Source organism: Homalodisca vitripennis, unplaced genomic scaffold (genome assembly GCF_021130785.1).
Source record: "Homalodisca vitripennis isolate AUS2020 unplaced genomic scaffold, UT_GWSS_2.1 ScUCBcl_2961;HRSCAF=8159, whole genome shotgun sequence".
NCBI classification, from domain to species: domain Eukaryota; kingdom Metazoa; phylum Arthropoda; class Insecta; order Hemiptera; family Cicadellidae; genus Homalodisca; species Homalodisca vitripennis.
In genome coordinates, this window is record NW_025779066.1 from 1 (window position 1) to 55,561 (window position 55,561).

Genomic DNA, 55,561 nt, shown 5'->3' on the forward strand with positions numbered 1-55,561 from the left:
CGCGTGCCGATAACGTCGAAACGTACACAACACACACATAGTAGCGACCCCATCGCGGGGCTTATCTTAATTGTTATTTAATTGAGGTTCAAAATTGCTTTTTTACATTGGGGTCAAGGTTATCTGGCACCGTGGCGTTATCTTGTAAAATAATGCGGAAAATGTCAAATGCGGTTTATCACTGATAGAGGGACCCCCCGCAGAGAGGATAAACAGGGGTCAAAGGTCCTGTCCCAGAAGCTACACTTTATACACTAACTCGATTGGCATTAGACTTCGAGCAAGTTCACTTTCTAAATTACGTGTTCATAATGCCGGAGCGATTTTCAGGGCTTGGCTTTTAAAGGGAGTAAACAATAATTTATGACAAGTTTGCTTGCGTCTACCATATCACAGCCATTGGTTCACTACCTTACGCTACACTAGCCTCCCGCTAATAAAGCTAGGTGTAGGGCTTGAACGAAAAGTCTCCAGTAGCCAACCTGATCCGCAGAGTGGGCTGAATACCGAGTCAATGACATTCCTAACCGCGCTTGGAGGGCAGAAGAATACAACCTGATGAACCTATAGTCCAAGGCGCACGAACGGACAAAAGCTTTGTAGAAACCGCAAGCATAACATGTTCCTGTCCGCGCCCCCAAACTTGGGTCCCAGTAACAGAACTCGAAGCCATATTTAGGGGGCCTTTGTTAAAACATTTTTGCTCATTGAGAGATTTTTAAAGTGGAGGGATCACATGTAAGTCGGGAATCAAAATGTCTAAGACCCAAGAATCTCAACATTCCGACTTGATGTTATTCGGGATCTGTTCAAAGTTAAAGTGTCGGTTCGGTTCTAAATAGTTTTCTATAGTCCCTAGGAGAACGTTTATAGCATTTGGGGTTTTTGGAAGTATGGAGAACGAAAATCCCCGTCCGCCCTACTCCATTCTCCTTCCAGTCGCCTTAATGGTGTGTTAGCTGCAGCTAGGGAACGCTCCCGTCCGTAGCAAGATCTTCTTGCAGGGACGTTAAACGGCAAAGTCGTCCAACTCAAAACATAAGAACAGCGCACCAGGACGGACGAACACACGCCGTTATGCCGTTTAATGAGCGACGGCCGAATAACGTGCAGCTCAAAAACGCTTTCCCTGTGGTACCGAACCTGCCGTATCTCCAGATGTGCTTGTGCTTGAATAGGTTTGTCCCTATTCTAACCTGAAATGGTACGGTCAGACCATGAACCCCTGAATGAAAGCCAGCATTATTACACATCCTCACTCTCCCCATGAGCCTGGAAAGTGTTGAATTTAATGAACTGCCTCTCCGCCGACGCTGTGTCATATGCCTTTTCCAGATCAAAAAAGGACAGCGACTACTTGCCTTTCGCTCAAGGGAATGCGTCAGCGTTCCTATGGTTGTCCTCTAAGGGGAAACCATGAGGTCCATTACGGGTCGATACGTCCTTGGCGCGAAAGGCACGCATTTGTATCTCGTCGAAAGGAGATTGTTCATTTTCGAGGAACCAGATTAGTCTAACTCGGTTTACCATCCGCTCCAACAACCCTTAGAAAGGCAAGCTGTGTAAGCGAGATGGGCCCGGTAGCTAAGACGGAGATAGTTTGTCCTGTCCCGGTTTGTATAACGGGGATGACGTTGCGGATTTACGCCAAGCTTAGCGGGAAAAGTTTGTTCCTCAAACACCTCTAATTGTAGAGCGCTTAAGAGGGCCCCCTTACCCTCTGAGGGTAAAATGTCTAAGCATGGCATAGTGCACGTCCATCCGGACCAGGAAGCAGAGTTGGGAAAGTACAATGAACAGTGCGGAGGTCCAAACTCCTGCATCCGAAAACCTCGTTATTTTAAGGGAACATGCGATTTGGATTGTTGGAGTTAATGTATGTCTGTTTGTTCAGAAATATAGCTTATATCTCAACAAACTCAGGAATCAGTAAGACGAACTTTTTTGGAAACCCTCCCGATATGGAGGAGGCCAACCCAGGGTCGGCAAACATCCCGGGGATCAGTCCACAACGTCTCACGCGCCCCGACTTGAGTTCCCAAAATTGGCAAAGGTTGGGTTTGCCGCATAACCGACCTTAATCCAACCTTCTCCCCATACTTCGTGCCTTAGGAAGTATTGTTCGAGATATTGTGGTCCACGAAAATTTTGCCATTGGAGGGGTATATATTCCTTCGGGGAGTTTCCTGAAGACTCGTCGCGTTTTTGCCCTATGGAAAAATCCGGTAAGGTTTTCAAGATTTTCTTTTTTTTTGTGTTCTTTTTTTTTTGGGGTTAGGGCGTTTGTTGGAACTCTTCGCAGGCGGGCGCCGTCTTCGCTTCCTTCGCAATGCTCTCGAAGACACTCCTCTGTCCCACCAAGGAACATTTGTGGTTTTCGTCTTGTGTTCGGGTCGATGTCTTTGGAATGCTATCCTGTAGCCTTGCAGTTATAATAGAGTAGAGTTTGTAACAAAAGTTTCTACTACAGTAAATTTATGTCCATAATTGGAAGTATTGTATAATCTAGTAATGTTCTAAATTGTTTTTTGGAATTTTATCCCAGTCACCTTTGTCCGGAAGGATCCATTTTGGTCTTTTAGTGGGGATATATTCAACGCCGAAGAATCTAGAGTATTTTGATCTGATATTGGGAAAGTGGATCACTCCCGAAATGTATCGGTGAGAGGACCTCCCAATCGAATCTATGAGCAAGTTCTAGGACTTGCCATTATAGGATAAATCCTATAGCAAGGACCGTACCTCCCGTTCCTAGGACACAGGTAAGCTTGCGGGATCCGTTCCATTAAGGACAGAAGATATTCTGTGATCGTCCGAGGACTCTTGCGACCCAAGTTTTTCCCCTATGGTGTGGAATGGTCCTGACACCCCCAACTGGAATGGTGGGCATTGAAAGTTCGCCTAGGAGAAGAAACAGGCTTTGGTAACCCGGGGCCGATCAGTGCCTCGAGGATTCACCTTGGACAGAGGGGTGACTGGGATTGGTGGAAAGTAGACACGGTACATATATACAAGTTTAATCGGGACTTGGATTCAACACACAAACACATTGGAGATTGGAGTGGAGGGGCCACCTCAGAGGCCACCTAGGTGATTTGCATCCACGAATAGAGCAACGCCATCCACAGGCATGCCCGTCGGTGAGGGAAATTCTCCTCCCGAAATGATGTCAAATCCCCTTCAAGGGGGTTTGGCATGCTGGGTGGAGTTTTAAGTCCTTCCTTGGATGCCTAATGTAACATGAGGTTTTGTTCGTTATTGTAAAAGATGTTTTTAACATCTGTCCACAATGTCCGCCGATAAACCATTAATATTCCACTGGAATAATTTTGAAATTCGTTCTGATGTTTTTAACATTTATTACTGTATTGGTAATTTTCTGTCTGTTTTTATTTTTATTAAGTTTTAAATGTGCCTTGGCGTGTGTTTCAAATTCCGATGCGATAGGCAGAAGGTCATCCCCCATCTCATTCTCATCAACTATGGAAAGTTGAGAGGAGCAGGAGACGTGGGGGGTTGAACCAGTGCTTCCCCCTTTGATCTCGCCACTCGGCCCATGAGGCTTGTCGTTTCGGATTTGGGTCTTAAGTCTCTACTTGGAGAGACTTTCATTTCCTCCGCGCCGTTTTTGGAATGGACATAATGGTTCAGTTCTTTTCCTTTAGCGGGTGCCCACAGACACAGATACTGGCCTGGGAATGGTTTCCTGTTTGTTGTTAGGGGGTCCCTTTGGCTACGGGGGCAGAAGCTTCGTATGACTACTTCCGCTTGTGTTTGCAGGCAAGGTCTTGGCACTCAACTGCTGCACCAAGGGCCAAAGAAAGTGGCAACCTGTTGGAGTGAAGTTTTCTCGGACCATGCCCCTCTAGAGCGGAGCAGGGAGGAGCACTGTGCGGGCTGGGCTGGAGGAGCAGAAGAAGCAGCCTGAGAGTAGGTATGATGGTCCTTTTTCTTGGAGTTTGTCCAACCCGTCCTTCACTATACTCCCCTACGGGGCCGTCCGCCCAAAAGACGAGTTTTTTCTAGTGTTACTAAGTTTTCAATATCTCTTTCTCCTCCCAAATAAATCTATGCAAAACGCTGCGAGAGGGGGGGGGGGGGGGGGGGGGGGGGGGGGGGGCTTGAAAGACTTAGTGATTGCCTTTACAGTTCACACAGCTAGCTCTTCTCCCGCTTGGTACAATCTTTGTACAATTGTGGCCACTTTGACCAACATCGGCTATCATGTCTCTAAGCCGGTGCTATATTTTGCGTCGATATATGTCCGAACACGCTGGCATCTACAAACAATCTTTGGGGAATTTCTGATGAGTAAGGTTTTCTAACCTTGATAGGAGAAAGGTATCGCTGCTCTAATAAATCGTGGCTGGTTGGGTGAGGGAGGGTCGAAAGGTCAAAAATATGTCCCCCTGGTGTGTGTGGTGTTGGTCACACCCATTTCTCAACCCTCGTTATTCTCACCACAATCAGTGACGGAGAGAATCCTTTAACTCATTCCCTTCAGTTCCGCTTCTGAGCAAGCACACGACAGCATCTCCGGCGACCTGAAAAACTTATTCCTTTACTGGAATTTAAGCAAGAACGATTCATAGAGGCTGTACAGTAATTTCTACCTGATCGTAAAAATTTTTCATGGAGAGGAACTTCTGAGCTTGTAGAGCGATTCCAACTCGCACTCCAACCAGGATAGTTCCGTTATCGACAAGTTTCCTGACCGATAACGGCGAAACCGCCTGGCTCCGGACTAAATGCCATTGTTGATCACAAAAAGGACTTAACTTTGGACAGAAAATTTTCCGCTCCTCGGTTTTTGTGTTTAAACAACAATGGAATAGTGGGGTGGGGGCGTTGGAAGATGACTGTTTGTTTTGTGGTTTACTATTTACATTAATTTCTATTTGCTTATTATTTTCTTCTCCATCTTCAGATTCTGAAGAGTGGGGGATGTTGGGAAGGGGAAGGTTGGGGGGGGGGGGGGGGGGTGAGGGACGGGGGGGGTGGGGGGGGGTGGGGTGGGGGGGGGGGGGGGGGGGGGGGGGGGGGGGGGGTGGTTTGGTTTACGTTTTTTTTGGGGTTCAGAAAATCAATCGATTGATTCTCCTTATTACTACTTACGGTGTGTTTTTGCCCGTAGGGTAGGGAATTCCAATTGCACCACATCCATAATGTGTAAGTAGTTAGTAACCAGCGCATCGTCGGAAGTAAAGGTGGCAGGCCGAGACACCGGGAACGGGTTATTAACCCCTAGGGTACCTGTCTAGCCGTAGCTTGGCAGGCAGCCCTACCCCCAGTTCCCCGGGGCCCGCGTGTTATCTCGTTTAACCGAGCCGGGAATTCACGCACGGCTCGGGCTCGCACGTGGCAACAGAAATCTCCGACATATCTGTCCATTACTCACTTCCTGAACCAGGGACCGAAGTGGCTGGCACCAGGGTTCATGTATATCGTTATGCCTCGGCAGAGCTAGCTCACATCAGCCTTCTGCTACTACACAGCCCCGAACACGGGCATGCTCGAGGATCTGTGTAGCAGTTCCGGCACTCCCAGCAAACAACAACACGACCCAAGTCGGGACAGGATTAGGAATTTTCGGTTATATAGGGTGAGGTGCCAGGTTCGGACAATAGTCTGGCACCAGCTCAGGGGTACGAAAGGTCGCCAACCTTAAAGCGTCCGGGCAGGCCGCTCCCTACGGAGAAAAAATGGAAAAAAGAAGACAGAACGTGGATAGAAAAGAAGTAAGAAAAAACGAGGGCTGCACAAAGAAAGAAGAAATGCAGACCATAGAATAGACCCTGGTACGAAGAGAAGGGACACAGGGTAGGCAGTTTAAGGGATTGGGTAGGAATTAGGGAAGTGGTTAGGCGGGGGGGGCAGGCAGTTTAACGTCATACCCAGGACGTGGTTCTTATTCTAATATTAACACCCCTACCCCGTCACACAACACACTACCTGGTGCACGACTTCCAGCTCAGTCTCGTCTCTCCCCACGTATCTCGCGACACTCCCGGGAATACCAAACAGGTTCTTATTCTAATATTAACAGCCCCCACACCCTTCACATCACACACTACCTGGTGCACGACTTCAGCTCAGTCTCGTCTCTCCCCACGTATCTCGCGACATTCCCGGAATAGCAAACAGGTTCTTATTCTAATATTAACACCCCTACCCCGTCCACACGACACACTACCTGGTGCACGACTTCAGCTCAGTCTCCGTCTCATCCCCACGTATCTCGCGACACTCCCGGAATACCAAACAGGTTCTTATTCTAATATTAACACCCCTACCCCGACACACAACACACTACCTGGTGCACGACTTCAGCTCAGTCTCGTCTCTCCCCACGTATCTCGCGACACCTCCCGGAATACCAAACAGGTTCTTATTCTAATATTAACACCCCTACCCCGTCACACAACACACTACCTGGTGCACGACTTCAGCTCAGTCTCGTCTCTCCCCCACGTATCTCGCGACACTCCCGGAATACACAAACAGGTTCTTATTCTAATATATAACACCCCCTACCCCGTCCACACAACACACTACCTGGTGCACGACTTCAGCTCAGTCTCGTCTCTCCCCGTGTATCTCGCGACACTCCCGGAATACCATAACAGGTTCTTATTCTAATATTAACAGCCCCCACACCCTTCACATCACACACTACCTGGTGCACGACTTCAGCTCAGTCTCGTCTCTCCCCACGTATCTCGCGACACTCCCGGAATACCAAACAGGTTCTTATTCTAATATTAACACCCCTACCCCGTCACACAACACACTAACCCTGGTGCACGACTTCAGCTCAGTCTCGTCTCTCCCCACGTCTCTCGCGACACTCCCGGAATACCAAACAGGTTCTTATTCTAATATTAACAGCCCCCACACCCTTTCACATCACACACTACCTGGTGCACGGACTTCAGCTCAGTCTCGTCTCTCCCCACGTATCTCGCGACACTCCCGGAATACCAAACAGGTTCTTATTCTAATATTAACACCCCTACCCCGTCACACAACACACTACCTGGTGCACGACTTCAGCTCAGTCTCGTCTCTCCTCACGTATCTCGCGACACTCCCGGAATACCAAACAGGTTCTTATTCTAATATTAACACCCCTACCCCGACACACAACACACTACCTGGTGCACGACTTCAGCTCAGTCTCGTCTCTCCCCACGTATCTCGCGACACTCCCGGAATACCAAACAGGTTCTTATTCTAATATTAACACCCCTACCCCGTCACACAACACACTACCTGGTGCACGACTTCAGCTCAGTCTCGTCTCTCCCCACGTATCTCGCGACACTCCCGGAATACCAAACAGGTTCTTATTCTAATATTAACACCCCTACCCCGTCACACAACACACTACCTGGTGCACGACTTCAGCTCAGTCTCGTCTCTCCCCACGTAATCTCGCGACACTCCCGGAATACCAAACAGGTTCTTATTCTAATATTAACACCCCTACCCCGACACACAACACACTACCTGGTGCACGACTTCAGCTCAGTCTTGTCTCTCCCCACGTATCATGTGACGGGTAGGGTGTTAATATTAGAATAAGAACCTGTTTGGGTATTCCGGGAGTGTCGCGAGATACATGGGGAGAGACGAGACTCAGCTGAAGTCGTGCACCAGGTAGTGTGTCATGTGACGGGGTAGGGGTGTAATGTTAGAATAAGAACCTGTTTGGTATTCCGGGAGTGTCGCGAGATACGTGGGGAGAGACCAGACTGAGCTGAAGTCGTGCACCAGGTAGTGTGTGATGTGAAGGGTGTGGGGGCTGTTAATATTAGAATAAGAACCTGTTTGGTATTCCGGGAGTGTCGCGATATACGTGGGGAGAGACGAGACTGAGCTGAAGTCGTGCACCAGGTAGTGTGTGATGTGAAGGGGGGTGGTGGAGGGGGTATTAATGTTAGAATAAGAACCTGTTTGGTATTCCGGGAGTGTCGCGAGATACGTGGGGAGAGACGAGACTGAGCTGAAGTCGTGCACCAGGTAGTGTGTGATGTGAAGGGGTGGAGGGGGTATTAATGTTAGAATAAGAACCTGTTTGGTATATATATATATATATATATATATAATATATATATATAATATATATATATATATATATATATATATATATATATATATATATATATATATATATATATAAAACACTCTTTGTAAGTTAAAGCTAAACAAAAATATTTACACCCTTAAATTATTTACACATTATTATTTACACCCTTTTTAAGAGTGTGCTGTAACTTTGTTTATGCACTGATTATTTGTAAGGTGAGAATTATCACATCAGTAACGTAGACTAGAAAACAATGGGGCTGAAGCAAAGGAAAACAATAATAATGTATTCAAAACACAAAATGAATTGTGCGATTGTTCAGTATTTGTGTTTACACATTATTTTAATTTCTAGTAGCACTATTGAATATGGGCAGTTAACTAGACCGGCCAGGCCCCTCAATGTCGTATTTAAGACCAAATTTGTATACTAAATCGTTTTACAAAGCGACTGTAAAATAATTTTGAATAAATTACAATTAACACTATATATGTGTTTCGCTTTACATTTATTTGCCTCAATATTTTTCGGATTGTCAAGAAAACGTTTTGTAACAATTTAAATTTTAAATGGAATCCCACACTTTCAACTTTTTTCATAACTACTATATATATATTAAAATATTTATCATATATAAACAACCTTTTGTATACTGTTACCGCCTTATGCAGACGCGACTGAACTGCCGCCTTATACAGAACAGCGACTGCCGCCTTATGCAGAACAGCGACTGCCGCTTTTATACAGAACGGCGACTGCCGCCTTATACAGAACAGCGACTGCCGCTTTATACAGAACGGCGACTGCCGCCTTATACAGAACAGCGACTGCCGCCTTATGCAGAACAGCGACTGCCGCTTTATACAGAACAGCGACTGCCCCCGCCTTATACAGAACAGCGACTGCCGCCTTATACAGAACAGCGACTGCCGCCTTATACAGAACAGCGACTGCCGCCTTATACAGAACGGCGACTGCCGCCTTATACAGAACGGCGACTGCCGCCTTATACAGAACAGCGACTGCCGCCTTATACAGAACGGCGACTGCCGCCTTATGCAGAACAGCGACTGCCGCTTTATACAGAACAGCGACTGCCGCCTTATACAGAACAGCGACTGCCGCCTTATACAGAACAGCGACTGCCGCCTTATACAGAACAGCGACTGCCACGCTAATGTTATCGTTGTGATTCTTACCTTCAAAAAGTTTGTTTTAATGAAATAAACAATTACGATCACTACGCGCTAAATTACGGCTGTTTGGGGGATTAATTCCTTGAATGTCATAGAAAATACTTATTGAATATCTAGAAAACTGCTCTGATAACAATTAAATAGGGAAAGCTCTGATACTTTTCACTTTATCATTCACTTTACGAAACAAATCGTTGGTGATAATTGGGGTCCGTCCACTCAGTTTTCTTACCATCTTTTAAAGTTCTCCCTAAATGGAACACCATTTCCATTCATGTTTTATTCGAACACTTTTTTACAGTTTAATTTCAACCTCTTCATGTCTTTATCAAAATGAGAATAAAAAAGAGCAAGTTCTTTACATTCGCAGAATTCTCAAGTAACGGGAGCATAAGATATATTCCTTAACAGTGCTGTAAAACGATTTGTAATTGCTTCTGTGACTTGCTAACAGTTGTAGGTACAAACGGGCCAAGCTATCTTGGATTTCTAAAAGGAAACTCAAAATGTTTATCCAGAATGATCGATGAACAGGTAGACGAGACCTGCCTGATGACCAGCATTTTTATTACGTGTGACTACTTGGTTTGGGATTATGTTGACGACGTGTTTATAAAACAAAACAACGAAATATTATTGATCTCGGATATCGAATAGTCCAGGATATCCAATTAATTCTTCATTATATGTTTTACATTGCAAGATCATATTTTACATCAGGCTAGCACATTTTCAGGAGACTCAGGGAAAGTAATTCAAGCATCTGCTGTGAGACAAATAATACTTGGTTCATAAATAGTTTTTATAAGAAATAAAATTGGGAAATCCAATATATTTAAAAATGTTTATTGGGCTTTATTCGATTCAGGATAGGCTAAGATAGAAATGTCTAGTGTATTCTACTTCAACTAGTAGTAAGCAGTTTCCACAGACTCAATTTTTTTGCTTTTATGAACCCATTGCATTCTTCCAAGCTTAGATCATGTACACAGAACAGTTTTTTGCTACATAATAAAACTTTGCTACATTTACTTACATTTTTATTACATACATTACAGGGATATTTTATTTTCTCTGTTTTAACCATTTATTATTAATAAATAGTTCTTTATTTAATTATTTCAGTGATTTAAAAGGATTCATATTTTATATTACACTTCTACAAAGGTTTATATTCCTACAGATAAAACGAACTACATAACTGTTAAGGTAAGATAATTTTGAAATGGTGAAATGATAAAATAATTGGATGTCAGTACAAAAGTTGCAGCGGTTTACTCAGCCCGGGTGACAGTCTGTTGTAGCTCCGAGGCTCGGGAAATTGGTTTTGCATTTACAACAATGTTATTTGCTAAGTAAAGAAAACGTCGCGGAAACATCCAGGCCTCGGTCTCACCACTGAAAGGGTAAACTAACCAGGCTCTGTAAATAGCCGGAGGAAAATTGCCGAACAACAAACTTAAATTTAGGGAGAAACACAATAGAGGTTTTCTTGACAAACGTCCCGATTTATTTGTGGAAAAGCGGAATGGAAACTGAATATTTACAAACCATTTGAAATCTGAGTTTCCCGAGCAAAGATGAGCGCCTCGATCCCGTTTGTCAAGATCCCCAGTTCCGGTCGCTATTATTTGTCTCCGGATCTTTGTTGAATTTGTTACAGGAAGGAAGTACTTTTCTTCTTCTATACTTCCTGGCAAACATTCACCGCTTCTCATACGAGCACATCTCTTAGTTTGTGTTTTCCTCGTCTTATTGAATCAATTGTAAACCAACAATAATGAGATTCATTTTCTCTTATTTCTTTACGCTTTTATAAAACCCGATGTATTTAGTCTGGTTTTGCCTGCACGATCATAACAGTACGATTATCATGAGATTTGGAAATTTTGTTACACTTTTAATATTTACATAGAATTTACATCTATAAAAATTAAAATAATATACAAAAATAAAAAAAAATAGATAACTGATCATACAAAAAAAGTTGTATAAGTACTTCAAATTTTTCATTCCACATCACAGATATTTAAAAATTGAGTAAACGTTTTTGTGAAACTCCTAAAATAAAAAATAGTATGTAAAATGTTGTAGTACTTAAATAAAAGTAATTATAATATAATTTGTTTGTTCATAATTATCATCTGATCATGTGCGAATTAGTTTACAACTTAGATAGTGGATAGCAACTTGCCAGATGCAATTATCCCATTTAAAGGATAGTACACGTGGGATAGTACAACTTGCACTATATTTAAATAAAATGTTACATTAGAAGTCGAGATAATAAAACGCGCTAAATGTATTCCCCAGTTTGTGCAATATTTATGTTGCAAAATATAAAATACTCCTATAGTGTAGGACTTCGTTTTAATTTATTTCCTAAAACCTCAAACGAATCAAATATTTGTTCTTTTAATGTTAAAACCATACCAAACTAAAGGAAACAATGAAATCAAAGTATTGGGTTTTTAATTCTTTCTTACAATACTCAGAATTACCGCAAATACTCGTGACAATATAACAGGTAAGAACTGACTGAAGCAATGGTGAAGCCTATCACTTGTGGGACTATAAATGTTCATTTCTGTCTGTCAGTCTGTATGTCTGTCCGCACGATACCTCTAAACGAACTACCCTACAGACTCGAAGTTATGCACTAAGCTTTATTTCCATATGAAAACACTGAGTTAGATTATAGTGAACATCCCTCCTAGAGATTAGGCTGATCGTTAGCGAATGTGTTTAAATTGGTCTTATGGGTACAAGGGGAAAATAGGAGGCCAAAATAGACTTGTAAACAAACCCAGTTTACCCATTAGAGGGTTTAACACACCAACCTAATGATCCACACACATCCATTATAAAGCGGATCCTACAAGAATACTATCTTACTGTTTACAATAACAGCTTACCGATTTCTATAAACTAATCGGAAACAAAATTCAAGGAAATAATTCTTAAAACTGATTTATTCTTTAAGTTTGTTACGTTTTACGGCTATTTTCTTTCTCTGTCCCTTTAAATTTTAATTGCTATTAACACCTGTGTAATTACATAAAATACCGTAACGCAATTTTTGAATCATAATAAAAATACGATATATTTATAATATGGTCCAGACCATGTATCCAGACATGTGTGTTTTATACCAAGTTGTGTACTGATATGTAATTTCAAACCATATAATGTTTTTACCACTTATTTTTGCGTGTAGCTTAAAAATGAAACTAGATACTTTGTATCTTAATCAACTATTAGAAAGATGACGATTCTATAAAAATACAGGATTGTACGCTTTCGAAATCATTATTCTAAGTTATTTTAATAACCCCAAAACGACCTTTAATGTTTAGACAAAGCCATCGCATTTTTAAACTACATTTTTAACTCTCTGCTGTTATCTCTGCACTATAATAATTTCCGTACAGCCTCGTGGTTCAGGCTCAAATTAAATAATAAAGTTTGATTCTTGAATCTTACCACTATTAAGTAAGCTTTTTATGGACCTTTAAAACTAAAATTGTACAATAGGTTTAAAACATCAAAGAATGTTGTAATTTGTTTTTTAACATTTATTATTAATTTAAAGATGTTTAATTGATAGAATATCAGGATTTAGAACATCTATAATTTTTTTTTAATAGAAGAGTTTTAATAGAAGAGTTTTAACGGAAATAGTTATAAATTTAAAAATATTTAAGAATTTTAGAGTTTCACATTAACAAAATAGAGTGAACGAACTGTAAGATGACAGACAAAACTGGAAGTGGCATCAAAGCTTCCGTAGTAAAACGTATCTCAAGCGACATTGACAGATCCCTCGGGGAAGACTCTCTTTGAATTGGTGCATAAATATTACAATGAACTGAATTTAATTTTTTCGTATTATTCTATAATGTAAAATTTCTATTACGAAATATTAAACTATAAAGATTATGTCTGAATATTAAAAACTAGCCACTGTGCCACATTGGTCAAGTTCTATAAATATATCTAGAGATTGCGATTTGCCAAAGCCACTGTACTATTTTCAGGACTTTAAGGATTTTAGCTGTTGGTGATGTTCCATTTACAGAGGCTGCCAAATTTAGTAAGACAGTAAGGCCCAATGCTGCATCTAATCTGGATATATTTAGATTCGTTAACAACTGGCAATACCCACACAATTGTTACACCCGTAAGTAAGGTGACACAGTAATGTACGTCAGCTGCTGAGGCCACATAGTAACCTGTCTAAAGAGCTGAAGTGGCGCAGGAGTCACGTATTAGCGCTTGCGGTCGTTCCTAGCATTCAATCACACAATATTGCTGTACCGTGTTTCACGTGAGTTGTATCCAGGTATATTACTGTGTAAGATTTCCCACAAAATCACACCTCAGAACTGTTGTATGATTGTCCTCCTTCAGAGTATCTGGACTTGTGACTGAAGAATTAATAAATCTAACTAACTGGGGTTTTATGGAAATAACAAGAAAGTAAGTAAAACATTCAAGTTCAATGAACCGTATAAACACTGTAAAACATATTGTACTGATAAAAATTGTTAATGCTTACCTGTAGAACAGGTAAACACTTACATATACAAATATTCTGATATTATGTTTGACGGAAGGATTATTTGTGAAAGAGATACATTTTATACACAGCAAATTATTTTGATATTAGGTCATTTTATTTTCTAAACTTGTACAACTGCCTTTATACATTATAGGTTGAAATACACAAGCCAGTGTGGGGCAGAACTTTTTAAATATGATATAAAAAGTTTAAGAATTTAAGAAAATCACTTTTTGCGGATTATATTAAATAAAAATATAATTTCCCCTTTTCTGGAAATTTAAAATTTTGTCAGTGCTACAACCTTTTAAATTGCACATTTCAAAAATTTTATAAATTAAAAAAAACAACATAAAAATATTTAGCTATTCCTTCCTCATCAAATCACTCACGTCACCAAAAATTGCTCGTAAGGCATAAATGCATGAGTTAACTCTGGAGCAAGCCCTGTCACTGTGTTCATGCCAAGTACACCCCCTGTCGAAGTGTATTCAAGAAACTTTGTAGAATATGTTTGCTATATGGGTTCATCAAATTTATGTTATCATATCGTTGCAGAAGGCAAAATGTTATGAAGATTGATTCTGAATTGCTTACTTGCAATCTCATTGCATTAAAATGTTGCGTGTATTCATTTAAATTGACAAATGATTTTATTTTTAATTTAACTGCTGATTTTATCTTTACACAAGTAGTCGTTTCGTCAGCGTATTGAATTACTTTACCATGATACAATAGATAGTTTCAGTCCGTGAACATAGAGAGTCCTCCAATGCCTCGTCTCATCTAACTTTTTTTTAATTATAGCGAGTTGGTATATTTTTAAAATTATTTTTATTTTATCTATAACAGTACGTGACACATGACATTTATTATTATATACATAGGTTAAGTTATTACAATGAGTCGAAGGAAGGAATCCGAACTGAAGCAATTTGTTGAAAGTTACTTTGTAATATTTTTTAAATTACAAATTATTAACTAAACAATGAGCATATGAAAGAAATTTTATTGAAAAAGGAATCATAGTTTATATAGAAGCCTTTGTTTGGTTAACAGCTATTTGTGTTGACTCGTAATACTAAATCATACTAAGTATTAATTGGTGAAAAACGTTATATGTCGGTGAAACTTCAGTTCCTTACTGAATAAAGTAAACGAAGTCTAATAATGATATTCCATTAGAGAAAAGCAATATTAAGCTTAATAGATATAAATTATGTCAAATTATGCGGACATCCCAGAATCGGGAGTTGAGAGACATTTGGGAGTCTATGCTCCAGACACCTTCGAGTGTGGCTCTGGTTTTTCCCATTTATTGGTTTCCTTGAGTGACATCAGTTTCTAGTCTGGGCTATAACACGGCACATGACATGTCCCCTATAAAGGGTTGTGTTGCTTAGTAGAAGGAGCCACAACATCAGATGTTTTCAGTCTATACATTGCCGACCGTTGTCATCTAACGTAGTTTTGCCTCTTACACTAAAAAGATAGGTACTACAGCTGCCTTAGATTAGATTTGAACTCTAGCATAATTTTAGATTAGGATCTAGATATGAGTGCATTAATTATTATATTATTAAAGGTTATAAATTATTACATCAAAATATTTTTTTGTAAATATTGAAATGATATATTGTAAATTTGTGTGGAATATATGGCTAGTTAAATATCAATATAGAATTATAAACCGACAAGAAAGATTTATATTTATTAGTTGTAATGGAATAAAGCAGGACATCTATGCACACGCGGAAGACTTCCTTACAAAGCTGTAATTTTTTACATATTTCAATTTTGTATAATTTTAAAGAGGAAATTGTAGGATGAAATAAATATAAAAGTCGTTAAAAAGGTTCTAACCAGGCTATTATTTCTGAACATACTGATTTAAATGTGTTCTAATCTGTTTCTACTGTCGTATGGAGTTGTACATGTTTTACTGGTATTCGCAAGAGGCTACAAAAAGATCAAAATTTCTTTAAAGGAACTTAAATACGTTAGAGAATACCTCTTCAGCTCTAAATATACAATACGCGTAAAGTTTTGTTAGAGTCTCTCTTTAAAAATCTGTTAGATAAATACATTTATATTTTACTGTTACAGTTCCCATAGTGAAAATCCTTGAAGTTACCGTACGCTTATGGCGTTGATGGAAGGATATTGTTACTATTTCTAAAACTACACAAACGCAACGACGATCACGCAGCTTCGCTGCCTGGTACGGCGGTATCCTATTAGATTTTGGAAGTGTGTCTCAGAGGTACTGAATCCTGATGTTTTACCAAGCAGCGATAGCAAAGATACCAAAGATCTCCTCTTAGCCAAATTCGCAAGGAAAATTATCACGATCTTATTAAGAAAAGATGTAGTAATGAAACGTAAAAATAATAGGTTGGCAAGCTGCCTTAGTTTCGGCAATATTCACAGTTCTGAGAACCGCTGAGACTTCTTCTTCCTATTTTAAGAATTCCAAATTTATAGAAATATATAATACAAATATTTCTAAATAATACATAAAAATCCACTCCCTAGATCCATATTCATTATGGTTGAATAATACACTGTTATTTGTTATATTCCGTTTAAATTAAAAACCCTTGTACAATACAGTTAAAGTAAAAGTAAAATGTGAGTGTTTTAAAGGTTATCCGACGTAAATTTAAATAGCCTATTCTCTGTCACAGGAAGCGACAGTTAATGATGTCATTTTTCAAGCTCAGGGGCTTCCCCTACCTGGATATCAATCACTACTCCTTTTAATGTACTGTTTTATAAGACTGTTTTACCGGCTCGGAGCCAGAGGTCTATGATCATACACACAGCATTTGCCACATGTTCCCCCACCCTGTCACCAGCTGGAACTATATATCTTGTCTCTCTCCTGTCTGTGTTGTAAATACGGTACATACGTCCTGACGTATCCTTTACTGCTGGAGATTCGCCGGTCTGCCGCTTTTGGGCCAGGTGCCTTAACAAAATAGTGACACAGATACTAAATAACAACAGAGTAAGACAGCAAAATAGCAGACTTACTTTTAAGTCGCATCCACAACAAGAGGAGGGTCTTATTGGTCACAGACAATATAAGATCCTCCGTAACATACGAACTATAACAGTCCACATCGCAGGCTTTTGTTCAGAGTTGATCGTGTGCCAGAATATAGTAGAATACACTACGGCAGTAATGTCTAAGAGGCAACACATATAATACAAACTATAAAATGTATAACAGTTTCTTCCTTCTAGGGAATAATACCTATTAACATAAGTATTAAAGTATATTTACGGTTGCCCTAAGTTAAAAAACTATAGCCATTTGACGGGTCTGTGGGCTGGGATTAACCCATAGGGACGTTGTAGTACTTCATTTACATTCAGTGTCCCCAACCAGTGGAGTACTGCTACAATATCCGTCATTATGTTTCATTACCCCACATTACACTAGCCCGCCCCCGTACATGTGCCGTTAGTTACAATCCCTCGAACCCGTGTCCTCATTCTGGGGACATTTATTTACTGGTCGTGTTACTGTGGATTACGTTTAGTTGTCGAGGCGGAGGACCTCTGTATTTGTAGTTTGCTTTACAGTTTGGTATTAAGTAATTAAAATATTGGGCTGACATATTGAACAGTATATTACGCAAAATAACATTGCACACACAGTATTATTATATTTTAAGTTAAAATACTATATAAACACAGACAATTGCAGAACATATTAGAGATTACTAGCCAAAATTGGTTTAAATTTGTTCTACATTATTATGTTCTTGCTTTAAAATAAGTTTCTCTGGGAAAAATAGACGTTAAGAACCAAATAATAACTTTAGAACTAAATTATTTCATAGAATAACCGTAGGAAGCACTTTTGAAAGGACTTCTATCATTTTGTACATGTACCTTTTTAATTTAAATTTTATTTATTATTGAAGTTGATCAATACGCGTTAGCAAATTAAGTAAAATCTTGAACATAATTAGTTCATAGGACTACAAAACTGACATAACAGTGGTTCTATGGGTTTCGTATAGAAAATATTTACATGGAGAAAGTTCAGTTTTATTTTAGCAATAACAGAAGATTTAATACAGGTTTTCACACAACATATTGTTTTCAAAACAAATGAGTGTAAATTGGTGTAATAAGGCCATTCCCGGGTAAACAGCGCTTCACACAGTTGGAAACTTTATTCAACTAGGATGGTCATTGCGAATATTAATTTACTTAGGCAGCAAAGAACCTGTGTATAATCATAGCGTATAAATCAGGAGGAATGGCCTCAATGTCTCATCAGGTGCATAATTGAGTGCAAGATGTTTTAGACCCGATCTTTGAGAACAGTGGAGTAATCGATTTCCTGGATTACTTTCCGTTTCCTACGTTATAGGTGCGATGAAAGAGTTGATTCAATGCGAACATTAAGTTTAGTTCTAGATTCCAGGGGTGTTGAAACAATGCAAAAATTATGGTTTAAGCTTCTTCGTCACCAACGTTTTTGGATCTCATCTGACGGGCGCGGACTTCAGACAGAGTTAAGTCTGTGACAGCGCCAGACTTCAGACAGAGTTAAGTCTGTGACAGCGCCAGACTTCAGGCAGAGTTAAGTCTGTGACAGCGCCAGACTTCAGACAGAGTTAAGTCTGTGACAGCGCCAGACTTCAGACAGAGTTAAGTCTGTGACAGCGACAGACTTCAGACAGAGTTAAGTCTGTGACAGCGCCAGACTTCAGACAGAGTTAAGTCTGTGACAGCGCCAGACTTCAGACAGAGTTAAGTCTGTGACAGCGCCAGACTTCAGACGGTACACCAAAACGAAGGTGACGCCAATGATTTCAAAACAAAAGTGTGAAATCAGTTTTAAAAATTAATTTCACGAAGTATTTATGCCAGCTCATTGAGACGCTTACCTCAAAAATGTACATTATTTTGAATGACGGAAATCATTATATAAGATGGTATACAGTTTGTTAAGTAATAAACATTGTTTAAACAGTTTGGTGAAATACTAAACAGCATTTAACCCCAATGCTAACGTCGCGTCGATGGGGTCACACAAGGGGACATGCTCAGCACCGCGACATCTGGTGTTAATTGGGACAATGTAATTAGGCCGCCATTCACCAGTGATTTCCCTCAGGCAACAATGAGGTGGTCTGCCTCAACGTTTAATTTCTCTCTGCAGTGCTACAGTACTCGCCCATTTAAACCCCAATGCTAACGTCGCGACGATGGTGTCACACAAGGGACATGCTCAGCACCGCGACATCTGGTGTTAATTGGGACAATGTAATTAGGCCGCCATTCACCAGTGATTTCCCTCAGGCAACAATGAGGTGGTCTGCCTCAACGTTTAATTTCTCTCTGCAGTGCTACAGTACTCCCCCATTTAACCCCAATGCTAACGTCGCGTCGATGGTGTCGCACAAGGGACATGCTCAGCACCGCGACATCTGGTGTTAATTGGGACAATGTAATTAGGCCGCCATTCACCAGTGATTTCCCTCAGGCAACAATGAGGTGGTCTGCCTCAACGTTTAATTTCCCTCTGCAGTGCTACACTGCTCGCCCATTTAATAATCATAGTTTCTTGTAATTAGCATGCCAATTGTAATTAATAACGGCCAATTGGCTGTGGAACATGAGGTATTTAATACTTATAACTATTTAAAATGGCTGGGGTACTTGAAAGAATATTACATTATGAAACCAAGTTGTCACCGAACATATTGTATGTAATATGCTTCCCCCGTGTTACAATTATTTTAAACACCTTCACGTCACCGCTAACTATTAAGAGTTTATAAACGGGTTAATACGTAACCCCATACATGTTTGTGAAACCATTAAAACGGATAAGAGACATTAGCGAGTTCTAGCAGCTGCAGTTGTTCGCCGCACCGCAGCTAAGTTATGTCGCCAGCAATTGCTGCTGGATTATTGCGCTTAATACCGCCATACAAAAATGATTAACTGGCTCACATTCAGAACACATTGTCGATGTTATACCCCTAGACCCTTTTGTGCAATCTGCGGCACGGATGCGGGGTTTCATCACACACGTCAAAGTAGTCGAAAGTGTCTCGATGATAATTCCAGTTTTTATAAGGTGCGAGTATATTATTTTAAAGAGTACTACGTTCACTATTACAGTGTCTGTGTAGTCTGAAAATATTATTCATGGAAATTTTCACAGTTTATTTTACTACGAACTACGCTCTACAATCAACAAGTTAGAACGTTACGCTGGTATCACGCTGCAGAGTGCGTAGAGTGTACACGCAACATGGCTTAGGTGAAATACTCACTGTGATTACTACTTTAGTTATCTGCGGTTTTCTTGTTACCATCATGATCATAGGATCAATTGTAAAAAATAATAAATAACTAACGCTCAGCCAACTCCCATGGCCGTGACATGCGTCATCATCAAAATCGATGTTGTTAAATATAAATAATGATGCGCAATAAAAATTTCAAGTTTGTAGTTAGTTTGGTCTCAAGATATCATATGCCAGACATACAGACGAAAATGATATTCGTTCAGTCTTTCAAGTGATACGACATTGCTATCGCTCAGGGATTACTGACGTTATCCTGGTTTAAATATGTATAACCAAGAATACCTAATCAACATTTGTATATCTAAACATCTATTGAAAACACAAAGTATATTTGAGAAATCACGGTTTTAATTTTAAATGTATAAAAATAAACCTTAAAAACCTAAACGACGTGATAACTACAGGTATGTTCTATTTTACTCACCTCAGATTTTTACAAAAAAAAAAACGCTAAATACAAAATGTTTTTTTGGAATATGAATAATGAATCTTGGTATATATGAGGCATAACTAATAACACAATTACAATAACACTATGATCACCATTAATCTGATACATTCGACTAAAATCAAGTGTGTAGAGAATCTCCCGGTAATGTACTGCAGAGACAGAATCGTGTCGGCGGAGTGGGTTTACCGTATACTCGCTGGAAAGAACGTTTTAACGGGCGATAAGTGTAGCCATAAACACGACCCAAGGTATTAAAAACACTTTCAGTGTGTAGAGACTATGTGGATAATGTACTGCAGGGACAGAATCGTGTCGGCGGAGTGGGTTTTACCGTATACTCGCTGGAAAGAACGTTTTAACGGGCGATAAGTGTAGCCATAAACACGACCCAAGGTATTAAAAACACTTTCAGTGTGTAGAGACTATGTGGATAATGTACTGCAGGGACAGAATCGTGTCGGCGGAGTGGGTTTACCGTATACTCGCTGGAAAGAACGTTTTAACGGGCGATAAGTGTAGCCATAAACACGACCCAAGGTATTAAAAACACTTCCAGTGTGTAGAGACTATGTGGATAATGTACTGCAGGGACAGAATCGTGTCGGCGGAGTGGGTTTACCGTATACGCGCTGGAAAGAACGTTTTTAACGGGCGATAAGTGTAGCCATAAACACGACCCAAGGTATTAAAAACACTTTCAGTGTGTAGAGACTATGTGGATAATGTACTGCAGGGACAGAATCGTGTCGGCGGAGTGGGTTTACCGTATATACTCGCTGGAAAGAACGTTTTAACGGGCGATAAGTGTAGCCATAAACACGACCCAAGGTATTAAAAACACTTTCAGTGTGTAGAGACTATGTGGATAATGTACTGCAGGGACAGAATCGTGTCGGCGGAGTGGGTTTACCGTATACTCGCTGGAAAGAACGTTTTAACGGGCGATAAGTGTAGCCATAAACACGACCCAAGGTATTAAAAACACTTCCAGTGTGTAGAGACTATGTGGATAATGTACTGCAGGGACAGAATCGTGTCGGCGGAGTGGGTTTACCGTATACGCGCTGGAAAGAACGTTTTAACGGGCGATAAGTGTAGCCATAAACACGACCCAAGGTATTAAAAACACTTCCAGTGTGTAGAGACTATGTGGATAATGTACTGCAGGGACAGAATCGTGTCGGCAGAGTGGGTTTACCGTATACTCGCTGGAAAGAACGTTTTAACGGGCGATAAGTGTAGCCATAAACACGACCCAAGGTATTAAAAACACTTCCAGTGTGTAGAGACTATGTGGATAATGTACTGCAGGGACAGAATCGTGTCGGCGGAGTGGGTTTACCGTATACTCGCTGGAAAGAACGTTTTAACGGGCGATAAGTGTAGCCATAAACACGACCCAAGGTATTAAAAACACTTCCAGTGTGTAGAGACTTTGTGGATAATGTACTGCAGGGACAGAATCGTGTCGGCGGAGTGGGTTTACCGTATACTCGCTGGAAAGAACGTTTTAACGGGCGATAAGTGTAGCCATAAACACGACCCAAGGTATTAAAAACACTTCCAGTGTGTAGAGACTATGTGGATAATGTACTGCAGGGACAGAATCGTGTCGGCGGAGTGTGTTTACCGAGTACTCGCTGGAATGAACGTTTTAACGGGCGATAAGTGTAGCCATAAACACGACCCAAGGTATTAAAAACACTTTCAGTGTGTAGAGACTATGTGGATAATGTACTGCAGGGACAGAATCGTGTCGGCGGAGTGGGTTTACCGTATACTCACTGGAAAGAACGTTTTAACGGGCGATAAGTGTAGCCATAAACACGACCCAAGGTATTAAAAACACTTTCAGTGTGTAGAGACTATGTGGATAATGTACTGCAGGGACAGAATCGTGTCGGCGGAGTGGGTTTACCGTATACTCGCTGAAAAGAACGTTTTAACGGGCGATAAGTGTAGCCATAAACACGACCCAAGGTATTAAAAACACTTCCAGTGTGTAGAGACTATGTGGATAATGTACTGCAGGGACAGAATCGTGTCGGCGGAGTGTGTTTACCGAGTACTCGCTGGAAAGAACGTTTTAACGGGCGATAAGTGTAGCCATAAACACGACCCAAGGTATTAAAAACACTTTCAGTGTGTAGAGACTATGTGGATAATGTACTGCAGGGACAGAATCGTGTCGGTGGAGTGGGTTTACCGTATACTCGCTGGAAAGAACGTTTTAACGGGCGATAAGTGTAGCCATAAACACGACCCAAGGTATTAAAAATACTTCCAGTGTGTAGAGACTATGTGGATAATGTACTGCAGGAACAGAATCGTGTCGGCGGAGTGGGTTTACCGAGTACTCGCTGGAATGAACGTTTTAACGGGCGATAAGTGTAGCCATAAACACGACCCAAGGTATTAAAAACACTTTCAGTGTGTAGAGACTATGTGGATAATGTACTGCAGGGACAGAATCGTGTCGGCGGAGTGGGTTTACCGTATACTCGCTGGAAAGAACGTTTTAACGGGCGATAAGTGTAGCCATAAACACGACCCAAGGTATTAAAAACACTTTCAGTGTGTAGAGACTATGTGGATAATGTACTGCAGGGACAGAATCGTGTCGGCGAAGTGGGTTTACCGTATACTCGCTGGAAAGAACGTTTTAACGGGCGATAAGTGTAGCCATAAACACGACCCAAGGTATTAAAAACACTTCCAGTGTGTAGAGACTATGTGGATAATGTACTGCAGGGACAGAATCGTGTCGGCGGAGTGGGTTTACCGTATACTCGCTGGAAAGAACGTTTTAACGGGCGATAAGTGTAGCCATAAACACGACCCAAGGTATTAAAAACACTTCCAGTGTGTAGAGAGACTATGTGGATAATGTACTGCAGGGACAGAATCGTGTCGGCGGAGTGGGTTTACCGTATACTCGCTGGAAAGAACGTTTTAACGGGCGATAAGTGTAGCCATAAACACGACCCAAGGTATTAAAAACACTTTCAGTGTGTAGAGACTATGTGGATAATGTACTGCAGGGACAGAATCGTGTCGGCGGAGTGTGTTTACCGAGTACTCGCTGGAAAGAACGTTTTAACGGGCGATAAGTGTAGCCATAAACACGACCCAAGGTATTAAAAACACTTTCAGTGTGTAGAGACTATGTGGATAATGTACTGCAGGGACAGAATCGTGTCGGTGGAGTGGGTTTACCGTATACTCGCTGGAAAGAACGTTTTAACGGGCGATAAGTGTAGCCATAAACACGACCCAAGGTATTAAAAATACTTCCAGTGTGTAGAGACTATGTGGATAATGTACTGCAGGAACAGAATCGTGTCGGCGGAGTGGGTTTACCGAGTACTCGCTGGAATGAACGTTTTAACGGGCGATAAGTGTAGCCATAAACACGACCCAAGGTATTAAAAACACTTTCAGTGTGTAGAGACTATGTGGATAATGTACTGCAGGGACAGAATCGTGTCGGCGGAGTGGGTTTACCGTATACTCGCTGGAAAGAACGTTTTAACGGGCGATAAGTGTAGCCATAAACACGACCCAAGGTATTAAAAACACTTTCAGTGTGTAGAGACTATGTGGATAATGTACTGCAGGGACAGAATCGTGTCGGCGAAGTGGGTTTACCGTATACTCGCTGGAAAGAACGTTTTAACGGGCGATAAGTGTAGCCATAAACACGACCCAAGGTATTAAAAACACTTCCAGTGTGTAGAGACTATGTGGATAATGTACTGCAGGGACAGAATCGTGTCGGCGGAGTGGGTTTACCGTATACTCGCTGGAAAGAACGTTTTAACGGGCGATAAGTGTAGCCATAAACACGACCCAAGGTATTAAAAACACTTCCAGTGTGTAGAGACTATGTGGATAATGTACTGCAGGGACAGAATCGTGTCGGCGGAGTGGGTTTACCGTATACTCGCTGGAAAGAACGTTTTAACGGGCGATAAGTGTAGCCATAAACACGACCCAAGGTATTAAAAACACTTTCAGTGTGTAGAGACTATGTGGATAATGTACTGCAGGGACAGAATCGTGTCGGCGGAGTGGGTTTACCGTATACTCGCTGGAAAGAACGTTTTAACGGGCGATAAGTGTAGCCATAAACACGACCCAAGGTATTAAAAACACTTTCAGTGTGTAGAGACTATGTGGATAATGTACTGCAGGGACAGAATCGTGTCGGCGGAGTGGGTTTACCGTATACTCGCTGGAAAGAACGTTTTAACGGGCGATAAGTGTAGCCATAAACACGACCCAAGGTATTAAAAACACTTCCAGTGTGTAGAGACTATGTGGATAATGTACTGCAGGGACAGAATCGTGTCGGCGGAGTGGGTTTACCGTATACGCGCTGGAAAGAACGTTTTAACGGGCGATAAGTGTAGCCATAAACACGACCCAAGGTATGAAAAACACTTCCAGTGTGTAGAGACTATGTGGATAATGTACTGCAGGAACAGAATCGTGTCGGCGGAGTGGGTTTACCGAGTACTCGCTGGAATGAACGTTTTAACGGGCGATAAGTGTAGCCATAAACACGACCCAAGGTATTAAAAACACTTCCAGTGTGTAGAAACTATGTGGATAATATACTGCAGGGACAGAATCGTGTCGGCGGAGTGTGTTTACCGTATACTCGCTGGAATGAACGTTTTAACGGGCGATAAGTTTAGCCATAAACACGACCCAAGGTATTGAAAACACTTCCAGTTCAGGTAGGAAATGCGTCGCTCTGTCACAGTGTAGAATAGCGGCGGCAGTGTAAGATACGGTGTTATGGTGTTTTTACTGAGCAACTACTTCAGTAATGAGCCATGAAAGAGCACAAACCAACTCCCATCTTTATATTTGTATGTAGTCCGTAAAATACTGGTCTAGGAGAATATTGCTCATTTGTATTGTATAACGCACACAGCTGTTTTTTTTCTTGAAATTAAGGAAAAATTGTATATAGTGTTTTTCTACGTACAATTTATATACATTTAAAACCAATCATCGGATACGTTATATTATATCATCGTCATATAACCAGTTAAACTGAATAAATATCGTAATATTAAGGTTCTGTGTACGGTTAACTGACTTATTTACATTTATTTATGTGCCTGGCGGCTGAAGTTAGTGGATATAGGAAAAATATCTGAAAAAACAATTTTTAAATTTTTAACCCTTTTGATCCACTCTAACTGCGACCTCCACTTAAACTATGGCGGCCAACGTTACATTTCTTTCTTATGAGAAAATTCGGTTAAAACAATTTCCTATCGCATCTTCGATATTTTTTAATAATCACTAAAGACTCGCTTTTCCTTTAAACAGAATACCATACAAATATCCGATGTACAGATATTATTTATTATTATTTATATATGTAATGAAATGCAACTTAACCTCCATGTATAAATGTATAACTAAACAATACGAGTTTATCAAAGACAAGTAACTTACCAAAGCCTAAAATAACAAATATGTGTAGTTTTAGTTTACACCTTTAATAAACGAAAGACAATTGTCCTGCTCTGCTATACAAGTTAAAGCAAGAGCGACAAGAGGAGTAGTATTACGTCAGTCCGTAAACACCCTATTTACCTTCTAGCGGAGATAAAAGATTCTCTTTGGACACTTTTAAAACGAAAAATGTTCATTTTAAATTCATTACTAAGTAATAATTCACTACGTACTTATATGTAGACTTTAAAAAAACTAATTTACATAATCATGAGCTTTATTTTTAGTTAAGTTCTAATATGAGCCTGTGAAAGGAAAATTGGCCTAAGTCAAGTTGCCATAGTTTTGAGCAATGAAAGGGTTTACTAAAAACAGTTGCACAAATCCAAATGTAAATAGTATCTTAATATTATATCTTATTTTTATTCTATGATAACCATTTTAACTTTTGGGCAGATTCAATTGTAGTTTTTTACTTATTATAGTTTTATACTAATAAAATAATAGTATTAAGTATGACTTACTCCACTTTTCGTTCAACAGTTACAGATGGTGATGAATAATAAAGCGTTGTTGCCATGAAATAGTAAGTTTATTATTAAAACAATATTATTCAAAGTAGCTAGTAAACATATTTAAAATATTACAATAAAATATTAAATTATTTAAAATCAGGTTAAACATTTTTTGTAATTTAAAAAAAATTGAGTCTGTTTCTGATTCACTGTCGATAACTCGGTTCTCATCACACTGACTTGCAGTCACTAGATTCATAAAAAAACCCATGGTGGATTGGTGGTATGTATGGAAGAAGATCAATCATGTCTTTCTTCTTTAAAACAGTGACTTCTCGAGGATTCGAATAAAGAGGTTCCATTAAAAATTGCCCAGATTTTCGATGTGTCGTCCTCTCTTGGCAGGTGTAATATCCAAAGCATCAAAAGGCATATCATCATTAAGAGTTTCTTTGTACAGGATTTTAAAGGGTTCATCCTGTACATACCTTAACCATTGAATTTTGAGCCAAGATATGGGTTTACCCACAGCATGTTTCTTTCTTCTTGTGATTGATTTCTCAAGAGTTTGGGTTTTGCAATAACACTATACCAATCTTGAGGGGTATACATCGCCTTTCCTTTGGAGGCTTTCTCTATAACCTCAAAATCACCATCGTTGGGCGAGTAAGAATGGCCACTCGTCATAAACTTATGATCGATAATCTTAATGTTATTATCTACTTGCTGTACAAAGTGCATCATAGCTAGAGCAACTTTAACATTGCGGTTCTGCCCACCGCAACAGTCACTAAACATGACAACATGGTTACAGTTTTCAGGGACTCTGTGACGTAAATGCTCAACTATGCAGGAACTTATCTCCTGAGAACCCCGTGAGGCTGTTACCTTGTTCCAAACATACATGTATCTATTTCCTGTGGATAGCTCGTGACACCCTAGGTTATACACATACATATTGCGTTTATAATACGCTACAAAACAGGTGAGTCTAGGGAAAGGTAATGCTTTTTGGAGATCAAAAGTAAATGCATAGTAATATTAACATCTGGATTTGATTTGGATTCTTCCATTGCCTCTTTAAGCTTTTTCCTGGAAAGATCCGCTTTACGTAAATGCAACTCATGAGCAGTCTGAAGAGTTTGCTTCTCCTCATTGTTTTTCACACATTTCAAATTTCACTTTGAATGTGTTGCATTTTGTGCAGGTATCTTTCCGGGGAGGATGAAAATGAAGATTAAATTCGAAATTAAAAGTACGGCGGTAAATGGCTTCTGACACTGGTTCTGCATTGCTAGCAGCACAGTGTTCTTTGTACAAGTTGTACATCAGTCTAATATTAAGGTCCTCTGAGAGATATTTCCTATTTGGATTGTGGGTCCTTGTGTAGTGTGATTCGTTTGAAGGGAAAGAAGAAATGTGATCTCTCACTATTTTTAAACGTTCATCGTCTATTTTGTAAGTACATGGTTTCTTACCCCTCATATCAGACCCAGGTACTTGTCATTGACTAATTTTTTGTAAGGCTCTAAAAGTGCTTCCATCTGAAATCTGAAAAATTTGTAAAAAAAAACTTTTTACAAACTACTACATTAGCATTTGGCAACTGAAGATGATACTTCACAGATTTGCCTTTGTTTCCTCGAGAGCCATCTCTTATTCTATGTGTACTAGGCATGGTTACCTTGCAAAGCCCAGTTATATAAGCAAACTGAAGGAATCACAAGGAACAGTGGAATAAGTCAGACATACACCACTCTTCCATCTAATGGATCAGCTGTTCTGTTTAACACAGTGTGGAACAGTGAAGCAAGTCAGACTTACACCACTATTCCTTACAACAAAACTAATATTCTGTTAAATACAATTTTTTCAAAGACCAATAAACAGTATAAAGAATGGAGTTTTGACTTGCTTTACTATTCCATCAAATGTAATGACCCTTAAGGAGTTCATATCAGGTTGAAACTGAAAATAAAAATAACTGACTTACACCACTTTTCCTTTCACAGGCTCATATAATTAGTATTTTGTTTTATTAGGGATTTAACACAGTATGGTTTTTATGATTCCTGACTGAAGCAAGGACATGACAACAACGGATGAAACATTTGATGAATGACGTTATTTTAGCACCTTTTTATGAGTTATCTTTGAAATAGTCTAATCTTAGCTCCATAGACAATAATGTAGACATCTTTTAGTAAAATAAACCAGTTTTACGATAACATTAAATAATCTCAAAATTAATTACACTGTGTTATATTTTTTGTTTGTATTATGAACCATAGCAATTGTCCGAAAGAAATAGCGTTTTCTTCATATTGATTATAATTCATTATTTTCAAATTCAAATACTTATTTATACAAATTATAGCTGAAAGAAAGGAAGAAAAAAACACTTCTTTATTGAGGCGAAATTAGGACCATATGGTCCTTTCTTACATTTAACCTCTTAAAAAATTAATCTTAATAATGCAAATTAAGGTTAATTAACTATAAATTACACTTACGGTATTCCATTCACACTTCCGTTCACACAGTCACGATTCAAAGAGTAGCCCCGCCGCCCGCCACGATCATCCGGTCCAGGTATTTTCGTCTAAGCTCCGCCACAAACCGTTTTCGGCTCTCAATTTGATTGACAGGATCTGGTAAGGAGTTCCATAATCTACAGGTAACGGTGAAGGATCGGTTATAGGTTTTGGTTCTGTGTATTGGAATTCGAGACTTAGTGCACCAGACCGAGTTTCTCTTGCGCCACTCCCCGCCAAAAACTGAAAGTTTTCAGATAAATATTTTGGTGAATCCGTATTAATAATAGAGTACAACGATGACAAAATTCGAATCGATCATGAATCAGCTAATTTAAGAATTGATGACTGAATAAAATATGGCGTAACATGATCCCTTCGACGTAAATCAAACAGAAAGCGAATGCAGTAATTTTGTGCTCTTTGCAGTTTAGTGCTAAGGGCTACAGTCATGTGATTGATTACAGAGTTGCAGTAGTTAAAGTAAGGAAACACAAGTGACTTGATCAACAGAAGTTTAATGCGAAATGGTAGAAGTCCTTGCATTCGTTTCAGTGTGTGCACAGCAGCGAACACCCTGTTACAGGTGTACACCACTGCATCGGTCCATCCAAGTGTGTTGCCTATGATTAGTCCTAGACTTTTTACCCTTTCAACTGTTTTAGCTGAATACTGTTAAGAAATTCATTTTATGTAGTCCCGTAGTAGACTACCCTTAGCTGAACACTGCTATAATAGTAAAATGTTAACACTAAAATGATAATATCAGTAACGCGGTATATTGCGCAGTTATACATTTATAGCATCTATACGAGTACATAAAGACAAAAGACGAACTGCTGAACACATTTCAATATGTTTCCTGTACGATGCAAATATTCTCGATGATGTCTGTGAAGGACGAACATAAACGCACATTTAGCCGCCTTCAAGTGAAAAATTGGAGGTACGGTGTTTTATCTCGTGCCAATCAACGACCCAATATCGGACAGCTGCTGGCAAGATCGGCGGAAAGATTAAATTTGACCGTGTCATTGAAAACACGGGAAGCCTCTTAGTTTGGCTACATCCTTAAATAACAACTCGAACTTACTCGTCAGTAATTACTGTGACTTTTCTCAATAGTTAAAACAAACAAATTATACCAGAGTGTAATGGGCACGCATATGTTACGAATCAGAACAAACAAGTTTTGTGTCAACTCCATGCAATATATATTCAAAACTAAATAGAAAACACTAATTATTACTACCCAAATAAAATAGGTCACAATAGTACCGCACCAATCACGCCCTGAAAACTGACCGGAAAGCAATAAACAGCGATCGTTACGGTAAAAAAGAGAGGGTGGAAAATCAGGAAACAAGACGTGACATTTTCTAGTTCATGCTAGGTAAATTACAGTAATCATAGAGGAGAAATTTACAGAAAATTAAAATACGTAAAGATCAAACCCTTAACTTTTCAGTTAGTCAACGAGCAATTAGACCTAATCATACATTGCAAAAGATATGTGATAGTATGATTTGGTAATTAACACACACGTTGAAAATAATCACTTTTTAAACCTATCATAAACACATAAAACCCGTAAAAGGAACATTAGCGAGCTCTGACAACAGCAGTTGATTGCTACCCCACAGCTAAGTTATGTCGCCAGTAATTCCTGCACGATTACAGCCTCTAACCCCGGACAGGTGAATAACCACCACACATTATTATAACATAATCGTGTTTCACAGTGTCAATAACCTCCACACATGCTACACCACAGCTCAGTTATGTCGCCAGTAATTCCTGCACGATTACAGCCTCTAACCCCGGACAGGTGAATAACTATCACACATTATTATAACATGATCGTGTTTCACAGTGTCAACAACCTCCACACATGCTACACCACAGCTAAGTTATGTCGCCAGTAATTCCTGCACGATTAGAGTCTCTAACCCCCAACACGTGAATAACTATCACACATTATTGTAACATAATCGTGTTTCATAGTGTCAACAACCTCCACACATGCTACACCACAGCTAAGTTATGTCGCCAGTAATTCCTGCACGATTAGAGCCTCTAACCCCGAACACGTGAATAACTATCACACATTATTGTAACATAATCGTGTTTCATAGTGTCAATAACCTCCACACATGCTACACCACAGCTCAGATATGTCGCCAGTAATTCCTGCACGATTACAGCCTCTAACCCCGGACACGTGAATAACTATCACACATTATTATAACATGATCGTGTTTCACAGTGTCAATAACCTCCACACATGCTACACCACAGCTCAGTTATATCGCCAGTAATTCCTGCACGATTACAGCCTCTAACCCCGGACAGGTGAATAACTATCACACATTATTGTAACATAATCGTGTTTCATAGTGTCAATAACCTTCACACATGCTACACCACAGCTCAGATATGTCGCCAGTAATTCCTGCACGATTACAGCCTCTAACCCTGGACACGTGAATAACTATCACACATTATTGTAACATAATCGTGTTTCATAGTGTCAATAACCTCCACACATGCTACACCACAGCTCAGATATGTCGCCAGTAATTCCTGCACGATTACAGCCTCTAACCCCGGACAGGTGAATAACTATCACACATTATTGTAACATAATCGTGTTTCATAGTGTCAATAACCTCCACACATGCTACACCACAGCTCAGATATGTCGCCAGTAATTCCTGCACGATTACAGCCTCTAACCCCGGACAGGTGAATAACCACCACACATTATTATAACATAATCGTGTTTCACAGTGTCAATAACCTCCACACATGCTACACCACAGCTCAGTTATGTCGCCAGTAATTCCTGCACGATTACAGTCTCTAACCCCGGACAGGTGAATAACTATCACACATTATTATAACATGATCGTGTTTCACAGTGTCAACAACCTCCACACATGCTACACCACAGCTAAGTTATGTCGCCAGTAATTCCTGCACGATTAGAGCCTCTAACCCCGGACACGTGAATAACTATCACACATTATTATAACATGATCGTGTTTCACAGTGTCAATAACCTCCACACATGCTACACCACAGCTGAGATATGTCGCCAGTAATTCCTGCACGATTACAGCCTCTAACCCCGGACAGGTGAATAACTATCACACATTATTGTAACATAATCGTGTTTCATAGTGTCAATAACCTCCACACATGCTACACCACAGCTCAGATATGTCGCCAGTAATTTCTGCACGATTACAGCCTCTAACCCCGGACACGTGAATAACTATCACACATTATTATAACATGATCGTGTTTCACAGTGTCAATAACCTCCACACATGCTACACCACAGCTCAGTTATGTCGCCAGTAATTCCTGCACGATTACAGCCTCTAACCCCGGACACGTGAATAACTATCACACATTATTGTAACATAATCGTGTTTCATAGTGTCAATAACCACCACACATGCTACACCACAGCTCAGTTATGTCGCCAGTAATTCCTGCACGATTACAGCCTCTAACCCCGGACACGTGAATAACTATCACACATTATTGTAACATAATCGTGTTTCATAGTGTCAATAACCACCACACATGCTACACCACAGCTCAGATATGTCGCCAGTAATTCCTGCACGGTTACAGCCTCTAACCCCGGACACGTGAATAACTATCACACATTATTGTAACATAATCGTGTTTCACAGTGTCAATCACCTCCATACATGCTACACCACAGCTCAGTTATGTCGCCAGTAATTCCTGCATGATTACAGCCTCTAACCCCGGACAGGTGAATAACTATCACACATTATTATAACATAATCGTGTTTCACAGTGTCAATAACCTCCATACATGCTACACCACAGCTCAGTTATGTCGCCAGTAATTCCTGCACGATAACAGCCTCTAACCCCGGACAGGTGAATAAACTATCACACATTATTGTAACATAATCGTGTTTCATAGTGTCAATAACCTCCACACATGCTACACCACAGCTCAGATATGTCGCCAGTAATTCCTGCACGATTAGAGCCTCTAACCCCGAACACGTGAATAACCACCACACATTATTATAACACGATCGTGTTTCACAGTGTCAATAACCTCCACACATGCTACACCACAGCTCAGTTATGTCGCCAGTAATTCCTGCACGATTACAGCCTCTAACCCCGGACAGGTGAATAACTATCACACATTATTATAACATAATCGTGTTTCACAGTGTCAATAACCTCCATACATGCTACACCACAGCTCAGTTATGTCGCCAGTAATTCCTGCACGATTACAGCCTCTAACCCCGGACAGGTGAATAACTATCACACATTATTATAACACGATCGTGTTTCACAGTGTCAATAACCTCCACACATGCTACACCACAGCTCAGTTATGTCGCCAGTAATTCCTGCACGATTACAGCCTCTAACTCCGGACACGTGAATAACTATCACACATTATTGTAACATAATCGTGTTTCACAGTGTCAATAACCTCCATACATGCTACAACCACAGCTCAGTTATGTCGCCAGTAATTCCTGCACGATTACAGCCTCTAACCCCGGACAGGTGAATAACTATCACACATTATTATAACATGATCGTGTTTCACAGTGTCAATAACCTCCACACATGCTACACCACAGCTCAGATATGTCGCCAGTAATTCCTGCACGATTACAGCCTCTAACCCCGGACACGTGAATAACTATCACACATTATTGTAACATAATCGTGTTTCACAGTGTCAATCACCTCCATACATGCTACACCACAGCTCAGTTATGTCGCCAGTAATTCCTGCACGATTACAGCCTCTAACCCCGGACAGGTGAATAACTATCACACATTATTATAACATGATCGTGTTTCACAGTGTCAAAAACCTCCACACATGCTACACCACAGCTAAGTTATGTCGCCAGTAATTCCTGCACGATTAGAGCCTCTAACCCCCCACCTCCCCCAACACGTGAATAACTATCACACATTATTGTAACATAATCGTGTTTCATAGTGTCAACAACCTCCACACATGCTACACCACAGCTAAGTTATGTCGCCAGTAATTCCTGCACGATTAGAGCCTCTAACCCCGAAACACGTGAATAACTATCACACATTATTATAACATAATCGTGTTTCATAGTGTCAATAACCTCCACACATGCTACACCACAGCTCAGATATGTCGCCAGTAATTCCTGCACGATTACAGCCTCTAACCCCGGACACGTGAATAACTATCACACATTATTATAACATGATCGTGTTTCACAGTGTCAATAACCTCCACACATGCTACACCACAGCTCACTTATGTCGCCAGTAATTCCTGCACGATTACAGCCTCTAACCCCGGACAGGTGAATAACTATCACACATTATTGTAACATAATCGTGTTTCATAGTGTCAATAACCTCCACACATGCTACAAACACCACAGCTCAGATATGTCGCCAGTAATTCCTGCACGATTACAGCCTCTAACCCTGGACACGTGAATAACTATCACACATTATTGTAACATAATCGTGTTTCATAGTGTCAATAACCTCCACACATGCTACACCACAGCTCAGATATGTCGCCAGTAATTCCTGCACGATTACAGCCTCTAACCCCGGACAGGTGAATAACTATCACACATTATTGTAACATAATCGTGTTTCATAGTGTCAATAACCTCCACACATGCTACACCACAGCTCAGATATGTCGCCAGTAATTCCTGCACGATTACAGCCTCTAACCCCGGACAGGTGAATAAACCACCACACATTATTATAACATAATCGTGTTTCACAGTGTCAATAACCTCCACACATGCTACACCACAGCTCAGTTATGTCGCCAGTAATTCCTGCACGATTACAGTCTCTAACCCCGGACAGGTGAATAACTATCACACATTATTATAACATGATCGTGTTTCACAGTGTCAACAACCTCCACACATGCTACACCACAGCTAAGTTATGTCGCCAGTAATTCCTGCACGATTAGAGCCTCTAACCCCGGACACGTGAATAACTATCACACATTATTATAACATGATCGTGTTTCACAGTGTCAATAACCTCCACACATGCTACACCACAGCTCAGTTATGTCGCCAGTAATTCCTGCACGATTACAGCCTCTAACCCCGGACAGGTGAATAACTATCACACATTATTGTAACATAATCGTGTTTCATAGTGTCAATAACCTCCACACATGCTACACCATAGCTCAGATATGTCGCCAGTAATTCCTGCACGATTACAGCCTCTAACCCCGGACACGTGAATAACTATCACACATTATTATAACATGATCGTGTTTCACAGTGTCAATAACCTCCACACATGCTACACCACAGCTCAGTTATGTCGCCAGTAATTCCTGCACGATTACAGCCTCTAACCCCGGACACGTGAATAACTATCACACATTATTGTAACATAATCGTGTTTCATAGTGTCAATAACCTCCACACATGCTACACCACAGCTCAGATATGTCGCCAGTAATTCCTGCACGATTACAGCCTCTAACCCCGGACACGTGAATAACTATCACACATTATTGTAACATATTCGTGTTTCACAGTGTCAATAACCTCCATACATGCTACACCACAGCTCAGTTATGTCGCCAGTAATTCCTGCACGATTACAGCCTCTAACCCCGGACAGGTGAATAACTATCACACATTATTATAACATAATCGTGTTTCACAGTGTCAATAACCTCCACACATGCTACACCACAGCTCAGATATGTCGCCAGTAATTCCTGCACGATTACAGCCTCTAACCCCGGACACGTGAATAACTATCACACATTATTATAACATAATCGTGTTTCACAGTGTCAATAACCTCCATACATGCTACACCACAGCTCAGTTATGTCGCCAGTAATTCCTGCACGATTACAGCCTCTAACCCCGGACAGGTGAATAACTATCACACATTATTGTAACATAATCGTGTTTCACAGTGTCAATAACCTCCACACATGCTACACCACAGCTCAGATATGTCGCCAGTAATTCCTGCACGATTACAGCCTCTAACCCCGGACACGTGAATAACTATCACACATTATTATAACACGATCGTGTTTCACAGTGTCAATAACCTCCACACATGCTACACCACAGCTCAGTTATGTCGCCAGTAATTCCTGCACGATTACAGCCTCTAAACCCCGGACAGGTGAATAACTATCACACATTATTGTAACATAATCGTGTTTCACAGTGTCAATAACCTCCACACATGCTACACCACAGCTCAGTTATGTCGCCAGTAATTCCTGCACGATTACAGCCTCTAACCCCGGACAGGTGAATAACTATCACACATTATTATAACATGATCGTGTTTCACAGTGTCAATAACCTCCACACATGCTACACCACAGCTCAGTTATGTCGCCAGTAATTCCTGCACGATTACAGCCTCTAACCCCGGACAGGTGAATAACTATCACACATTATTGTAACATAATCGTGTTTCACAGTGTCAATAACCTCCATACATGCTACACCACAGCTCAGTTATGTCGCCAGTAATTCCTGCACGATTACAGCCTCTAACCCCGGACAGGTGAATAACTATCACACATTATTATAACATGATCGTGTTTCACAGTGTCAATAACCTCCACACATGCTACACCACAGCTCAGTTATGTCGCCAGTAATTCCTGCACGATTACAGCCTCTAACCCCGGACAGGTGAATAACTATCACACATTATTATAACATAATCGTGTTTCACAGTGTCAATAACCTCCACACATGCTACAACCACAGCTCAGTTATGTCGCCAGTAATTCCTGCACGATTACAGCCTCTAACCCCGGACAGGTGAATAACTATCACACATTATTATAACATAATCGTGTTTCACAGTGTCAATAACCTCCACACATGCTACACCACAGCTCAGTTATGTCGCCAGTAATTCCTGCACGATTACAGCCTCTAACCCCGGACAGGTGAATAACTATCACACATTATTGTAACATAATCGTGTTTCACAGTGTCAATAACCTCCATACATGCCTACACCACAGCTCAGTTATGTCGCCAGTAATTCCTGCACGATTACAGCCTCTAACCCCGGGACACAGGTGAATAACTATCACACATTATTATAACATGATCGTGTTTCACAGTGTCAATAACCTCCACACATGCTACACCACAGCTCAGTTATGTCGCCAGTAATTCCTGCACGATTACAGCCTCTAACCCCGGACACGTGAATAACTATCACACATTATTGTAACATAATCGTGTTTCACAGTGTCAATAACCTCCATACATGCTACACCACAGCTCAGTTATGTCGCCAGTAATTCCTGCACGATTACAGCCTCTAACCCCGGACAGGTGAATAACTATCACACATTATTGTAACATAATCGTGTTTCACAGTGTCAATAACCTCCACACATGCTACACCACAGCTCAGATATGTCGCCAGTAATTCCTGCACGATTACAGCCTCTAACCCCGGACACGTGAATAACTATCACACATTATTATAACATAATCGTGTTTCACAGTGTCCAATAAACCTCCACACATGCTACACCACAGCTCAGTTATGTCGCCAGTAATTCCTGCACGATTACAGCCTCTAAACCCGGGACAGGTGAATAACTATCACACATTATTGTAACATAATCGTGTTTCACAGTGTCAATAACCTCCACACATGCTACACCACAGCTCAGTTATGTCGCCAGTAATTCCTGCACGATTACAGCCTCTAACCCCGGACAGGTGAATAAACTATCACACATTATTATAACATGATCGTGTTTCACAGTGTCAATAACCTCCACACATGCTACACCACAGCTCAGATATGTCGCCAGTAATTCCTGCACGATTACAGCCTCTAACCCCGGACACGTGAATAACTATCACACATTATTGTAACATAATCGTGTTTCACAGTGTCAATAACCTCCATACATGCTACACCACAGCTCAGTTATGTCGCCAGTAATTCCTGCACGATTACAGCCTCTAACCCCGGACAGGTGAATAACTATCACACATTATTATAACACGATCGTGTTTCACAGTGTCAATAACCTCCACACATGCTACACCACAGCTCAGTTATGTCGCCAGTAATTCCTGCACGATTACAGCCTCTAACCCGGACAGGTGAATAACTATCACACATTATTGTAACATAATCGTGTTTCACAGTGTCAATAACCTCCATACATGCTACACCACAGCTCAGTTATGTCGCCAGTAATTCCTGCACGATTACAGCCTCTAACCCCGGACAGGTGAATAACTATCACACATTATTATAACATGATCGTGTTTCACAGTGTCAATAACCTCCACACATGCTACACCACAGCTCAGTTATGTCGCCAGTAATTCCTGCACGATTACAGCCTCTAACCCCGGACAGGTGAATAACTATCACACATTATTGTAACATAATCGTGTTTCACAGTGTCAATAACCTCCATACATGCTACACCACAGCTCAGTTATGTCGCCAGTAATTCCTGCACGATTACAGCCTCTAACCCCGGACAGGTGAATAACTATCACACATTATTATAACATGATCGTGTTTCACAGTGTCAATAACCTCCACACATGCTACACCACAGCTCAGATATGTCGCCAGTAATTCCTGCACGATTACAGCCTCTAACCCCCCCGAACACGTGAATAACTATCACACATTATTATAACACGATCGTGTTTCACAGTGTCAATAACCTCCACACATGCTACACCACAGCTCAGTTATGTCGCCAGTAATTCCTGCACGATTACAGCCTCTAACCCCGGACACGTGAATAACTATCACACATTATTGTAACATAATCGTGTTTTCACAGTGTCAATAACCTCCATACATGCTACACCACAGCTCAGTTATGTCGCCAGTAATTCCTGCACGATTACAGCCTCTAACCCCGGACAGGTGAATAACTATCACACATTATTATAACACGATCGTGTTTCACAGTGTCAATAACCTCCACACATGCTACACCACAGCTCAGTTATGTCGCCAGTAATTCCTGCACGATTACAGCCTCTAACCCCGGACACGTGAATAACTATCACACATTATTGTAACATAATCGTGTTTCACAGTGTCAATAACCTCCATACATGCTACACCACAGCTCAGTTATGTCGCCAGTAATTCCTGCACGATTACAGCCTCTAACCCCGGACAGGTGAATAACTATCACACATTATTATAACACGATCGTGTTTCACAGTGTCAATAACCTCCATACATGCTACACCACAGCTCAGTTATGTCGCCAGTAATTCCTGCACGATTACAGCCTCTAACCCCGGACAGGTGAATAACTATCACACATTATTATAACACGATCGTGTTTCACAGTGTCAATAACCTCCACACATGCTACACCACAGCTCAGTTATGTCGCCTGTAATTCCTGCACGATTACAGCCTCTAACCCCGGACACGTGAATAACTATCACACATTATTGTAACATAATCGTGTTTCACAGTGTCAATAACCTCCATACATGCTACACCACAGCTCAGTTATGTCGCCAGTAATTCCTGCACGATTACAGCCTCTAACCCCGGACAGGTGAATAACTATCACACATTATTATAACACGATCGTGTTTCACAGTGTCAATAACCTCCATACATGCTACACCACAGCTCAGTTATGTCGCCAGTAATTCCTGCACGATTACAGCCTCTAACCCGGACAGGTGAATAAACTATCACACATTATTATAACACGATCGTGTTTCACAGTGTCAATAACCTCCACACATGCTACACCACAGCTCAGTTATGTCGCCTGTAATTCCTGCACGATTACAGCCTCTAACCCCGGACACGTGAATAACTATCACACATTATTGTAACATAATCGTGTTTCACAGTGTCAATAACCTCCATACATGCTACACACCACAGCTCAGTTATGTCGCCAGTAATTCCTGCACGATTACAGCCTCTAACCCCGGACAGGTGAATAACTATCACACATTATTATAACACGATCGTGTTTCACAGTGTCAATAACCTCCATACATGCTACACCACAGCTCAGTTATGTCGCCAGTAATTCCTGCACGATTACAGCCTCTAAACCCCGGACACGTGAATAACTATCACACATTATTGTAAACATAATCGTGTTTCACAGTGTCAATAACCTCCATACATGCTACACCACAGCTCAGTTATGTCGCCAGTAATTCCTGCACGATTACAGCCTCTAACCCCGGACAGGTGAATAACTATCACACATTATTATAACATGATCGTGTTTCACAGTGTCAATAACCTCCACACATGCTACACCACAGCTCAGATATGTCGCCAGTAATTCCTGCACGATTACAGCCTCTAACCCCGGACACGTGAATAACTATCACACATTATTGTAACATAATCGTGTTTCACAGTGTCAATAACCTCCATACATGCTACACCACAGCTCAGTTATGTCGCCAGTAATTCCTGCACGATTACAGCCTCTAACCCCGGACAGGTGAATAACTATCACACATTATTATAACATGATCGTGTTTCACAGTGTCAATAACCTCCACACATGCTACACCACAGCTCAGATATGTCGCCAGTAATTCCTGCACGATTACAGCCTCTAACCCCGGACACGTGAATAACTATCACACATTATTATAACACGATCGTGTTTCACAGTGTCAATAACCTCCATACATGCTACACCACAGCTCAGATATGTCCGCCAGTAATTCCCTGCACGATTACAGCCTCTAACCCCGAACACGTGAATAACCACCACACATTATTGTAACATAATCGTGTTTCACAGTGTCAATAACCTCTACACATGCTACACCACAGCTAAGTTATGTCGCCAGTAATGCCTGCACGATTACAGCCTCTAACCCCGGACAGGTGAATAACCACCACACATTATTATAACACGATCGTGTTTCACAGTTGTCAATAAAAAACCTGGTGTTTGGCACTTTCAATTTAATCAATGCAAGAGATTTATTCTCAAATACAACAGAAACTAATTACAGAACAGACCTGTGCAGATTCAAATCAGTTCTAAAATCTGGTAAATCCTACGAGAGTTTAGACCCTCAAGTTATTTTACCTGGAAGGCAAATTAATCAAGCAAAGCTCAAAGATGTTGAGAAGTTGGTGAAAACACATTTTGGTGACGATTGGCAAGAGCAACAACAGTTGGTGTTCTACAAGAACTTTGTACATGGTCAGCGTGAAGATTTGCCTGAGGAAGAAGATCAGGATTTTACCAGAGGAAAACATGTGTGCAGACACCCACATCGAAGACCCTTGTGAGCTGCAGTGTATCTAAATCTGTATTAACTCAGTAAAATAAGGCAAAATAAGGATGCAACCTGGGAATGAAAGATAATAAGCTAAAAATGTGCATACGCCTTTATTTTGATTGTATAAAACTTACCTCAAAAGTCTCATATAATCACGGGTACGCAACTTAATTTTAATGAATTTCAATTATATATTTATTTATTTTCCAATAACCAATTTATTAAAATTACAAATATAAAATTGTTGTTAAGCTATGATGAAAATGGTCGTTCTCGTAGTGAAGCCATTATAGCATGACTTATTGATGTGCATTTGTCTTCAAATGATCAATTTTTGCTTTTCTATTTTTCACAATAACTTCTTGCAAAAAATATAGCACCCAATTTCTCTAATCACCTTAAAAGTCATTTAGCGTAAGGGAAACGAGATATTTGCAAAAAAAAAAACCGATTTTCGTGACCTTTGACCTTAACCCTTTGCACTCGAATGGTCGTTTTAGAATAGTTACCGTCAGCTCGAATGGCCAGCAGCGCTGGACACTAATGGCGTTGTGTCAGCTTGTCTCAGTTTTCATAGCGCCTTGACGGTCAGGGGCCAGCTCTGCTGACCACTACTAAAATCCTCAACAGGTCGTATGGTCAGCATAGGTGGCCAATATGTGCTTTTTTCTATAACTATTTAAAATCTAATAATACATGAAATGAAATGAAAATGAAATGAAATTATGTGATTCTGAGGTAGAAAGTGAGCATGAAAGTGACATTGGTTCTGAGACTGAGATAGTTGAAGAATTTGAACAACAGATTGAAACTGAGTTAGAATTAGTTATAGATACCGAAGAAATCGATGAAAATGATTTATTACCAGACCAAAGTGAAAATGGACAACATACTGTTTTTCAAAAACAACACGCAAGAGGTAGAAGAAAATATGCCTATAACCGATGACGCTGGTTGGATAGAGTGGTCTGACACGGACGTAAGTTTATCGAAATTTGTTTATTCAAATGACAGGGTTTAAGCCCCCTAGAGGTCGACTGCCACAGACAGAACTTGAGTTTTTACAGTTATTTTTTTACAGATACCTTAATAACAGAGATTATCAATGAAACCAACAGATACGCAACTGAAAAAATACAAAAAAATACTCCATTGAGAATGTGTTCTATATTGTGGTCATGGCAACCAATAACTGTAGAAGAAATGAAGGCTTTTTTAGGCTTATTAATAAACACGGGTTTGCGCCCAAAACCCGAGATAGAAGACTCTCTAATGAGGAAGTTGACTACCAACCCTTTTTTAAAAGCATTTTGTCAAAACAAAGATTTTTACAAAGCTTTTGGTCCCCACATGTAGGCCCACCTAACAATGGGGCCTCCGGGAGGTATTTTATCACGCTCAGGTAAAGTACGGAGAGTTGTCCAATATCTGGACAAAAAGTTTAGACAGTACTATGCTCCTACACAAAATATTAGTGTAGACGAAAGTACAGTAGGATTTAAAGACAAAATTGTCTTTAAAGTTTATAACAAGGACAACTTCCTCAAGGACAATTCAATGGGGAATTAAGGTTTTTGTAGCCTCCGAGTCCAGCACTGGATATATTTGCGCATTAGAACCCTATTTTGGAAAGCCAACAACGCAAAACATGGATCGTCAAGATCTAGGAGTTTACCAGCAGAATAGTTTTACACCTGGTAAAGAAATTGCAAGTTGATTATGGTAGCATTGAAGGAATGCACATTTTCACTGATCGTTTTTATACAAATGTTGACTTGGCAGAGGCTCCTGTACGACATGAAAGTCCATATTACTGGAACTGTAATGAGAAACAGGACAAAATTACTTCAACAAATAAGACCAATCAGAAAGAACAAAAAACAGGCCCAACAACACAATCGGCATTTAAGCCTCTCAAGCTAAAACGGGGCCAAATAAAAAGTTTCAGAAAAGAAAATAAGTATGATGCTTTGATTCGGAGAGATACCAACGAAGTGACAATGCTCTCAAGTTATTACGACAACTCGGTGGACACCGTGAGAAGAATTAAAAAGGGTGTTGTAGAAAATGTAGTAAAACCAACTGTAGTCTGTAGGTACGACAATATGGGAGGTGTTGATACAGCAGACCACTACATATTCCTCTTACACCTTCATAAGAAAATCTTTGAAGTGGTGGGGGAAAGTTTTTTTTTTCTTTTTTGAGACAGCCATTGTAAATGCATTTATATTATTCAACTCACAGCAACCCCACAACAAGAAAAATAAGACAAAGGAACTTCAGGACAAAGCTTGTGAAACAATTGGTAGGGAATGTAAGGAATGTTCATAAAAGAGCCCGGCCATCTAGTATGACAGATGACGAGAGATTGAATGGAAAACTTCATCTTATACACCCACTTGATGATAGGAAAAAAAATGTGTTGTCTGCAATCAGACACCTTTTCTAATAATTGTAGTAAGAAAGTCTATAACCTTGTTGCATCAAAATGCACAATCTGTTGCCTCAAAAATTAGGCCCATTGAAGCCATTCTCCACAGTAAAGATGTAGATATAGCTTGTTTAACAGAGCATTGGCTAACCCCCGACAAGCGGAGTAGTTTGAATATATAGGTGTACTGGGTTGCTGATATTTACTGCAGACCTAACCTCGCTAGAGGTGGTGTTTGTACACTTGTCAGTAACAGATTCCCTCATCTCGTCTCAGACCGCCAGGTTATCTCTCACCTCAACTACGAGAAGCACTTTGAGTCCTCTGTTGTTGTTGTCCATGTTCTGAATTTGACATTACTGTCACTTTACAGATCTCCAGATGGCGACTGTGACGTTTTCATTGAGAGACTGGAGGAGGCTCTCAGAATACTTATGAGAAGCAACAGGAATATTATCATATGCGGAGATTTTAATATTCATTTTTCGGAAGAAGCTGACAGGAGATTTGTTCAACTATTAGATGTTCTCAATAGTTTTTCACTGAAAATTCTTATTCGAGGAGTGACACGTCCTTGCTCTTCTGGTGGCTCGTGCATTGATAACGTCTTGACTAACATTGAGGTCGATCAGGTCTCAGCCGAAATACTTCCTACTGCCTTATCAGACCACGAAGCCCAGTTGTTCTCCGTCTCAGACACTTCTAGTTCGACTGGTAGCAGTCCGAAGATGGTAAAAGCGAGAAGGTTCTCCTCGATAAACGTTGATAGATTTTCTAGTCTTTTGCAACAGGTTAACTGGAACAAACATGTCTTCCCTGATGATAGGGAGGATAATTGAGGTCCAATTTTCTTCTTTTAATGGATGTTCTTGTACATATCTTTAATTTAGCATTTCCTCTTGTCACTCGCAAGGCCGAACGTAGAGTACGTCCTAAATGGCTCACTGTTGGGGTTTTCAGAGCGAGGGAGGCGTCGAAGGATCTATATTTGCTCCAGCGCGATTTTCCATCGGCTTTCCATCGCAAGTTGTATAATAAAAAAAAAATCTGAGTATCGAAAGCTTATCCAATCAGAGAAGAGCTTTGAGGCTAGGTCTCATATTGAGAATAGTGGCAATACAGGAAAAGCGGTTTGGCAGATTGTGGCTGAATATTCAGGGAAGTGCAAAGGTAACAAACGCATAAATGGTTTGATTGATAATGGCTTGTTGGTCTCAGAACCTAATTTGATAGCTGCAAGGTTCAATTCTCATTTCGTTAACGCTTGTGATCAGTTGGACCTTCAGAGCAAAATAACATCAACTGATTCGGGGGTTGCCCAGCTCTCCATGTTCATCGAGCATTTTTTTGCTCCTGCCTCGTACAGTGAAGTGTTGTGTGTGACTAAGGGTCTCAAGGCCAGCTCCTCTTCTGATGTATTTGATATTTCTCCATCCATTGTCAGGAGGGTTGCAGATTCACTCTCGTGTCCCTTAACTGTCCTGTTTAATAATTCTATTGACCAAGGACTCTTTCCTTCTGCGTTAAAATCCGCCAAGGTCATTCCTGTCTTTAAGAGGGGAGATAGAACCTCAGTTAACCAATATCGCCCCATCTCAATACTTCCCACGTTGAGAAAAATATTTGAATGATTAATTCAAAATAGACTGATTAATTTTTTTAACGAAAATTCCTTACTATCTCCTTCACAATTCGGTTTCTTAAAGATAAATCAACCACTCACGCGATAAATGATTTCCTTAATACCGCCTTCTCTTCTGTTGACTCTGGCAGTGAGACTGCGGGCATTTTTTGTGATCTTTCCCGTGCCTTTGACACCGTCAACCACCAACGTCTCCTGGACAAGATGGAAATGTACGGTGTTAGAGGCATCCCTCTAGAGTGGTTTCGTTCCTATCTTTCTGGTCGCTCTCAGTTTGTTGAGATCACCAACAAAGGGGGTAGGGGTAGGTCTGCTCTCTTACCGGTCAAGGTTGGTGTGCCGCAAGGCTCAATTTTGTGCCTTCTTTTATTTAATATATACGTGAAATGACCTTAACTCATCTGTGAGGGGCCACTTAGTCCAATAAGCGGACGACACCAGTGTACTTATTCAAGCTGACACAGCTCAATCTCTTTCCACCGAGCTGGCTTTTTCACTCAAGAGTCTTAGTTCTTGGTTTTCTGCTAACTATTTATTTATCAATCCTGAAAAAACCTCAATAGTCCACTTTAGACCCCACAAGAATGAGAGTGCGTTAGTTACTCTCCTTGACAATATACCTATCGAGCATTCTTCAACGGTTTGCTTCCTGGGACTCCACATTGATTCCAGATTTGACTGGTCAAATCACATCAGTCATGTCTGTCAAAGACTTGGTGCCAGCATTTACTCTTTAAGGTACCTAACAAGTTTTCTGTCTAGAGATACCGTTAGGCTGGTGTACTTTGGTTACTTTGTGCCCATTTTAACATATGGATTGATTTTCTGGGGGACGGATTCAGGTAGGTTGATCAGTAGGGTTTTTAAACTGCAGAAGAAGGCTGTTCGACTGATGTGCGGTCTGGGTCATCGTGAGAGCTGTCGGGAGGTTTTCCCTAGGGAAAGCCTAATGACATTGCCATCAGTTTACACATATTCGGTTGCTACATTTACATTTAAGAACCTTCAATCCTTCCCATCATTTAACCACGTGTATTCTACAAGAAACAGAGATGATCTAATCATTCCGCAACACCATAATAACACATTTAAAAAATCAATGTCATATATGGGCCCTAAAATCTTTAATGCTTTGCCTTTTAGTATCACAGCGTGCGAGACTGAGACGTCTTTTAAAAACAACTTAACAAAATACCTAATAAGACAAGCATTCTACTCCATTAACGAACTGGTGAGCGGTGCTCCAGCCTAGTGGACGATATAGATTAAGATTGTTTGTAGCTTAAGTTGTACTATTTTATATTTTAAACTGTTTTTAACTGTTATTTAAATGTGTGATGTTGTATTCTTCTGTCTAGTATTTAATCGTTTTCTATAATAACTGACCATGTTCCATGCATGTCTCATGTCAATGAACAATAAAGAATTTGATTTGATTTGATTTGATCTGCAGTGACCGCGGTGCAGGGGGAGTCCGGAAAAGGAGCAAATTTGTTTGCAAGACATGTACCAATCAGCCAGGATGCTGGACTGTGTTTTGAAAAATACCGTACGATGAGTGACTTTAAAGCCTAGTTTCATAAGAAAAACAACAATAATTGAAATATTAGCTATAGTAACAGTTGTTATTTTTGTCTACATTTATTATCAATTAATTTAGTATTACTATGTTTTCTATTAATAAGTAAACTTCAATGGTTATTTTATATTTTTATATTTTATTTTTATGTTATCGTAATAATATTTAAATAATTTACTACTTCATTGGTATTTCACACTAGTTTCTTAGGAAAATTCATTATTGTAAATAGTTGGATTCATGTTTCGTCTTCATTTAATGTTAAGTATTTTGTTATTTATTTCATTACTTAGCTCACTTAAAAGGTTATTGTTTTCATAATTTAACAATCTTTCTTTAAAACGCATTTTCATTGATATTTAAGTCTATTATCATGCAAAAAAATTTGTGTAAATATTAGCTATAGTAACCAGCATTAAGAGAAGTCTGTACCTTTTTGGACCAAGAAATAGGGTTTTTGTTTTTTAATAAGAAAACATTCTCCAATTCTTTGTTTTTAAGATGATACATAACACTTTATAGTTGTAAAATGCTGTTACTGTAAAAAAGATTAAACAAATAGCTCTGCGCAACATTTTGCTAGGATTCAGTGCTGGGTCAGAAGCTGTGGATTAGCACTGAACTTTGTGTTTAGAATATACTTTGTTGTAGTGTACAAACAGTTGATTAATCTTACTTTAATTTACTTTTTTTTGTTGGCAATCCTACTTTATGTTTAGACAACACAGCTGAAGTCTGTCTGCTTTGATTGTAGTTTGTTATTGTTTTGTTTGGTGTCAGTGTTGTGAAAGTGTTTTGATTTATTTCTGGTCTAAATAGTGCTACATTGACAAAAAAATGCCTAGAGTTAGAAAATTTAATTCAAAATATTGAATCACAGGCAACCAACACAAGGGAAAGTGTCCAATACTAAAAGATTGTGAATGAAAGTGGCACTCAAAGTCCTAGGCCTACCACTAACCTCTCATCCAGCTCCAAGAAAATAAATAACTCTAGCCTACCAAAAGGTTTTGTAAGTAGTGACATGAATGTAAATATTATTGTAAGTATAGAACTAATTTCAGAGTTTGTTACAGTTAAATTGTATATGTAAGCAGTCTGACAAAACAAACAGTCTTCAAGTAAATGTTGACATGCGCACATACATAGTCGGTAATAATTCCTGATTAGGGCGTCTGTCGGTCATCAGCATTAATAATCTGCAACACATCCCAGTACAGAGCTACCTCTGGAAATTTCTAGGTTGTTGTGAAATCGTAAACTTAGGAATACCCGTGAATATGTATTACAGTCTAGCTGTAATTAGCTCTTGGTCGTACATTGGCACAAGGTAAAATGAATAGTAGTAGAATACAACAGAGCGAAATGTTTATATGAAATATGTTGTAAGAACAAGTAGACCAGAAGTTGCAGGTACCTTCTCGCCTGGAAGCTTTTTACTGTGGGTGGTAAAATAGTTTAATCGTATGTATTAGAAGATTACGCATTTTAATACATTTATTCAACTTTACTCAACTAGCCTCATACTATAAAACTGTAATCCGTGTTAGTAATGTAGGTGCTTGACAGTAAACAGACATGCGATACGTTGGCGCATTCTCCTGAAAGAAAAACAGTTTGATATGTTATTTATTGCGCTGGAGATTAATAATTTGAGAAGTTATTTAGTTAAGAGTTATATCATATATGCGATTTACTTATCGCTGATCTCTCCACAAATCACTTTTATTTCAAAATCGATAATTAATTATGAGATAAAGCCTTATATATGGAATTTATCTTAGTAAATTAAAATAACTCAGCAACTTATTCAAGAAATAAAAATAAAATGTTTTTCTTCTGTAAAGCCTGCATGATCCAAATCACGAGAATCAATGTCTTTCAAATACAGGTACAGACGTTGTAAACTATTCATATTTAACATATTTCTTATGTGATTGTTGAAATTAGTAACTATGGTTATTAAACATTCAGTAAACTACCATTCAAAATTCAAAGTGTTAGCGTGACACATAAATAAAATTTAAAGTATTTGAAACATCCACTGGAGGAGAACGACGACAGTTCACAAGAAATATACTACACCTATACATGTTACCTCCAGGTCTAAGGTAATTTTTTCAATATTTTGCACATTTTGGAAATCGGGTGGCCGGGAACTCTACCCATAGCCCCGAAATTTCCAGTTGACGAAGAAGAATTCAAACTGACACCAACAGTCAAAATGTCAGTGAGCGGCCGGGAACTCTACCCATGGCCCCGAAATTTCCAGTTGAGGAAGAAGAATTCAAACTGACACCAACAGTCTAAATGTCAGTGAGCGGCCGGGAAATCTAGCCATGGCCACAAAACTTCCAGTTGATGAAGAAGAATTCAAACTGACACCAACAGTCAAAATGTCAGTGAGCGGCCGGGAACTCTACCCATGGCCCCGAAATTTCCAGTTGAGGAAGAAGAATTCAAACTGACACCAACAGTCTAAATGTCAGTGAGCGGCCGGGAAATCTAGCCCATGGCCACAAAACTTCCAGTTGATGAAGAAGAATTCAAACTGACACCAACAGTCTAAATGTCAGTGAGCGGCCGGGAACTCTACCCATGTGGCCCCGAAATTTCCAGTTCTTGAGGAAGAATTCTAACTGACACCAACAGTCTAAAAATGTCAGTGAGCGGCCGGGAACTCTACCCATGGCCCCGAAATTTCCAGTTGTTGAAGAAGAATTCAAACTGACACCAACAGTCTAAATGTCAGTAAGCGGCCGGGAAACTCTACCCGTGGCCCCGAAAATTCCAGTTGACGAAGAAGAATTCAAACTGACACCAACAGACTAAATGTCAGTGAGCGGCCGGGAACTCTAGCCATAGCCCCGAAATTTCCAGTTGACGAAGAAGAATTCAAACTGACACCAACAGTCAAAATGTCAGTGAGCGGCCGGGAACTCTACCCATGGCCCCGAAATTTCCAGTTGAGGAAGAAGAATTCAAAACGGACACCAACAGTCTAAATGTCAGTGAGCGGCCGGGAAATCTAGCCATGGCCACAAAACTTCCAGTTGATGAAGAAGAATTCAAACTGACACCAACAGTCAAAATGTCAGTGAGCGGCCGGGAACTCTACCCATGGCCCCGAAATTTCCAGTTGAGGAAGAAGAATTCAAACTGACACCAACAGTCTAAATGTCAGTGAGCGGCCGGGAAATCTAGCCATGGCCACAAAACTTCCAGTTGATGAAGAAGAATTCAAACTGACACCAACAGTCTAAATGTCAGTGAGCGGCCGGGAACTCTACCCATGGCCCCGAAAATTTCCAGTTCTTGAGGAAGAATTCTAACTGACACCAACAGTCAAAATGTCAGTGAGCGGCCGGGAACTCTACCCATGGCCCCGAAATTTCCAGTTGTTGAAGAAGAATTCAAACTGACACCAACAGTCTAAATGTCAGTAAGCGGCCGGGAACTCTACCCGTGGCCCCGAAAATTCCAGTTGACGAAGAAGAATTCAAACTGACACCAAACAGACTAAATGTCAGTGAGCGGCCGGGGAACTCTAGCCATGGGCCACAAAATTTCCAGTTTGATGAAGAACTGTAACTGACACTCCAAATCAGTGATCGGGCCCCGGACTTCAATGAAAGCACCAGAACTCATATAAATAACAAATTACTTACATGTCAAACAATGTGTTTCCCCAGTGTTAACTTTTGAATAACCCCTTAAAATTTTGGTGATTTTACTGTTTATAACTGATTATTTCAAATTTTGTAATAAATTAGTTGTCCTTAAGTATTGCCTGTTCTTGGGGGGGGGGGGGGGGTGGAGGGTAAAATCTGAAATAAAAATGTTGATAATATTTATTGTTATTATTTACAGCACTCATTAAAATTAAAAATAATATAACTAAATTTAATGAACTATAAATGAAAATTTAATGAATTAAAAATTAAGAATATTAACTATAGTTTATTTAAATTTATCACTCACAGTTATTATTTTGTTTTCAAAGCTAGAAATCGGGATTTGTAACTATTATAAATGCAAATCTATTTTTTAATATTGATGTTGTTACAGATTAAAACGTAAATAATTTATGAAGGTGCACGGTTCAATCTATCACACCACCTGTAAAACCGTTTCCCTGCGCAAATATTTTTGTCAGCTCTGAAGAACATAGCTAAATAATTTATGAAGGTGCGCGGTTCAATCTATCACACCACCTGTAAAACTGTTTCCCTGCGCAAATATTTTTGTCAGCTCCGAAGTACATAGCTAAATAATTTATGAATGTGCGACGTTCAATCTATCACACCACCTGTAAAACTGTTTCCCTGCGCAAAATATTTTTGTCAGCTCCGAAGTACATAACTAAATAATTTATGAATGTGCGACGTTCAATCTATCACACCACCTGTAAAACTGTTTCCCTGCGCAAATATTTTTGTCAGCTCCGAAGTACATAACTAAATAATTTATGAATGTGCGACGTTCAATCTATCACACCACCTGTAAAACTGTTTCCCTGCGCAAATATTTTTGTCAGCTCCGAAGTACATAACTAAATAATTTATGAATGTGCGACGTTCAATCTATCACACCACCTGTATATAAAACTGTTTCCCTGCGCAAAATATTTTTGTCAGCTCCGAAGTACATAACTAAATAATTTATGAATGTGCGACGTTCAAATCTATCACACACCTGTAAAACTGTTTTCCACTGCGCAAATATTTTTTGTCAGCTCCGAAGTACATAACTAAATAATTTATGAATGTGCGACGTTCAATCTATCACACCACCTGTAAAACTGTTTCCCTGCGCAAATATTTTTGTCAGTTCTGAAGTACATAGCTTGATACGATTATGTTCGTTTTACTAGTTAAAAAAGGACACGTTTTAAAACGACAGGAGGGATCTAAGAAGGTAGAGTCGGTTTAAATTATGAATAACACATCGCTTCAATATGTTAATATATGAAGTCACTAAGCGATAATGCGAGTGTAAAGTTATCGTTGCCGGAGCCATACTCAGCACGTATACCTATTGGCTACCGTAATGGCACCTAAACGCTAAGGATGAATAACTCATGAGTAAGGTTATTTTACCTCGGCGGCACGCGCTCTGTGTCGAGCTTTCACAAACATATGATCGTTATGTGTATTGCCATTGCACACTAATATATCTTTGGACGGAGCCTTACTCAGCACGTATACCTATTGGCTACCGTAATGGCATCTAAACGCTAAGGATGAATAACTCATGAGTAAGGTTATTTTTACCTCGGCGGCACGCGCTCTGTGTCGAGATTCACAAACATATGATCGTTATGTGTATTGCACACTTATATATCTTTGCCGGAGCGAAGGTGTCCAATCGCATTCATTTAGTTAGAAGTAGATGGTTAAATTTTTCGTACTTTTTATATAAGATTTTGTTTCCTAAATGTTAACTATGTTATTTCACGTAAATATAACGGTTAATAACATTTTTATTTATAAATAGTTTTTTTTTTTATTACTCTGCGTAAACTTACACAAAGACCTGATTTTCAACTGAGCAATAAAAATAAAATTTAACTAGATAATTTACATATTACAAATCATAAACCTATCGCAAATTGCTACGTTTATAAATACGTCACCAAATGGATGCTATTGTAATGAAGAAACATTCAGATGACGGGGAGTCTGGCCTCATTATTCACGAACTGACGGTAGTCCGATCTCAGCTCTACTCGACTATAAATAACGTCACCAAATGGATGCTATTGTAATGAAGAAACATTCAGATGACGGAGTTCTGGCCTCATTATTCACGAACTGACGGTAGTCCGATCTCAGCTCTACTCGACTATAAATACGTCACCAAATGGATGCTGTTGTAATGAAGAAACATTCAGATGACGGAGTCTGGCCCTCATTATTCACGAACTGACAGTAGCCCGATCTCAGCTCTACTCGACTATAAATACGTCACCAAATGGATGCTATTGTAATGAAGAAACATTCAGATGACGGAGTCTGGCCTCATTATTCACGAACTGACAGTAGCCCGATCTCAGCTCTACTCGAATATGAAATACGCCACCAAATGGATGCTATTGTAATGAAGAAACATTCAGATGACGGAGTCTGGCCTCATTATTCACGAACTGACAGTAGCCCGATCTCAGCTCTACTCGACTATACATACGTCACCAAATGGATGCTGTTGTAATGAAGAAACATTCAGATGACGGAGTCTAGCCTCATTATTCACGAACTGACGGTAGCCCGATCTCAGCTCTACTCGACTATACATACGTTCACCAAATGGATGCTGTTGTAATGAAGAAACATTCAGATGACGGAGTCTGGCCTCATTATTCACGAACTGACGGTAGCCCGATCTCAGCTCTACTCGAATATGAATACGCCACCAAATGGATGCTATTGTAATGAAGAAACATTCAGATGACGGAGTCTGGCCTCATTATTCACGAACTGACAGTAGCCCGATCTCAGCTCTACTCGACTATACATACGTCACCAATGGATGCTATTGTAATGAAGAAACATTCAGATGACGGATTCTGGCCTCATTATTCACGAACTGACAGTAGCCCGATCTCAGCTCTAACTCGACTATAAATCTGTCAACAAACAGAAGCCTCCGCAACGCTTCAATGTTTGCAGTGACTTGTGTCTGCGGCTGATTACTGGGATATCGAGAATTCCATATCAATTATCAAAGTGTTCCAAAATGAATAGGGGATACACCAAAATTCTTTTGATACGTATTAGTTATATCTTTAATATGAGACATCTCTCATAACTCTAAAATAACAAACAAGAAGGCGAAGCTTACAATTGGTGTCAGAAACATAATACACTCGAAAAAGACAGAAGTGCTCATACACGTGAAAAGGCTACGAAATTGTGTGAGATGGAGCCGGTAACTGCTAGTTGTTGTTATGCAGGGCTAGTACACACAAAGATCACAATTTTACGTGTATTGTAATTCTGGTTTTATTTATTATACAAATAGCAATAATTAATTACAATAACCGAATAACTAAAAATACTAGTTTATAAATGACCAATGTAGTAACCCCTTGTGGCATGACCAATGTAAAGTCTGTGATCGAGTTCTTACCACACTTTTACCAGAGCGTCTCAGTCAATTGGTTCAATGGCTTTTGTAACCGTCTTACACACGCACACATCTGTCTTGTCAGTCAAGTACCACTTATGAATGGAGTGATCTTCATTGAGTTTACTTTTTAACATTACGATTTTATTAATATCTTCAATATCAACTTTATTAATGACGTATGTATCAATGAAGAGTTTTACTTGAACAAAATAAGAGACCCAACACAATCGCAGTGACGAGTTGGCAAAATCAAAGTTAAATTAGCATATGAAGCGAGGCACTCTCTGACACTTGACAACAATAACTTCCAAGCCGACACTTTTATTAAGGCCAAAGTGGAGACAGGCAGACAAAAGAGCGGAGTCTCTTATTCACATTTTAGAAAATAAACGATGTCAAGCACCAGCGCTAGCTGTCAGAATAAAAGACACTTCTCTATAACATCATAAACAAATTTGTTTACTCTGGGTTATTATACCCTGGGTTTAAACTTTATAAACGACACTTACTCAGCCAATAAATATTTCACGAAATCTTATAATATGGGATTCAAAAGTGTATACTTGTACACATTGTACATTGAACAACCTTGTAGTCCTATCCTTGGTTTTGTTAGTAAACTGTTAGAACATCTTGTGTAACCGTTTCGTTCATTCCATATACATCACACAAGATGTACGCAAACCATGTGGCACATGAGTGAGTTTCTCCTGACTACACATGTTACTATGTCACATAATAAATTGTTGACATACGATATTAACCCCGTCGAGGGATAGGATTCACCAATGCTTAGCCATCAAAAAGGTGTTGTAATTGTTTTAAAACTCATATTTTTAACATGGACATTCATACATATATGTATTTTAATCATTGAATCAACATTCATTTACGTAAGAAGTATAGTAAGAGTTTCAATTATTTGATCAGTACAGCTCTGGAACTCATTGGCAAAATAATACATTGTAGAAACTTCATTTTATTAGTAAAAATTTGTTTAATTACAATTTTTGGTCAGGAAAATATAGTAAGTACATACTTAACGTAATAACGATTAAAGAAAATGTTAAATATGGCAAATTAAATAGTTTTTTTAGCTTGTTTTAGAAAACAAGCATATTAAAATTAACCATAGTTTGAAAACTATTGTTATCCCACATACGCATTGTGGTTAATTATGTACAATAATCGCAAACTAACAGTATCTTATATTATTATAAACATTTTGTTATATTAAAATATAATAGGCGTGTAAGAACC

The 55,561-nt window shown here is 39.8% G+C and overlaps 1 protein-coding gene across 1 annotated transcript; it reads left to right on the forward strand.

The window, feature by feature from the left end:
* The first annotated feature begins 8,754 nt into the window (after nt 1-8,754).
* On the forward strand, nt 8,755-9,267 carry LOC124372345 (glutenin, low molecular weight subunit-like). Its single transcript, XM_046830725.1, has one exon. The coding sequence runs from the start codon at nt 8,755-8,757 to the stop codon at nt 9,265-9,267; it is 513 nt and encodes a 170-aa protein (XP_046686681.1).
* Nucleotides 9,268-55,561: the final 46,294 nt, after the last annotated feature.

Bases quoted from the DNA above. Each gene is read 5' to 3' on its own strand.
- LOC124372345 (XM_046830725.1), top strand. From the start codon at position 8,755: ATGCAGACGCGACTGAACTGCCGCCTTATACAGAACAGCGACTGCCGC.